This window comes from Pseudonaja textilis, chromosome 6, assembly GCF_049901715.1.
Source record: "Pseudonaja textilis isolate UNSWEBS1 chromosome 6, rPseTex1.2, whole genome shotgun sequence".
Classification (NCBI taxonomy): domain Eukaryota; kingdom Metazoa; phylum Chordata; class Lepidosauria; order Squamata; family Elapidae; genus Pseudonaja; species Pseudonaja textilis.
The window spans coordinates 62841104-62909887 of record NC_141995.1 but is presented as its reverse complement, the minus strand read 5'-3'; the positions used below and the strand labels follow the sequence as shown (position 1 = coordinate 62909887).

At 54.4% G+C, this 68784-nt stretch overlaps 4 protein-coding genes across 5 annotated transcripts; 2 read left to right on the top strand and 2 right to left on the bottom strand.

Moving 5' to 3' along the window:
* The first annotated feature begins 18568 nt into the window (after positions 1-18568).
* On the top strand, positions 18569-21567 carry MSX1 (msh homeobox 1). Its single transcript, XM_087936709.1, has 2 exons — positions 18569-19044; positions 20929-21567. Exons 1-2 carry the CDS (start codon positions 18663-18665, stop codon positions 21360-21362), a joined length of 816 nt encoding a protein of 271 aa, XP_087792835.1. The 5' UTR covers positions 18569-18662; the 3' UTR covers positions 21363-21567.
* Positions 21568-38940: 17373 nt separating this feature from the next.
* On the bottom strand, positions 38941-46207 carry NECAP1 (NECAP endocytosis associated 1). The gene is made up of 8 exons (XM_026700019.2): positions 45890-46207; positions 45122-45222; positions 43709-43813; positions 43063-43144; positions 42177-42285; positions 41885-42080; positions 40949-41057; positions 38941-40523 (listed from the first exon to the last, which is right to left on the bottom strand). The coding sequence occupies exons 1-8, from the start codon at positions 45985-45987 to the stop codon at positions 40475-40477; spliced, it is 849 nt and encodes a 282-aa protein (XP_026555804.1). The 5' UTR covers positions 45988-46207; the 3' UTR covers positions 38941-40474.
* A 17-nt stretch (positions 46208-46224) lies between these two features.
* On the top strand, positions 46225-49313 carry C3AR1 (complement C3a receptor 1). 2 transcript variants are annotated; one of them, XM_087936708.1, is made up of 2 exons: positions 46225-46602; positions 47402-49313. In XM_087936708.1, the coding sequence occupies exon 2, from the start codon at positions 47425-47427 to the stop codon at positions 48736-48738; it is 1314 nt and encodes a 437-aa protein (XP_087792834.1). In that variant the 5' UTR covers positions 46225-46602; positions 47402-47424; the 3' UTR covers positions 48739-49313. The 2 variants fall into 2 exon arrangements, with proteins under 2 accessions (XP_087792834.1, XP_026555803.1); XM_026700018.2 differs by having other exon boundaries at positions 46474-46597; positions 47402-49286.
* A 2669-nt stretch (positions 49314-51982) lies between these two features.
* Positions 51983-67632, bottom strand: LOC113435894 (forkhead box protein J2). The gene is given in 12 exon segments (XM_026700016.2): positions 51983-52255; positions 52531-52608; positions 52611-52628; positions 53184-53384; positions 53481-53582; positions 53791-54084; positions 54821-55019; positions 55168-55308; positions 55744-55812; positions 56213-56287; positions 57503-57853; positions 67249-67632. Coding segments are annotated over 11 exon segments (1590 nt in total). The 5' UTR covers positions 57836-57853; positions 67249-67632; the 3' UTR covers positions 51983-52175.
* Positions 67633-68784: the final 1152 nt, after the last annotated feature.

Genomic DNA, 68784 nt, shown 5'->3' with positions numbered 1-68784 from the left:
CTTGAGATCCCACCAGGCAAAGGTGGGCGGCCTCTCCTCCTCCTCCTCCTCCAGGCATTCCTCCTCCAGGTCTAGTTTTCTGGGTCCCACCAGTCTCACCTCTGGGATTTACGAGTCCCCTCTCAGAGGCATCCCTCCCCTGCTCTGGTCTTGTCCGTCTGTTCAGGGTCCCCCCACCGGCGAGAGTGCATGAGCGGAGCCCTCCCAGCAGAGGTGAAATGTGGCACCAGGCCAGCTGCACTGACTGTGCCCCCCAGCAAGAGCCTGAGAAAGAGTTAAGGGTTCATTGCCCCCTTCATCCCTCCCCCCCAGCGGAGACAACAATGTGGCCTTAATAGCACCGGAGAGAGCAACCGGATCCCCACTGAAACGAGAGAATTCTCCCTTTTCCATTTGCCAAACAAATTATGGATCTTTCAGCCGGGTGGGGTCGGGGTGGGGGGGTGGGGAGACTTTCAAAGGCCCCTTAAGGCAGCCAGTCAGTTCCCTATCGAAGCTGCAGGCTCTCACTCCTGAAAAACGGACAGGGTTAACAGGAGCAATTTTAGAGGCGCTTTCTAAAGGAAGGAGACACCCATCCAGCCCAAAAACAATTTGGTGTTCAGAAAACTTGAAAAGTGACACCGTTTGGAGAGGATTTGGGGATTAAGAAGTCTTAATCCCTGGAAAGGGATCCAAAGCTTGATAGTAACCAGTACATAAATAGGCTGAAAATGACAGTGTATTTTTTCTGGAAAGCATTTGGTTGGGTGGTATAAATGGAGAAATGGTAACTATTGATCATAAGAAAATAGTGTTCTTTCTTTCTTTCTTTCTTTCTTTCTTTCTTTCTTTCTTTCTTTCTTTCTTTCTTTCTTTCTTTCTTTCTTTCTTTCTTTCTTTCTTATTCAACCAGATCACCCTGCCCTCAAAGGAAGATCTCAACTGGGGCACTTATTAGGGAGGGGGATGTCCAAAAAAGTCAAGATTGTGATGTCAACACAATCAGATCTCCCCCTCTCTTTATAAATGTGATATTTTGCACCTAATGAAAAAGCACCTTTGATTGCAAATGCACATTTTCTTTTTAAACACCCTCCACCCCCGGGACAACCCTGATCACAGCCCTTCATATTAAAAAAGAAAGAACCAGCAACTCAGAATAAGTAGAGGGCATGAGTCAATTCTTTTCCCCACAGAGAAAGAAGAATTTGCAATAAATAAAATAAGCATCCACAACATTTATGTCCTCCTTCTTTACTTTTAAAAACAGTTATTTATTTATTTATTCGCTAGATTTTTATCCTGCCTTTATTACTTTATAAGTAATGGAAGGCAGAAATCTTCTGTAAGGCTCCGTCTTCCTCCCGCAGCGACAATCCTGGGAGCCTTAAAACGTCCCTTTTATTGTCCTGAATGGGCTGATCAATCTCAGGGCTGGATCTCCTTGGGGTTTCCTCCTCTTCGGCCATCCCTCTTTCCACACCTTTGCCACCACTAAATGGCTTTGCCCTGCCAATCAAAGGGACATCGGGGGGGGGGGCACTCACGATCCCAATTGGTGTAAATGATGGGGGGGGCATTCTCGGAGTTCCCTGGGACCGGTCCAACCCTGTCCTGCTTCCGACAGCCTCCCCAGGCATGGTAGGCAGAGGCTGGTGTCTGCTGGGCCGGACCAGCCAGCCAGGAAGCACCATCCGGCCGAGACCAGGGTGGGTGGGGGGGTGTCTTTCGGCGGATGGATTTTCCCCTCTCCCTAAAGGTGCCCCAGATCTTCACCTGCTGGCAGGAATTAAGGGCCAGCAGCTCCCCACCACTGCCCTTCCTGGGAAGGCACAGCCCGAAAAGTTAAATGCAAGTCATGAACGTCCCCTGCCTGATGCCCCTTTGACCAGCAGGGCAAACCCATTACCGACAGATGAAGATGTCACTATGGTTAAGCCAGGCCTGCTGGGGCACAGCCCCGGAAAGGGGAAGAATGGTGGCCACTGACTTCTGGAACTCCCACTGGGACATTTGCAAGGCAAAGCACAAAACGCATTGGCCCCAACGACGGAGACCGGGTGTCTCTTTAAAGTGGGCCCCTCCCATTCCAAGCCTGACCCCTGTGTCCCTTCCAGGAGTGGGGAAGGGGCACAGAAACCGGCCTTCGTCTCTGGCATCTCTGCCAGGCATCTGGTTGCTTTGTCTGCCTACTTTATGCAGCCTCCCGCTTCACCTGCCAGTGATGCTTGTCTGGTCAAGCCTCACCTTGCAGCCGAGAGATCTGATCAGCTCTGCGGCCATCTACGGTCCAGCTAAACCAGGCAGACTCAGTGGGCGGAGATTCACTAGCATCTGCTGCTTCTGGAAAACTTAATCAAACAATTTAATCATAAAGCGAATAGAACTTTTCACTGGCTTCCTCTCTCCGTTTGAGTTAGTCATTGTTATTGTCGCTGTTACATTTTTAATTCACCGAGGAATAACCAACATAGAAAACAAATCAAAATGCTCTCTATCTTGGTGTTCTATGGAAATCCAAGTTTTTGTTAAGAAACTAGAAATGAGAGGTCCTTGTTGCTCTCTGAGCTGGCTTGTTTTCTTGCAGATGTTTAATAATCCAACATCATCAGTACTAGAAGAGAGTGGGATTGCTCTTAAGAAGCACTGATAATGTTACCTAGTTGGGTCATGAAACGTCTGCAAGAAAACAAGCCAGCTCAGAAAGCACCAAGGACCTCTCCTGTCAACCCTGAACTACAAATATTCTTTATTGGAACCTAGAAATCACCCATATAAATCCTGAGCTGTGACATATCCCCTGAAAAGGTTTGTGGTTTGTTTTGGTCTTTCCACAGTTGATATTGCAGAATTATTTCGTTCTTGTAAAATTTTGTTTAAACTTATTGTCTCATACACCAATAACAATTGGGTAAACTTTGCAGTATATTTTCATTTTATCGATCAGCAATTGATTTTTGTTCCTCATAAATTTCATGACTTACCAGATACAAGGAAATTTTGAATATGTAACTCAAAATCACATTTGCTAATTTACCAACTACTTGGCATTTTCAAAATTACTAGTTAGCTAGTAACTGTCTCCAATTGCAATTATATTTTTGTCTCTGCCTTTATTATTAAGGGTGTTTTACTAGTCACCATTTATTCTTCAGTTGAAAAATCCTTCAGTTTAATATTTCTTTGCATTGAGTCACCAATTCCTAGACTTCATTTTTTCCCCAATCATTTCAGTTCTTTTTTTTTTAACCTATTTTTTTCAAGTAACATTAGATAATTACAATAACATAAAGCCAAGACACATAGAAAAAATAGAAAATGCAAATTAGATCTACAACAATGTGAACATAGAGTTAGATACTTTACATGTAAAAATTTACTATATATAAAGAATAAATCAAACTATAATCTGTTAATATAAAGGTAAACAATAAAGTTTAGCCACATTAGATAAAATTGTAGTTCCTGTCTCTGAGGTCTCATTATTTTAACTTTAACTGTTAATTTTTCTAATGTGGCAACTGAAGAGGCCTCGCTAGCCCACAATTCAACTGTTATGTTATCCAGAATTGTCCAATGTTGCACAACTGGCTGCTACAATTAAATAGATATTCTTTATTTTTAAGCTTATGGCTTCTTCCTGTAAATAAATGCAATTACCTAATTCTGGAGAGCATTCAGTTCTTTGTTTAGTGATGATACTTTTTTCTCCAAATTTTATTTTTGCCAAAAGAATAATCCATTCCCATTCCTTTTTGGACTTTTTTTTAAAAATCATGTCTGATGTTATGACCATATCATCTGTTTTGACTGAGCCAATTTACTTCTCAACTTCACTTATCCATTTTGCATCTTTAGTTTGGTTTTCGAATTATCCCAGATGTCAGTCCAAAATTTTAATGCTTTATCTTTATCAAGGCAAGTTTGTGTTGTATTTGCAGGCATTGTTTGTATTTCCTAACAATGCTTTATAAACAAATTTTGGTTTGTTCAAAACTGCTAATTTTATTAAAACTTATTTATTCCATCTTCATATCATTCAATTTTACTTGAAATAGCCATGACTTTGTTCATTTAATTCAGTTGTTTTAGGTTGAAGATAATATCTTTCCTGTGAACTTTCTTTGAATGCAACTATATTTCAATTTTCTTTCCTTCAAATTCTTCAGATTGCTGATATCAGCTTGTAATTTATTGATCATTCTTTCCAATCAAATTTTCCATTTTGGTGATTGATTTTGTTGCTTGGGTTTTACAGTGTTGAATCCCAAGTCTGATGTTATCACCACTGCTGTGCTATAAATTACATGGCCGGTTTCAACCAATGTCTTTGATTCAGTATTTCCTAGTGCCAAATCTGTGCCTTTCAGACCTTTTGATAGTTCTTTTCTACTTGTCTTTTTCAATGGTAAGCCTCCTTCCCATAGTTTGAGTGCATAATTTTTCTTTTCAGTTCCATGACTGTCAGAGAGCTGATGTTCAGCACAGTGTTCTCAATTTTCACTTCTTTCGTGATTTTATCTATCTCGGAAGTTAATAAAGTTTGAAGCTGCTCTTCAAAAAATTTAATCATTTGATTATTATTATTTTTTGTTTTATTCCTAAAGTTCTGGTTTAATGTTATTCACATATTCAACAATTTTTTTTCTAATTCTTGAAATTTGGTATCTGTAAAAACTTTTGTTCTAAAGATAAATGATATTGATTCAGTAATCATTGTTCATCCATTCCTGAGTCTGGACATTAGTGTCTCCAAATATAAAACATCCTTTTCTGAAATCCTCTTGTTTTAGGGGTTGGTTCCCAATATCAGTTTGTGACTGCTGAGTTTCCCTCATTTCTTTCTTTTTGCAAGGTGCTGTCCTTGCAGGATGTGTTGAGCCTTGCAGTTCCTGAGCCACGGTACCAGGCCTGGCCCTTGCTGACCAACCCAACATGGACGTTCTCTTCCATGGATTTGGCCTTGGAAATCATGGGTTTGGCTCCCTAGGAAATCGACCACCAGGAAAACTCCTGTCTGTGAGTCTTCTAACCAGTCGGTCCAGTTTATCTCTTTGAACTAGTCCAAGAGAAAGTGCCCCAGCCTGTTTTCTGGTAGGATCCTTACAGGAATGTCCACCTCCTGCCTCCACAAACTACGGGCAGACTTGTGTCCTTCTGAGAATCAATCCACTTGTTTCAGCTGTAAGCCTTGTCTGTTTGGGGCGCGGAGTGGATTTTAATAAAGATTGTGCAAGGAGTCAATGTTGCCTCCTACCAGGGTTCCAACCTCTGCAAACAGTTCACAGGTACGGTGATGAGAACGGGATGCAACGGTGGTAACAAATACTGATGAAATTCTGAGGCCCAACAACGGAAGACAAGCATGCACAAACACACATCTCCACTTACCCACAGGATCCCTCTCAAGGAGACAGCCAGGCACGAGCTGAGCTAGAGAGAACCCAGAAAGTCCAGATCCAGGACAACTGGACAAGTAGACTGGCTTTGGGGGCCCTTTTATGCCCCAAGTCCTTGTTTTCTTGATTCACAGGTCAGGTAGCTGTGACGGAGGGAGGTTTCCACAGGCTCCGGCCCAGCCTTTTTTGTCTACCTTCCAATGACATTTCTCCTTTGATGTTTCTTGTTTCCTTCTTATCTATCTGGAGGGATCTTTTTGACAAGGTTCCTGGCTCTTTTTCTCTCTGTGTAGGACCTGCTTCACCTTGAGATTAGGACAGCCGCAACCTCTTCTCACAGGAACCTCTACGGATCAGGAATAAATAGTCACCTTCTCTGACACTGGTTGGATTGCAGCTTATGGAAAACCCCCATTTCTTTTCCTGATTCTGCCCTGCCTACAGAAATCCAGCTGCACTTCCGGGTGTTCTGGTGTTATATCCAACATCAGAACCTCCAACTCCAGGAAGCAGGAAGGTTCTGCAGGTCCTTCCCGAGTTAAGGTAGAAGAAAGAACTTTTCTTCAAGTGTTGATATGGATTTGGGGCAGATCTGACCTTCTCAAATGAACTAGAATCCAGGAAAACTGCCAAATGCTGGAAAACTGCAACTCTGGGTAGCAATTGTCAGAATAAACCTATGTGGGAAACGTATTCCTCCTTGAACCCACAAAATGTAGAAGACATTCATGAAGTGCAAATTTCTTGCCTTTTTAAAAAATCAGCCTAAAATAATAAAAAAAATGCAGAAACATTCCATTTGCATTTGTTAAAAAGGATCAGCTGAGTATGGGAGAAAGCAAAATGGACAAAATCCATTTGGAGGAAGGGGAGGTCTAAGCCATGTTTTGTGCTCTCCGGCTTTTAGGAAAAGTCTCCTATGCAAGAAGCTCTCGAGTTGCCTGACAGGCCTCCAGCTGCTTCCTTCTGGGGATTCTCTGCAATGAAGCCAAAGTCTTTGAAGTTAGTTGTGGCGGGCAATGACACGCGTAGAAGACCCTCACCCACCCCATTATCTGAGAATTCGCCTGTTTTGACTCCCAGAAAAAAAAGACACAATGCCCTTAAATTAGAAAAGGGTAGATTGGGGGAAACCGAAGAGGAATAGTAAATATAACCCCAATAATTGCACTGCAGGCTTGGATTTATCATTACTAAATGTCTGATAACTGCTTCCTAAATGCCCCTGCTCTTTAAACAGCCTAATTTATAATTTAAGAAGCTGACAATCCTTAAAGTGTTTTATTTTATCTTGTCTGGAATAATGGAAGAGTAAGTTATTGAAAACCTTTATTTTTCATTAGCCTTAAATTCTGTGACAATTAATGTGCCCAATTTGATTATAAACTGCACAAATTAAACAATAAAGACCTGTCTAATGAGAAATTAATTATGAGGAACAGAAGAGGAGCCGGGCTGGATAAAAGTCATAAGTTATGGCCGATGGCAGATGTGTCAGCTTTTAAAAGAGACAAAGGGCCTTTCCTCCATGTGCGCCAGTGCTGATATGCCTCATCACAGATCAGTAGATCCAGAAGCCGTAACAGCACTGTAATTGAAACTGCCAAAATCAATAGCACTGACAACCTTAATTAAATTAAATATGTCTCTGATGAGCTCCAACAGCATAGCAGCAGCAGCCACCGACCACTTGACCCCGTCTCCCGGCCCAGCTTGATGGGATTCCGAGCTCCACCGCATGATGGATTCCCCCCCCAGGAGGAGGAAGAGGAGGAGGAGGAGGCAGCGAGGAGGAGCATCCAGCCAGGAGTGAAGGGCCTGCAGCAGGCGAGGCGAGGGGGAGCCAAGGTCCTTTCTCTGCCAAAGCCCTGGCAAAGAGGGGAAGGGGAGCCCGGTCGGGGGAGCCAGCGGCGTCCTTCTCCTTGCTTAACCTTTGGACCCTGGGAAAGCCCTCCCCCTCTCTGCGGGTGGAGGCCTTCCAGTGGATCGGGGCAGGGAGACACCACGGGGGTTGCAGTGGCCAGCCAGGGGGGCCTGGCCTTCCCTGGCAGGCCTGCGGGGCTGACGCAGGAAGGGAGGGGGCTTAAAGCCATGTGGAATTAAATGTGCAGTTTAATCCCCTTGTCTACGTAGCTTGACCCGGGACCAGCCTCGGAGACTATCCCACAGGGGAAAACCTATCAGGAGGACAAGGGGGGAAATCTCCACCCCAGCCCCCATTTTCTTACATGGGAGTCTGCGTGGCAGGAAATGAAGATTGTTAACAGTGTGTTTAATTAATTAAAGGTAATTAAATTCACTGGATTTCTAAGACTGCCTGACTTTCAGAAAGAGCTCTAATCTGGCTACTTAGTGAAGACAGGGACTGTCGCCCGTTCATTCAATGGCTGAAATAGGACTGACTTCAGATTCAGCTGACTTTCCATTGACCAAAATGGAAAGGAAGGGAGCAAAATGGACCCAGCCGGGGCAAGAAGGTGGGTTCACCTCCGGGATGCTGCCTCCCCCCCACTGGGGCCCCAGGACAACTGGCAGAGCCAGGGTCTTCTGAAGGCCAAAAGGGAGGGTGTGGGTTTCACCGGGGAGGGGAGGGGAGGGGAGGGGAGGGGGGGCGTGCTGTTCCAGATATGTTCCTTTAGGCCTTCCAGGTGAGACTCGATGGCAGATTCAAGGCCTCTGAAGGAGCAGAGGTGATGCTCCAGTTGTGAAGGGCGTCATGCCCCTGGTGGAGACTGACTCCGGAGGAAAGGAGGAACAGCCAGTAGGGAGTGGAGGCGTGGCTCCGGAGGTTGTGGAGGAGGCTGGGGAAGGGCTGAGGCCGGCTGGGCAGTCAGAGGAGGACCCGGGCCCATCTCCTCTCCATCCTAGGGCAAGCAGGGAGGAGAGATAAGGGAGAGATGTGGTCTACTCGGGAGGAGAGGGCCTTGATCCTCTTCATGGGCTGCAGCTGTGACAACTGAATAAGAGGGCGGACATGTGTAAGGGCCAGTGCTGGAAACAAAGCATGGAAATATCTCTAGTCTGTCGTTCCTCTCTGAGTTTGGCGTCCTTCCCAGTGTGTGTTATCTGTGGACGTCCTCTAGCCCTTATCTTGCCTGGTTTACGTTGCTTTTTTCCTCCTTCTCGTAACTGTTTGTGTGGGAGTTTTTTGTCTTCCGTCAAGGATATTCGGAGCTTGGAAGCAAAGTGAAGGAATAAAAGGGGCCTCACCTGTTTTCTGTGACTGTGTTTGTTTTGTATCCCACCCTGAGTCATCACAAAGGGCAACCAACAGAGGTTTCTCCCCTGCAACATTTTTCTGGATAAAGAAGAGACCAGCCAGCTGCTCATCAGGAAAGGGAGTCTTCTTGGGAGGGAGTAGCGTGGCTGACAGAGGAGGGAGAAACCGAGAACCGGCAGCCACAGTGGAGGACAGTAAAGGACAGTAAGTTCAACCAAACCAAAGCTGTCTGTCTTAATCACTTTTTGGATCCTATAACCCCTTTACAGCTGAAGGGAGGTCTTCGAAAATAAAGAAAACAGCCACTCAGTGAGTCAGCCTTCCTTCTGCATTACAAAAACTAAAGAGCGATTTCCACCCCCCCAACAGAGATCCTAACAAGATTTTGACCAAGAAAGTTACAAACGGATAACTGTATGCATTTGAAAGGTTACCATTTTGCCCAAAGACTTTTGGTATTATTAGGAATTAATTATACAAACGGATCAGACCTCATGGGGTTGCTGGTTGTTTGACATCAGAGGTAAAACACAGTTGGTAAAAAAAAAAAAGGAAAATAATTTGAAATACCCCAATGATGGCATTATCTTCCAAACGTGTTTCTTTCATGTGTGCAGCACAGCCACAGGCACCGAAGGGTATAAAACGGGGAGATTTCTATGAAAGGGTGCAAAATGGGTTAGATTACAGGTTATTTTGGGGATTAGCAGCCAAACATCTATAAGATACACCCAAAAGTGTTCAAGAAGCGAAATCTCTGTTGTCCAGTGGAATCCTTTGCATCCGCGGTCTCCTTCCTCAGATGGTGAAAAGGACAGATTTAAAAGACTTCCCCCAATCCTTATGGCCCTGCTCAGGTTCTGGAGGGAATCCTCTGGATAGCATGAGGGAGATCTCTCCTAACCTCATAGCAGAGATTGAATAAAACAATCCACTTCCGCAGCCCAGAGTTTAAGGCCCTCCCTTTTGTGCACGAGAGGTGGACAATCTATTCCAAGCAGCTTGGAACATTCTGCTCCCTACCAAAGTGTATCGAAAATTATATCCCAAACGACGTCTCTGAATAATTTCCCACATCTGTCATTTTGGCACAGTTGACTGCACTGCTAATTTAAATTTAATTCTACGTTGGCCTCACTCTTTTACAGCAATCTCTTTATAAGCTTACAAATTTCCTCAAGCACCTAAATAACAGGAGGGTGGGAGTTATATTTTAAAAAGTTCAGATCCTGAGACAAATTGTTTATCTCATTTTGTTTTTAGGAACATAGAATAAAATTCTGGATGTTTTTCCTCTTTGTCCTATTTCTTAACTGTCCTTCTCTCTATCCTGTTCATCTCTATCCTGGCATAAAGCTTCCTGTGACATGATCAGCCCAATCTTCCACTTGTACACATTCACCTTGACTTTTCACACTCATCATTTCTCTGTCTGGGTAGAGGTGGGAGGTAAATTCAGTCAGTTTCCCTTTAAAAACTGCATTTTGTGATGCCACTTTCCTACTCAAAACATCCATACCACACAAAATAAATGTAGATTATCCATGAGAAAACCATGTACAAAAATTCTCAATGTTAAGAAGATGGCTTGGGGAAAAAACATGTGAGCAATAGGTAACCTTGCCTATAACAAGATCTTTGCTGATACCAAAGTCATTGGGACAAAGAGCCCACACTGGAGATGCCGGATTGGTTGTTCCTTTGTGGCCACGGAGCCCACGTGGCTCCCGTTTTGGTCCTTCCAGCAGTCCTCTGCTCCCTTTCGTGGAACGGTTGCCACTTGTTTGGAAACCTACTGCGTCTCCTGTGCAGAGGCCACTTGGTTTCACTGAGGGCTTGGCCACCCTCCAGACTCTCGCACCTGTGGGCCACACCTGAGACAGTGGCGCTCCTGGCAGAGACCTTGAGCCACTGTCCTCCCTCTCCTCTGCTCCGGGCACCTGCTCAGCTCTTTGCCTTCTTCTTCAGCAAAGCGGCCAACAGACTTTGCCCCCCACCCCACCCGCCCATTTCCTGCTGCCAGCAATGGGGAACCCAAGTCCCCTGGCTTTCCTGCCGCCGGTTCTCCAGCCCCACAGAGCTCCCCGCTCCCCCGAGGCATAGTTGCACAGTTAGGCTTGCAAAATGGGGAAAGTTGGGCAGAAATGGGGCACCCCCAGGAGTCTCTGTGGGGGAGGGAAGATGTCAAGAATTGTGCCTGGTGGTGTGGCAGCACAAGGAAGCCCCATTCCGTTGGCAAGGATGCCTCGGGGCAGATGGGGTTGGACGTTCCCCTCGTTTGGCAGGGCTCTTCAGCTGACACTCCCCACAGTTAATCTTGTCCCGCACCCCTCCCCAAATACAGTGCTGCTGGGCCCAATCTGCAGCGGTGGGGTTGGGTGGGTGGGGGTCCCGTATTCCACAGGGCACCCTGCCAGAGCCCCAGTCAGGAGATGAGTTAGTGACACCACCATATTCTGGGAAGGGAGCCACGATCCCAGGACAGCTCCATCGGAGGGGGGGAGGGCTGATGGGGTGGAAACACAGACTCGACGCTCGCTTTAGTAAATGTGTTCCATTCTGTTCTCTATTTTCTCATTTTCAATAAGAGTAGTACAGAAATTGGCAGAGTATCAAGTTGGCAATGTGCTTGTCATGGTTGCTGTTTTTGTTTTCTCCAAGAATTCACAAAATGCCAGAGTTTTCAGACATGACTCCTCTCAGCTTGTTTTGTTGAACTAAATTCCAAGGGGTTTATTTCTGAGCAAACAAAATTTGTTGTACTTCATTTGTATTATTCAGATTGTCAGCAAATGCATAACAGTTTGCTGTACAATTACAAGAACTGGTAGCATTAATTAAACTGAGCACTAACATCTTAGCATGAAAAGAAAATATGCTTGGATTAAGTTCCAGGAATGTTGACAATAAGTTTTTGAATCTATTAATTGCCTTTTAAATAACGAGAGGAAAAAAGAGCAGAATGTAAACAACTTTCATCCTCCGAGCAGCCGCTCCCGCCCCGGTCGCCTTTCATCCATTTCCAAGCCCTGGAGATGCTTTTGGTTGGTTGACTGTGACCAGTTGCTGAGAGCGTCAGGCTCAAAAGGGACTTCACCAGTCTGCTCCATTTAGAGCCCGTTACAATATGCACCATTTAAAAAAATCTAATTCTTTAAAAAGGAATCGAAGGTTTTCCAAAGTTCAACCCACGGTATCTGCAGAAGATTTTCCAGAGGGGGGGGGTGGACGCCACAACTGCAGGACTGGTGTGGCTGGAGGAGATGCATCATCTGCAAGAGTCCCGAGACTGTTGTGGGGGTGACTTAAAATCCCACTGCCCATCAGCATGCAGGCACGGTCCCACCCAGACGGCTGAACCCTCCTCTCTGGCCTCGGGAGCCGGGTGATAGCACCACAGGCCTTACGGCTCTGCCAGGCGGTGGGTTTAGTCACCTGTCAAGCTGCCCCACCCAAAAACCTCAGGGGGGGCGGCCCATCAGATGCTCCTTCCTGCTCTGTGCAGGCAGCTAAATCTTCACATGGCTCTTTTTCCTTCTGGAGTGAGAACTGGGGCAAGGACTCCATATGAGAAGAATGGGACAATATTGCCTACTGTTGAACAAGAACCTAAATTACAAGTTTTCCTGCAATTCTTTCATGACACAAAATCGCTTACTTTATTGCTTTTTAAAAAAAAAATGTTATTGATTATTTTTTCTTTAACATCCATAATTGCTTAGTGAACAGTGGGTCAAAATACTATGCATACAATTCTGATAATAATATTACCATTAAAGTATACAAAATCGTAATTTTTCAACTTCTAACATTTGTGTATTTATAGTAATTATCATATGTTCTATTATATTTCAGTATACATAATACTATTTTCCCAATTTCTATTTTCTACTTCTTTCTTCTAACACTTAATAACTACCATGTCAAAAAATATTCTATATCTATCCATCATCTCACCTTTTTAGAATGTCAAGTCTTATTAACTTTTTTGTATAAATCTTTCACCTTTTATTGCTGTTGGGGGTACATGCAGGCCAAGCTTCAGGCAAATTAATTTGAATTCCTTCTTCGTACAGAACTGTTATTGCTATTCTGAAATGGAAAAGATGGACGGGCATCGAAACAAATGCCTTCTACCTTGTTTAGCTGTAAAGTTTAACCTGAGCTGAAAGGACTAGGATAAAACCTCTGCTCCAAAGTCTGTCAGAGCCTCACTGAATAAAATGAGTTATGACAGTTTTTCGCACTTACAACCGTTGCGGCCTCTTCCTGATCATGAGTTCCACATTCAGATGCTTAGCAAGTGACTCATACTTATGACGGTTGCAATGTCCCTGGGGGGGGCATGTCCCTTTCGCAGCATCCGATGAACAAAGTCAATGGGGAAGCCAGGTTCGCTTAACAACCACGTACTAATTTAACAACTGCTGTTGTTCACGTAACAACTGCAGCAATAATGGTCACCAAATGAGGCAAAACTCACTCAACACGTGTCTCCCTTAGCAAGAGCAATCTTGGCTCAATTGTCAGGAGGCACTTCCTGACCTGTCACACCTGGAGGGGGAGGGAGGGACCAGTGGATTCCAGTCCTCCTCTCTAGAAGGTGCTGGTGGGAATCACAAGCACAGAAGTGGCCTGAGTTGGGTTTTTGAAGAAAAACTGCTAAAATTGTACTAGAAATTCACTCCTTCAGTCCTACCACCATATATTTTTATTGGCATTTAATGAGGTGCGATGTAACTGCACTGACTGGATGGCCATTGGACTCTTCCTTGAGCAGGGGGGTGAGACTAGAAGCCCCCCACTGCCCCCCCGGGTCCCTTCCAGCTCTGTTGCTCTGTCATCCTGCCTGCAGGAAGTTCTTGGGCGGGGGGTGGGGGTGGGGGGGGAGGAAGGAAGAAGGGAAAAGTCTACATTTCACTCCCCAGCCACCGACTCTCGCCCGGCAGGCCCTCCTCCCCAATGGCATCTCAAACGCCTTCCCAGCTGAGACAAAATCAGGCGCTATTTGCAGGGACACCTGTCCTGCCCTGAAAATAAGCCATGCCAAATTCAAACCGAGGGGTGCAGGTATCTATGTGAGCATAAAGGGAATTTTTGCAAATTTGGAGGAGGTTAAAAAAAAAAAAAGCACCTATTGTACCTATTGTTAGGTAGAAAAAACCGGGAAAGGACTCTGGCTGTCATGCCATTGGCTGAAAGGCTCACCTGGGGGAAAAGCAGATCGCCCAGGTGGGGAAGAACAAGAACCCCCCCCAAGCAGGCAAGGCTCCCCCACCTGGTGTCTCCAAGAGCTGCCACTGGGCAGATGTTTCAGCCCAGCCCAGGCAGCCTTGACCCTTAAATTGGAGACTTTGCATCAATTTTTAGGAAACACATTTGGAAGTCCAAGGAAAACAAGCGCTGCGGCCTCTTGCCTTCCTCCAAGGTGCCAAGGAGGGTCTTGGCTTTTGCATCTCAGGCCCAGCACAGAGACTGTCACACTACCAGGCCCAGGGGGGGCTTCACCCCACCCCACCCAGCACAGGAAGGGCGATCGGAGAAGGGCGAGGCTTTGCTACCTGCATGTCCCAAGGCTAAGCGCCCAAGAGGGGCCCCTACCCCAGCCCCCCCACCCCACCCTCAAGGCCCTGCCATGAGCAGGGGGGGGGTTGTGGCAGGGACAGGCAGCCCCCTCCCCCCGGCCCCCCGACTGAGCCTGCCGCTCCTCAAGCCTCCAGCTGCAGCTGCCGAGGGAGCCCATGCGACGGCCCAGCAGCCCGGCTTCTCGGGACCACGACGCCTCCTAGCGCCTCTGTCCGCCGACGGAAAGGGCCCAGGACGAGGGAGGCGAGAGCTTGGAGGGACCCGGGCCTCCGAAGCAGTTTGAAGCCCGATGGGGGTCCAGAGACGACGGGCGGGCGAGCGGGGTGGAGGAGGTTAGAGGCGTTCCCCTTTGGCCGGCAGGACGACCGGACTCCTCCAGCGGGCTCGCCCAAGCACTGACTTCAGCGAGGCGCAGCAGCCTTGGCAGGACCCGGCCCTCTCGCTGGCCGCTCCAGCCCGCGGAGTGCAGAGGCCTCTCCGGCCTTCTGAACGGCCGCGAGGTCCGCCTGAGCCTTCGGGCTTTGAGACGACGTCCGGTGGGCTGGCCCGGGTCCTCCCGACGGCGGCGGCGCTTTTCCCTGACCCACGCGCGGGATTCCGGGAAAGGCCTGTCGCAGCCGCTGGAGCTGGGCCGCCCTCGGCCGCGCAGGGTGTGTCCGGCCTCGAGGATCGGGGAGACCAAGGACTGCGCACCGTCGCAGGGACGGCTGGGAGGTGGCGGCAACCACCGGGGGTGCAACCTGGTCCTGGACGCGCGGTCTGGAAGCCGGGCCGGTCAGCCGGGCCCCGGCTCTGGGGATGGTTGGAGCCGCCCATCAGGCGCTGGCACCGTTGGGATTTGCCTGCCCGCCTCCTGACTTCTCCCTGGGCCCCGGCCGTCGAGCTGGACGGGGTGAGGGCCGAGGGCCTCCCAACTGCACCCCACGCAACTCTCCGCTGCCTCCCGGTCCTTCCCCGCAGCCGCAGTCCAACAGCGCTGCTGCTTTCCAAGGACTCCGAAGAGCGGCGCGAAGCGGAGACTGGAGTCCATATTGCAAAACCGAAATCCAATTTCTTAGCCAACGAATGACGGCGACCCAGGCCCGGAGGGAGCAGCCCGGTGGAACGGAGGAGACGCCGCGGGAAAGGCGGGGCGGGGGGGCCGGGGGCAATTGCTTTTCAAAGGCCGAGAGAGGGAGGAGGAGGAGGAGGCCGCGGCGCAAGATCCAAGGGGGCCGCCCGCCCGCAAGTCCCTCTGGCGCTTGGCTGGGCGGCCTGGCTTGCGCCCGAGTCCCCCGCCGCCGTCCGGGCTCACCTCGGCCGGAGCTTAAAGGCAGAGACATCCGGCCGGGCCGAGGGAGAATCTGAAGGGCCCGAGCTTCGGCTGGTTCCATTTCTCCAGTTCCGAAACCGAGAATCTCTTGGCCTGCGGGCCGGCTGGAGTGGAAGAGGCCTGCGGGCCGGGAGGGCAGGGCGGCGCACCCAAGAGGCTCGGGACATCTCCAGGACTGGCCCGTTCGCCCCACCGCTCTTGAAGTGGAGCCCGCGGGGGACCGAGGTCCCGCCCAGCTCCGCAGCCGGTGGGGCGTCCAGGAATCTCTTCTGGAGCCCAAAGGGACCGACGCATCCTTCCCCTCTGCCCCTCTGTCTACTCGGCAGGACGCACGCCCGTCCTCGGAGAAAGAAAAGGGGTCCAGGATCACGGGAGAACCTCCTTATCGCCTGCGCTGTCTGCGGCCGTTTTCCCACGTTCGACGGTTATTATAGGGGGAACCTGGGAAACCGGCCGGCCTAATTATTTATTTGTACTCTTATTATTAACCAGACGCGCCCCTTGGACCTCTACCATAGTTGAGAATGATCTTTTTGCCCTGTGCGTTCCTTATCAGGCGAAAATCCGCAGTCTGCAGGCAGGCATTCAGCCCTAGGGACCTGGCGAGTCTTCTCGCGCCCCGGAGGCCCTGCCCACTGCAGCCCAGCCCCGGGCCCCACGAGCTCCTCTGCTGCTTCGAGAGCGACCGGGCCTTCGCTTCCTTCCCGCGGCGCTTGCCCCAGGCCTCGACCTGGCAGGGGTCGTTTCCCCCTCGCTCATCATTTAACCCACCGCTCCGTCCCGCCCCGCCCCGCCCCACCGTCTGCTAGAAGAGCCCCCACCTCGGCCCGGGGCGACGGCACCCTCTTCGCTCCAGGCAGGCGAGCTGGAGTCTTTCGGGAGAGCATCTCCCGACGGTTCCCAGAAGGCGGCCCCGTCCCTCCCAGACAGACAGAAACACCCCCACGCAGCCTTGCCTCCAGGGGCTTTCCGGGGAGCCAGCGGTTCGAGGGAAAAAGCTGAGCTGCGGGTGGGAGGGAGCGTCCCCAGACTCTCAGGGGCTCCCGGTTCTCCCTTCAAGGCAGCAAGCGGGACCCGCTAAACTCGAGGCCGGATTTGCCCGGATCTGAAATAGAGCCGGAACCGCCCAGCCTGACCTCGGCCAAGCTGCCTGCAACCGACAGTCCCTGGAGCTTCTGCCCCGATCCCATTTGGGGGTTGCTGGCGGGCTCCGGCCTGCCTCTGCTCCCCCCCCCTGTTTCCAAATTTCAGGTCTTTTCCGCGATGGCCTCCGATTGGGAGGCAGAAAAGGCGGGCAGAGCGCTCATCCTGACCCCGCTGAGGTGGTCGAACAGCGAGCGAGGGTTGGGCGGGAGGTTTAGGATCCCCGCCTGCCCCTCTCGGAGCCTCCCTCCTCGGGCGCTAGGGCAGGAGCGGGGAACGCGGCTCCCACGACGGCTGCGGTGGCTTCTGGAAGGCGCTGCACGATCCCCGAGCAGAAACGGGCCGCTCTGCACCGGAGCCACGGCCGTTTCGGCTCAGGCGTTTTCTCTGCCCGCCGCTCCAAATCCTTGGGGATCACCAAGGAGGGGAGGGGAGGCCGCTCTTCTGGTCTCCCGGCTGCCAGCAGCCCCAGCCCCAGCCCCACAAAAGCAAGCGGGACGGAAGAGAGGAGCCCGGCCCCCGGCCGCGCTGGCAGGTGGAGAAGGAAACCCGCGGAGGGGCGGACCCAGCCCCTCCGAGGCAGCCCTTGCTTGGAAGAGGGGCCTCCTTCTGCAGAGAAGCTGGGAGGGGGAGAACCAGACGGTTCCAGTCCCACCTGTTTGGCCTGTACTGGGCGCCGGACGGAGGCTGGAGGAGTCGCTTGCTCAGGCCGGAGGAGAGGGGCGGGAAGGGCAGACCGGAGAGGTGCGCCTTTCTTCGGGCCCTTGCGCGACGCCTACCCCCCCCCCTTCCTGGCCCTTTTTCCAGGGTCACCAAAACCGCTTTTGCCAAAATCACTTTTCCGACCCTCGAAATCAAAGAACCGTCCAAAGGGCTCCGAACTGCGGTTTCTCTGTACGGCTTAACCTGGGCGGCGCCCGTCGTGCAATGGCCCACCGACGGCTGTTCCCCGAGGAGGCTGGAGACGGTCGCTACGGCCAAGGTGCCAGAAGCGCTTCGACCCAAGTTCAGCGCCAAACCCGCTTCGGCTTCCAAAACGGGAGCGAAGCCCCTCGCGCGGAGGCAGCGGCCCTTCCCTCCCTTGCCGAGCAGAGCGAGGGTGGGGAGATTCCTCGAGGGCTGGGGCGGGGAGAGCCGGCCCAGGCGGCCAGGCAGTTGGAAGCTGCCTTCGGCGGGCGGCCTTTTGAGGAGCTCCGCAGGAGGTTCGGAGCCGCGGGGGGACCGTGGGGGACCGTCCGCAGACGGGACCACCGGCTGCGATCTCGGAGCTGAGAAGACGCTGGAAAGGGCGGCGGCGGCGGCGGCTCCTGAAGGCCCGACCCGCCGCCACCGCCGCTGGCCTCCCCGCAAGACGGCCCGGCCCGTCGGAGGAAAAGGTCGGGCAAGCTGTGGCCGCGGTCCCGCTGGCCCTCTCGAGCTATTGACGCCGCCGAGGCCGGCCCAAAGGAGGGTTGCTGGGCCCGGAGTCCCTTCGCCGCTGGTGTCCGCTCGGGCTGGTTCCCCGGGCCTCTCACGGCGGATAGGCGGCCTTGGGGCACTTCAGTCCCGTCCCCCCACCCGGCCTTGCGCTGGAGGGAAGGGCCGAGCCCGCCAACGGGGCCTTTTAGCTCCAGGATGTCCCTCGCGAGGAGAGCGGCTTTGTGCGGGGCCAGGCGGGAAGGCCGCGGCTGCCTCTCTTCCCATCCCCTCCGCTGGAAACCAAGCGCAGCGCCCGCCGCCCGCCGCGGAGAAAGGGCCCGAAAGGGCCGTCCGAAGCGCCGCCCCGTCGGCTCCAGGCGCCTCTTCCTGGCCGAAGCCCCACCCGGGGCCCTGGCCGCCCGTCGCCTCCAATGGGAAGGCAGGAGCCCTCCCCTCGGCGCCGGGATTGGCCGCCGGGACCCAAGCGCCGGCCTTTATTAACCGCGCCGCAGCCAAAGGGTCCCGGAGTGCAGCCGCGCGCGGTCTCGGCCCGCGCCGTCGCCCTGGCCCGCTCCATGCGCGCCGCCGCCGCCGCCGCCCTTGCCTGGCCCCCGGGCCCGCCATGACTTCGGTGCAGTGCGGAGCCCGAGGCGAAGAGCCGCCAAGCAAGGCGGTCCCCGGGGACGCCATGCGGGGCCAAGCGGAGGCGGGGGCGGCGGCGGCGGCGGCGGAGGAGGCGGAGGCGGCGGAGGGCCCGAAGCCTCGCGCGGCTCTGCTGCCCTTCAGCGTGGAGGCGCTCATGGCCGAGCCCCACAAGGAAGCCGGGAGCGGGCCCCGCGAGGGCCTGGCCGAGCGCGGAGGGCAGGCGGCTCGCCTCAGCCCGTTCGCCGTCGGAGCCTTCGCGCAAGTCCCCGAGGAAGCGTCGGTCAAGGCCGAGAGCCCGGAGAAGGCCGACCGCTCGCCCTGGAGGCCCGCCCGCCGCTTCTCCCCGTCGCCGCCGCCGAGTAAGTGGCCCCGCGAAGCGCCCTCCGCTGCCCCCGCCGTCCCCGTCCCCGTCCCACAGCCCTCGGCCGCCGCCGCCCCCACGCAGGAGACGCCCCTCGCACCGCGGCTGCAGGATGCTCGCCGGGGGGGAGGGGGGCGCTCGGCCCGGTCCTTGCCCTGCGGGGTTACCGCGCCGCTTCCAGGCTCCTTAGCGCCTCGGTTTCCCCCGTCTTGCCTGCAGAAGCTCAGCCCGGGGAGCGCGGTGCCCGGGGAGCTCCCCTGCGGAAGGGCCCAGGCCCGGGGCCCTGGCCAGGTCGGCCCCTTGGGTGGCCTCCCCTCCTTCTCAGGCCTCTCTCCCCAGAAGCGCTGCCTGACCAAGGCCGCCCGTCCCGTTGGGCTCCGAGGGGGGCCCTCCCCCAAAGCTCGGCTCCCCCTTGGCGGCCTCCCTCTTGGCAGCCCAGAGTCTTCCACGGTTTGGGCTGAGGTGGACCCGCCCGCCCAGGGCTGCTCCCAGACTGGGGCCAGCGGGAGGTTCGGCTGGGGAAAAGGTGCTGTCCCAATGATCTGCCTGGACATTGGGGGGCGGTTCCTTGTAGCCTCCCAGGCCTTGTAAGTGTTAGAAAAGAGGCTCTTCTCCCACGGACTCCCAGGCCCCGTCCAGAGAGGGGGAAGTTCTCCACCCTCCAGGCCAAGGGGGTCCCACGGGGCGTTTCCTTGAAGACATTTAACTCCCCCTCCAAGAAGCTTCTTCGGGACCCTTTCGGACTCCTAGAGGAAGTGTGCATGGGGGGCACAGTCGCACTCCAACCCGCCTTTCTCCCCATGGAGGTGAAGTGGGTCTCTCCCCTGCTTAGGAGGAAGGTCCAGAGTGAATCCCAATTATGAATCTCTGCGGCTGTCCTTGCAATCGGAACGAAGAGAAGGCCAGGGGGAGACACACACACACACACACACACACACACACACACACACCCCTTCCAGGCACATCTTCCGCAGGGAGGGCCTACAGGTCTGCTCCTCGGCACCCGCAGAGGTGTAAAAATGCCCCCTTTTGAGCAGGCTTTCGAGGAAGGAGCTCCTTCCCTTCGGGTCTGCTGCCGTGGGGGCCAGCTGCATCTCCAGAGGAGAAGAGAGGGGGCTTTCTTTCTTGGTCAGCCGGTCTTGAGACCAAGGGGTGACAGGGAGCCGGGCACTTTCAGCCCCCACACTCTGGGGGGCTTCCCTTCTCTGGCAGAGAGGAAGGCAACCTGGGCTTCCTTCCCAAGCCCAACCGGGCGGAGAAGGCCCAGGGCTTGGGAGAGCCATGGAAGGACTCCAGCTGTAAAGCAGGGCCCTTCCCCCGAAGACTGGGGCTTTCCGGAGGGAAAAGAGAACCCACCCTCCCTCCTGACCGTCAGTCACCCCACAAACGCCTTGCCTCCATCGCAGAATAAATTCTGACCTCCATCTTCGGGAAAGGGGATTGGGGGGGGAACGGACGCAGAAGGGACGTTGGGAACTGCAAGAGCCTTTCCAGCCCGGGAACTTTGCAGAGAAACGAAGTCGGGGTCTGAGACCAGGGAGGGTGGGCGGGTGGGAACGGAGGGGGCTCCGCAAGCTGATCTGCTCTCCGGATGGACCGTGGGGCGGGGGGTTGGAGAGAGCGGCGCGGTGGAGATGGGCTGGGGGAAAGCGGAGGCAAAGGGCCTTCGGACAGGACGGATTGCCCCTAAACCAGGGGTCTCCAGCTTTGGCAAGTTTAAGCGTGGCGGACTTCAACTCCCAGAACTCCCCAGCCACCTGGCTGGGGAATTCTGGGAGTTGAAGTCCGCCAGGCTTAAACTTGCCAAGGTTGAAGACCCCTGCCCTAAACAACTGCTCTCGTTCTCTCTCTCTCCCTCCCCCAAAAACCCACTCCCTCGCAGGGCGCTCCAGCCCGCCAGCCTGCACGCTCCGCAAGCACAAGACCAACCGCAAGCCCCGGACGCCCTTTACCACGGCTCAGCTCCTGGCGCTGGAGCGCAAGTTTCGCCAGAAGCAGTACCTCTCCATCGCCGAGCGCGCCGAGTTCTCCAGCTCGCTCAGCCTCACCGAGACACAGGTGAAGATCTGGTTCCAGAACCGGCGGGCCAAGGCGAAGCGGCTCCAGGAGGCCGAGCTAGAGAAGCTGAAGATGGCCACCAAGCCGCTCCTGCCACCCGCCGCCTTTGGCCTCTCCTTCCCGCTGGGCAGCCCGGCCATGGCCGGCGCCTCCCTCTATGCCTCCGGAGGCCCCTTCCAACGCAGCGGCTTGCCCATCGCGCCCGTCGGACTCTACGCGGCCGCGCACGTCGGGTACAGCATGTACCACCTGGCCTAGGCTGGCCGCAGGAGCAGGCCGGACCCTCCGCTGCCCTGGCGGGGCCTGTCTTGGACGGACAGCTCTTGGGAGGTGCCGCGGTCCTTGGCTGCCTCCCCACGAGGAAGGAGCGCGGCGCCCTGTGTACAATACTGTACAGTCGAAAAAAGTTGTTATCGTTTATATTAATAGCTATATTTGATAAAATAAATTAATTTTAAACGACAGCAGGCTGACTGGGTTGGACGCGCTGCCTTCGTCCCAGCCAACCCGCGAGACCTCCGCCTCTTTTGCGCTTCCGCCGCGGTTGGGCCACCCCCTGGCCCCGCTATCCCTGCCACCCTTTAGCCCCTCTTTAGCGGGGGTGGGGGGGAGCAGGTCAACCCTGCCGGAGAGGGGCAAGCTTTGATTCACGCGAGAGAGCAGGTCCACGGGGCCCGAGTGGAAAGCGAGACTCGCCCAGGCAGGAACTCGCGGAGCGAGTTTGTGCCGCGTGGCCCCTCCGGTTGGGGAGGGGGAGGGAAGGGGGTGATTCGAAGCTCCGACGAAAAGCGGTTTCCGCAGCGTCGTTTTTCCTCCGCCTTTCCGCACACCCGACAGCGCTGATCCATGCGAGTCGGGCCTTTAGGAAGGAAGAGATGCGCGCCACGCTTCCCCTTGCAGAATCGCTACCGATGCGCTGTAGCCCCCAGTCAAGGGCAATGTCGTCCTTCGGAGGACCCGTTTATTTGGAAGCCAGTTCGGCCGAATCCAAAGAGACGTTTCTTCCCCCCAAGTAACCCTTCAAGCGACCTTCAGTTCCCGGGGGAAGATTTGCTAAAGGCAGCGGGCCTTCCGCTTTCAGGGAGGGGTCGGGTGGGCCTAAGAAGTGACTTCGCCGCCTTGGTCCCTGGAAGGAAAGGCAGGAAGCGGGGAGGAGAGAAGCGCGGGACACCCTACACCCCCCCCCAGAAAGCAGCCCTTCCCGCCTCCGTCTCTCCCGGGAAGTCCAACTCGCGGCCGGCAAGTCTCGGGTTAAGTGGGGCGCCCAACCGGCCTGGCCCAGGTGTGCAGGGCGACAGGCGACTCTGAGGCCGCCTGGAGAAGGAAGAGGCCGCCGCAGCCGCGCGGTCGGCTTCTCCAAGGGCTCCCAGGCCCATTTCAGCGCCTTAATCGCGGAGCGGCTGCTGGTGGGATTAGGGAAGACTCGACGGGGCCGACGAGGGCCGGGGCAGCGTAGCTTGCTTGAGCCACGGCCGGCGAGGGAGACGCCCGGGAACCTCCGCCGGCCCATCCACGACTTCGGAGGCTCCCGGGGAGCGAGGTCGAGAGAGAGACGGAAAGCAGGAACGGCCGCCCGGCAGGTCTCGGCTGAAGGGGTGGCGGAGCGAAGCGCTCGTGGGAGGCAGCGCTCCGGTTGCGCCGTGGAAGCGCCTCCCGGGCAGAAGCGCTCGAATTTCGGCCTCCCCGCCACGGGCGCCGAGCTGGAAAGGGAGGCCGGCTCTCCTGCCGCGTCCACGGAGAAGGGGAGTTGCCGCTTCCCGGGACTCTCTGCAATCAGCGGCTGGAGAGGCGCCTGTGAAACGCTCCCCGTCCAGCCTTTCCGCTTCCGAAACGCCGCCACCTCCGACGCTTCTAAAAGGGGGAAGGGGGGACGGGGAGGGAGGCAACCTTAGGTTAAAAAGCTGAGCGGGCCAGATCTGGCTGCATTCTGGGATCCGGCCTCCGTTTCCCCCCCACCCCCCACCCCCTTAGGGAATGGACAGCCAAGCGGTCAAGCGACTCAGCCGTTCTGAGTGGCCCTTGCTGGCTTCAGAGACGGGCAACGAACCGGTTTCGGAGCTGCCTTGGACTCCCCAAGAGCGATCTGGACTGGCGGGCGGGGGCTCTGCTTAAAGAGAGGAGGGGGCCGCCTGTGAAGGGGGGGGGGGGGGCGATCAGGCCTGACGGTGTGCCGGGTTGCAAAAGGTCCCAAGCAGAGGCCGGACTGCCACTCCAGAGCAGGCTGAGCGGCTCTGCCTTTCTCGGCCAAGGTCAAACCCAGTTGGAATCCTCCCAAAGGGCGAGCGGCATAGTTGCTGGTCTGCGTTGTGGCTACCCGGAGAGGTGCTGGTAAGCCCAAACCGGTCAAACCTCGATTGGTTTAGCTTCCTTTTACTCTGGGCCTAAAAGCAAGAATTGCGGTTGCAGGACTTGAAAAGCTTTCCTGGACTTGAGGTGGAAACAGCCCACCTGGGACCCAGAGTTAGACCAGAGAAAGGAGGAGACAAATGGCAGGGACTAGAAACGTGGCCAGGCCCCCCAACATAGTTGAAATGGTCCCAGTCTTGTGAGGTGGGAGAGCTGGCCCCAAGCTCCCTGAGACGAAGTTGAGTGTTAACCTCTCCTGGCCAGTTACCTGCCCTGCCTCAGCCACCAGGATTGCTCAACAGCGTCGTTCCAGAGGGCAATTTTACAGTATTTAGCATTAGAAACGGAATTTATACAAAATGTTAAATCTGTTCTATTTCCCTGCAGTCTCTGGGTGTGGATTATTCCCCCTCCCGCCAAGAACACTTATTCTTGACTTGTCTTTTAATAATGGAATAACAAATGATTCTCTTGAGCTGTGTGTACCTGGTGTGTAAAGGTGCACAGCAGTGTCGCCTGCGCATCTCTCCCCCACCTCTCTTGCGTCAAAAGCTGGTCTGCACCCAGTCTGCACCTAATACTTCAGGCGCTCAACCCCCCCCCCACATCCCCCAACTTTAGGGAGGGGTCTGCTGTAACCATTTGTTACCGGAGATGGCAAAAGTCCACACCAGCTTGTCCCAACCTGTTTCCCCGCCCCCGGCAAGTTAGCCAGCCCTAAACAATCGCAGAGACAATTGTCCTTTCCCTGAGATGATGATTCAGGTCAGTGAAACTCAAACAACGCTCAGTGGAAACAAACTGAGTTAGTCCTGCATTCTCCAGCTCATAGGAAAATGTGATCCATCCCTTAGGGGTATTCAGCCCTTGATGTATTTTACAAATCCATATCTAGAAGATACCTTAAGAACATGAAAAACATAAGAGCAACAAATGACGGAGTCTTCTATCTTGCTGCCTTTTCATATATCGAAGGAATAGGGCTAAAAAAATTGGAAGTTTGAAGAACTTAAAGGATTTAATTCTGATTGAACCCTGACATTCTTGTATATATATTTTACTGAGTAATCAAATTCCAACCGTCTTTTAAAGGTACTTGCTTTTGAGCGCATGACATTTTACTATGAACGTTAACAATATTTGAACACTGGAAATATTCGCATCACTGAAAAATAGGGAATCCTCTGAATGTTGTCTCAAGGTTAGTGTCTAACTTTGTGGGAACTCAGTTTGAGATCCGGACTTGAAAGAACCGCGTGCAGCTAATTATAAACTCTTTCTTTTACAATCATCTCTGCCAGCCACTCACTGTTGACCTTCTGGAGAGCGTTGGGCAGCTTCATGTAGTTCATGTTGCCATTGTGGGCAACATCTTCATTTTTCTTTATTTTTTGCTCCTTGGGCAAAGATCTCCCTGCTATGCTTTATGGTTCCAAGGTCTGCAGCGAAATAGCAGCAGCAGCAGCAACAACAACGACGACCCTATTCAAGCAGTTGTGGCTTACAGCAAGATTGCCTTGTGTGTGTGTCTAACCCTTCCAGAGAAATTTGCTCCTGGGCAGGGAGGGGCTTCGGAAAGAGTCCTTAACTGCTGCAAAGAGATCGGGTGTCCCATCGCCCACTCGAGAAAAAAGACCCGCCCCCATTTCGCTGCCGGCTTTGCTCTTTCCTGCAGGCTTTGGTTCCTGAGAGAGCAAGGATTAGCACCCCTGATCTAAACAGGGGAGCCCGTGGAAGCCTTGGTCCCACCAAGCCTCTTTCCCAGTTTTTCTTTCTGCCCACATCGCAGCCCCCTCCCCGTTCTCGGCATCCCGGACAGCCGAGAGGCTTAGAGGGTTGCTGTGCCCAGCCAGGGCAGATCCCATACTGTACATGCTACTGCGGCCAGTTCCTGCTCCTGAAAATTAAGGATGCTGGATATTAACTCCTTCCTTCCCTCCTTGAAAAAAAACACAACCCGGTCAAAGAAAATAGCCAATGGACTCACCACCTGCCACCCCAGGCCTGACTCTGACTAAGGGAAAGGGATTGCGCACTCCTCCGCGCCAGAGACGGTTGGAAACTGGTCTGTGTGGAGCTCCATCCTTCCAAATCACTTTCCATATTGTAGGCCCAATTTTGAAATTACCTGGGAAAATCTGGAATCACATCCAGGCTCTGTGGATCCCTAATAATGACAGGAAACAGCCTTTCAAATAATTATAGGGATCTTCCCACGGGTAGGAAGGAATTCATGTCTTTTTCCACTTCTGGGCTGAAGCTTGGCTCAGCCCCCCCCGCCCCCCTCCTTCCAAGTCCCCTCGGGCCCTTTCGGCAGATGCTCTGACGGAGATGGCCTTTCTTAAAGTTGCCACAGCTTAGGTGTCCTAGCGGGGAGCCCTAAGCAGGCCTAACTTGTGCCACCACCCCAGCCCTACCCTCTGCCAGCTGCTCTGGAGTCCAGAGGTCCCTCCCGGGTCCCTCCAGGCCATGCGGTCAACAGCCAAAACCAGCCGGAGGTTCCACCAAAAGCTTAGAGGGTGCCTGCCAGAGAGGCCTGCCATGTGCCACTCACTTCTCGGGCGATATACGCCCCACTTCGTCAGAGGAAGCACCATCCTGCATTGGCCACCCCCAAGATGAAAAGGCATCTCCAGGGCTTTGGGTAAATGCATTACCTGGTTGGGCTAAATCCAGAAGAGGCACCTGTGAGTCAGAACTGCAAGTGGCAGATTATCATTTTTCCCTCCTTATCGAGAATTCCTTCTTTGCCATTATGGTAGAAATAATGCGCAAAGCCCAGCGGAATTTCACAACTTAGAGGAATGGCACAATTGTCCTTTGGCACAATTGGAAAAGAAACCCATTTTTCAGAAGCAGAGAAAGCAGAATGGAAAAAAATATATACAGTTGCATAAGGGTTGTGGATCTGAGGATTCAGCTATTTCGGGGACTGAAAGTTGATAGCCTGCTAGCAAAATCGAGAAGCAGCTAAATACTGGGAAAGATCTGCTGACTCAATTTTGTTTGATTTAATTGCTCTGACAAGTTATGGATCTACTCACTGCAGTAGAATTTAAATGTGTGGCTTTATTAACTGGTTAGTTATGAAGACCAACGTGGCACGTAGGCCTCTTATTCTTCCTTAAGCCTTTCATTGTCAGGAAAAGCACAAAAAAGATTGGCAACTAATAGATGTAGTAATGAAAAGTAGATGTTTATGCAAAATTGTAATTAAACATTTTTATGTGTAATTTTTATTTTTCCGTTCTGGATTTGGCTACTCTGGAAAACTGTTATATGAGAGGGATGCTGACTGAAGATCTCTAACCACTAGGTAAATGCCACCCCAATTGCATTCTACTGAAATACATCAGCCAAAATTTGTAATTCTAATATCTGTTTATTGCTTTCCTTAGAACTCTTGTGTCACACCTGGGAGAGCATCCAGATAAGAAGGCATATTATGGATTAAAAAATAGGAGATCAACCATGCCGTGTTTGTTAGGCCTTGGAATCTTCCAGAACCTCACCCACCGGCCATTTTCTCCAGGACTGAGACTTTATGTGACAGTGGAGTAAACCATGGTTGTTTCTCCTCTTTACCCCACTTTTGGCTTTTGGGTGGAGAGGTTGGAGATCTTTCCCAGAATTCCCTGGTGTTTGTGCTCTGACCAAGTCAGGGCTGGGATGCAGATCCCCTTTCTGGGGGGCCCTCGGCCTCTTCTTTCCAAGGTTCCCCCCCCACTTTTGTGCTGGCCCTCTTGCTATTCCCAGGCGGAGGTGCTCAGCCCTTGTCAGGATGAGGGACCAGGCCCCACAACTGCCTCTCCTCGTTTTCTGACAGTGATGACTGTAGAATTGCAGGAATTTCTTATCTCGGATGGCAAACCTCAGATAAAGAATGTTTCCAAGCAAATACAACTCAGGCAAACAAAGTCACTAATCTAAAGGAGGATTAGAGAGAGGAAGTAAACTTATGTTAGACTTTAACTAGAGATAATTAATTGTATTAATTACTGTGCTAAACAGTAACGAAAGTTAAGCAATAACCAAAGTTAACCAATGATGGGGGATAATTAAAAATGTGTATAAATGCAAGACTAGACTCCAATAAAGATCATCATGATTCAGTTGATCATGATCAAGCAACTTGACTGCCTCGTCATTACAACAGATGACAATCAATCAGTGGAACAATTTGCCTTCCGAAGTTATGGGAGCTTCATCCCTGGAGGTTTTTAAGAAGAACCTAGGCAACCATTTGTCTGGAGTGGCAGAGGGTCTCCTGCTGGAGCATGGGTTGGACTAGAAGACCTCCCAAGTTCCCTTCCAACTTTCCTGCCAACGTTCCTCGGGCGGGGCTTGCCTTGGGCTGTGGCGGAGAAGGAGAGGGCCTCTCCCTCAAAGCAGGAGAGCCTTGCAACCCACCCAACAAAGCCACCCCCCTCCTTCCTCCTCTCCTGCTCTCCTTTGGATGTACAACTGGAGGAGGAGGAGGAGGAATGCATAATTCACCCGATAAAACCTTCATTCTGTGGCACTCTTTCCAACAAATGCAGCAGTATTGCATATTTTCATACATGAATGCCAGGTCCATCAGCATAATCCATAAATAGCTTCCACATGTTTTTGAAGAAATATCCCCTGTTCTGTGTTTTATTAATCACTCTCCCAAGAGGTGAAATTTGAGTGAAGTCAGCCCTCCTTCCTGCCTCTGCAAGGGCACTCGCTCTTCCCGGAAAGTGCCCCTTCGGCTCTCGGCATCTCAGCTGCCTCCCTGGAGGAAGAGACCCACCCTCAGCAACAGAGCCATTTGGGGGGGGGGGGCATGAAGTTGGTATCCCTGGGCTGCCATTTAAGAGCCAGGCAGGCCCGACTGCATCCGTCTCCCCCCACCACCACCACCAATGGGCTGCTCCCAGGCCTGACCCCTGAGGGTTTCCGTAGAACTCAAGGCGGGCAGAGTAAAAGATTACCACCTGCACGAAGAGGAAAAGGGATCTCTCACTGACTCTCAAGGTAACCCCCCCTCCCCAGTTTGCAACCCCCTTGTGGCTTTGAAGTGTGAAGGGCACGAGGGTTGACCTTTATGAAAAGAACTTTATTTAGGCAAGGCTTGTATTTGATTTTTCCCACCAGAGACACGGAAAACAGAAGAGTGAAATCAGAATCCAGCACGAGAGACAAAAAGCGCTGCCCTTTCCATCTTGGCGTAGACGTAGAAGGTCGCTGGCTGAGCTGGGAAGAGGGTTGCCTTTCCCTCCTCCTCCTCCTCCTCCTCCTCCTGGATCCCTGGGAACCATCCGCCGCCACCCCTTCCGCCCACAGCAGCAGCAGCAGCAGGTGATGCAAGCATGGGGGGGGGGGGCAAGGCCCCCTCTCCCGTAGGGTCCTGGCCTTGCTCTGCCCAGGGGAGGGGCATAGCTGCCTTCATGGAGAAGGGGCCCTCCGTCGCGGGCCGATGGGAAAGGGAGAGCAGAGCACAGGGTGCAGTGAGGAAACCGAGACCATCCTTCTTCGTAGAACAGAACGGAACGGAAATAATGGAAATAGAAATGGAAAGAACAGAACATAGAAAATACAGAACAGAATACAGAAAATAGAAAAGAATGCAATGGAATGAAATTGAATTCTTTATTAGCCAAGCGTATTTGGACACACAAGGAATTTATCTCCAGTGCATAAACTCTCAGTGTACATGCAAAGAACAAAACGATACTGTAGGTCATAGATCACAGTTACAATCAATAATCGTCAACAAGGGCTCAATCCCAGATACCCAATAGAAGAAGATATTAGGAAAGATGAGAAGACGAGAAAGATAATTTCCCTACAGCCTGTTACGTGGGTAAAATATCTTTAGGCCTAAGACAGTGCAGTGGGAATTAGGGGTTCAGCAGAGTGATGGCCCCGGGGGAAACTGCTTTTGCGTCTAATTGTTTTGAGCACAAACCTTCTGACCAGGAGGAGCTTTTCCTCGCTTGTGGCCAGTCACTGTCCAGGCTGCTCTGAGCAGGATCTGGACCGAAGCACCAGATGCCGAAACTTTCTCAAGGGCTCTGAATGGGTGGATATGTTCAAGCCCAGCAGAGCCCCAGCCCAGGCGCTGAGTTTCTTGCCCAGCAGCATCTCAGCAGTTTGAGAACTTTCCTTGGAAAGCGCTTGAGCCAATCTGGACGGACCCAAGGCCGCTTGCAGACACTCGGCCCCCGCCTGAGCCCTGGGGGTGGGCGGGGCTTGTGCAGAGCTTGAGCCACAATGGCTCCCACCCCAGCAGCTGTTTGCCAGCCACCCGCCAGGCCCAGCCATGGCAATGGAGCTGGCAGTGTCAGCGAGGCCTGCAGGCATTGGAAAACTGGGTGGATGATTTAATCATAGGTGCTGGTCTTGTAAAAATTACTTGTAAGAATTGAAGGAGAATACAGGGTTTGTTTAAAAACTGTAAGAATTGAACTTTGAATTGAAATCTTGGAGTTTTTATTCTACTAGGTAATGTTCCAGAACAATTCCACTAGTATGAAATTAACCAATGGAAATTACTATAAGACCCATGCTGAGAGCTGCAGGAGAGAAATTTGCCTCAGGGTGGGAAAAAGGGGCCTCCACAGGCTGAAAAACCCATAGATCCGCCAGGCAGGATCTCTGATTCATCATTCCTGGGACTGGATGGAAAACCCCATCGCAGCCATGACAAAACAACGGAACAGCGGTTTGGCCAAATTTAAGCCAGAAATTGAATGTATTTCGTGTGTCACAAAACAAGGGAAACTCCGGCTGTCAGACTATGATTTTAAAGAGGGAAATAATGTGAAGAAAGTAATTGGAAACCATGTAAAGGTTTTTTTAAACATGTCGATGCAATCATCGGTTGGGCATGATGGGAGGAAATTTAAAACTAGGCTAATATTAGTTGTTGATATGTCTCACCTGTGCCCACGAGGTGAGAGTCCAAGTTTCCAAAGGAATATAAACAAGCAGACAAGACCAGTAACGACAGGGTTAAATTCCTTTGGCTGGAGAAGTCCTTGGCAGTCTCCCACAGGCTGCCTGCCAAGTCCGATAATAAAGCAAGAACATAAATCACAGGCAAATGCCACACACAGAATTTGTCGAAGCTTCTATCCCAAATTAACAAATTGTCCCGAACGAGAATCCAGAGCTAACACGCCCACTTTTATTCCCTGAGGGGCGTGTCAGTCTCTCATCTCAGTCCCTGATTTGTCCTTTCCTTCTACGTTGCATCTCACGCCTATGCCTGCATCTTTGCTTCGCATCAAACCAACATTCCTCAGTTTGATCCTCAGCCAGAGGCTCCGCTACGCTCTCCTGATTATTTGCTGACACCTGAGGCACAACCAGGGAGGAAAGTCCTGGGGAGGAAGGCAACTCCAAATCCTCCAGCAAAGCAGGCTCAAGCCTCAGAATCAAATCCTCCTCTTCCTCATTGCTCAAGTCTGTGTCTTCTAACAGAGCAGGCTCAAACCTCCGAGTCACAACACGTTGTTATTCAAAACTTCCCTAATATTAGTTCTTGTTCATTTTATCCTTTTTCTTGGTGGCCTGGTAGCTCCCTGGGGCTGGACCAGGGAGGGGCTCCTCCCATGGGTGGGTGGGGGGCTTCCCCTTCATGACTCCCAGACAGCACCTATTCTGCCTGTCCTGTACAACTACTGTACAAAGGCAGATAGATCAACTCCACAAAACATCCACACAAAGTCTTTTTTATTGGTTCATCAGGCATCCTGTCAACTCACATTTATGATGAGGTTCTTCTTAATGTCCAATCCTTCGCATATCTGAATTGTGATGTAGGAAGATAATAAACTCTCATCCCCATGATGATTGAAGCGACTTCATGGTATGGTGGATTCAGGCAAGAGTGAAGAAACCTCCCCCAACCTACCAAGGGTCAATCCAGTGACCAATCAGGGTTACAGATGTGGCCGCATGACATGGACTACATTTCCCAGGATACCTTAACTGCATTTTCCATGATGCATTCCCTTAAGGGGACAGCGCACAAGTCCTAACTAACTATCCCAAATCCTATTAACTCTAAACTGTCTGGACAGCACAGCGCCCAACCAGCAGGTGGGAAGGAGGGGGGGTGGCTGGCGTCCGAGATCTGCTGCAGCTGCTGGGCCCCCCTGAGCCTGGGAGAAGGTCCCCTTGAGGGGTCCCCCAAGGAGGGGAAAGATTTCTCTGTCTGTGCCCCCCCCCATGTCATTTCTTCCTGGGGGCAAAGGCTTCTTTTAAAGGGGCTGGCTTGCTGGCCCCGGGACTGTCTGTTCCTTTGGCAGGAAGACTCAGGGCCTTTCTGGAGGGGCCGGGAGGAGGAGGGGGGGGAGGAATTGCCAGGTGTTGCATTGCAAGCAAATTGGGCTGCTCTCCTCTCCCACCCCAGTTCCAAGTGGCTCCAAGGTGCATGGGGGGGGGGAGGGGAGGTGCCCCGGCCTCTTTGACCGGCATCTCTAGCAATTCCTTTGAACTCCTATGCAGATGAGGAGGAAGTGCCCCCCCCCCCAAGAGGGACCTTCTCTGTGGGCAAGGCTATTACAGGAGTTTGAAAAGTGTGAAAATACCCTGCCAGACTGGAATACGGAGCTGGTAAAACAGAATGTTAAAATAAAACCATCCCTGACTAAGCATCATGATTACTCCCCTTGAATGATATGGTGGAAAGAGTTCCTTCAATAAATGAATAACATTCCAACACACCTGTTACCGCAATCTTCTGCTTGTTGTGCTCTCATGTGAGGAGAGGGAGGGAGGGAGAAGCTTCTGGCGATCCGGACCGTCCTTGTCTGTCTTGGGAGAAACCTGCAGACCATCAACGAGGTACTTAGCAGGCACAAAAATCCCTTACTAGCTGGAAATGCTGGCTTGATTGTTCTCTTTTAAAAGATAAATACAGTTTTTTTCGTTGCTCCTCAGTTGCAGTTTTTACAACTACATTGGCCACATTTGTAATTGGGAACAGCGGCATTTTCAGCTTCAAAAACACCTGAATTATTAGAAAGCACCGTTAAATTTTATGAGACAAAAAAGCCCACAATCATATCTGTTATCAATAAATCAATTTAACAGGCAAATTTTAAAAAATGAATGGAGTAAGAAATTGAGGCTCCCCTTTTGTCTAAAGTCTAAACAATGGGAAGTTGTTTTGCCTCAGTGTCAAAAATTTCAGTAGATCTTAGATTTAGGGTTTATTCAACCAAAAATAATATTTCAAACTCATTGAACTCATTGTGTTTGAATAGAAAATAAATGGGCAAATCACCAATTTTTTGAAATGCAATTAAAATACCATTTTGTTGGAGATTCATTAAAACGTCCTAAAGTTATTATACTCTGTGCTGGGAAAGGTGATTAAATCTATTAATTTAACTCTAAGGTGTGATTTAACATTTTTTGGACATCCCTATTCTTTTGAACCGATGACGTGGAAATGGATGGCAGGACCACAGAATGGAGCCCCTGAGCATCTCTCCTTGCCCCAAGAGAGGTCCCCGAATGGGGGGGCGGGGGGGCGGGGGAAGAGACGCGTGCGTGCGTGCGTGCGGGGCTCCCATTACTCAGTGGGGGGGAAGCCTGATGCGAGCTGCTCCCAGGCGTCGGTTCCACACACAGGATCCCAGTGAAATAAGCTCATCTTTCCTTGAAATGGGTGCATATCTACAAGGAGTCTCTTGCTTGCTTTTTCTCTTGTGGACGTTGTTTTGTTTTTTCCCCTCTGTGTTCTGTTTTATTCAGTAAACCAAGCAAAAAATTAGGAAGCTTCGGCTCCTTTTTTTCTAAGGCTGGTTTGTACCTCCATAGCTTCCAGTTGGGTGCAAGAGTTCTGCTCTCTGTTCCGGCATCGCCCTCCGCTCTCCCTGCAGGCCTTCCTGGGTGGTGCTCAGGCCGTCTCACCTGCTGGTCCCTTGGAAGAAAGGGGATGGGGGGGGGGGAGACTGCAAAGTCCTTGGGACCCACCGCAGACGAGATCATGGGGGTCATGGTGACACAGAGGCCAGGAGATACAAGCTAAGGGGAGGCGGTTTTGATTTCTTCAGCCAAGTTAAAATGGACTCTTTTTTAATAGTTAAAACAGAACAGATTGTAAAAAGGGCAAGCTGTGCAATATTTGGGGTTGGATCATGATGGCAAGAAGAGGACTGGAGACGGCTCCATCCTCTGATGCCAGGTTCAGCCCAGAGTCTTCCGGGTCCTTCAGACAGAGCACCCTGGGCAGCCCCAGGGGCTCTTCTCAGGACAAGGGGAGGGCTGGTGGGAGGAAGGAAGCCCCCCCACCCTCCTCAGTTTAGGCCCCCGAGCACCTGGAGACCTTTGTAAGCTCTTTCCCACTTCAGCTCCTGGGTTTCCACGGTGGGCTTCCAATCCCGGGCGCAGGTGTGACCTAGACCTGGCTGGGAGGCAGCTGCCTTGGGAAGGGAGGGCGGAGGTTGCCTCTGCAGGAGATTCCAGCCGGAGGAGGAGGAGGAGGAGGAGGAGGGCCACTGAAGGGCCTGTTTCCAAGAAGCCCAAAGCAGCCCTGCATGGGACGGGACACAGCGATCTGAGCATACAGTCCGGTTTTGTTCTAAGCTGGGGCCGCTCGGATCAATGTGAGCCATTGTCTGGCACGATCCACAGTTATTTGCCCCAAAGAAACAATTAACTACCCATCTCTCCGCCTACCCGTCTGTCACCCGAGGGTGGGGGGGGGGCACATCACTCAGCAGCCCTGCACACAAGGCAAGGCGGCCTGGCCGGATCCTAGACAGGGGCGGTGGGGGGGGTGGTGTATAGGAAACCACAGGCCAACGCAGTAGACGCCTCCTTCGGAAGGCCTCCGGGTAGGTGGGGCAGAGGCCACTCAACAGCCATTCCATCCCTCAGGAGCCTTCCGGAAGGAGCCTTTCATCAGTCAGAATAGAGCGGGAAGGGACCCTGGAGGTCATCTAGTCCAACTGTTGTAATGACGAGGCAGACAAGTTGTTTGATCATGAACGACTGAATCACGATGGTCTTTATTGGAGTCTAGTCTTGCATTTATACACATTTTTAGTTATCCTCCATCATTGATTAACTTCGGTTACTGCTTAACTTTCGCTACTGTTTAGCACCGTAATTAATACAATTAATTATCTCTAATTAAAGTCTAACATATGTTTACTTCCTCTCTCTAATCCTCCTTTAGATTAGTGACTTTGTTTACCTGAGTTGTATTTGCTTGGAAACATTCTTTATCTGAGGTTTGCCACCCGAGATTGGAACATTCCTGCAATTACAACTCTACATCCAACCCCTGCTCAGGCAGGAGACCCTGGACCATTTCAGACAAGCGACGGTCCAGTCTCTTCTTGAAAAGTTCTCCGACGCAATCCTTGCCAACGGTTAATTCTCCTCCCTGTTTGGAAGTTTCTCCTCAATTCTAGGTTGCCCCTCTCCTTGGTTAGTTTCCATCCATTGTTTCCTGTCCTCTGGTGCTTCGGACAATAATTAGACCCCCTCCTCTTTGTGGCAGCCCCTCAAATACTGCTATCATGTCCCCCACAGAGCCAAATCCTGCAGCCGTTCTTTGTATGTTTTAGTCTCCAGGCCCTTAATCATCCTAGTTGCTCTTCTCTGCACTTTTCCCAAAGTCTCAACATCTTTTTTTGTAATTTTTTTTTTGGGGTAATCCAAAGCTGGATGCAGCATTCCAGGTGTGGCCTTGATTCTATACTTCTGTTACTGTTAATCTTCTCATCACTCCTTATCACCCCTTCCCTCCCAATTGTGACTGTAGGACTCTAACTCTGTCACTTGTATCCTTACAATTTATATTGACTGTTTCCTAGTATGATTTGATTGCTTATCGTATCCTGTGACTATCATTAAGTGTTGTACATTATGATTCTTGACTCTTGTTGAACGTATCTTTTATGTACACTGTCAACATTTGCACCAAGACAAATACCTTGTGTGTCCAATCACACTTGGCCAATAAAGAATTCTATTCTATTCTATTCTATTCTATTCTATTCTATTCTATTCCTATTCTATTCCATTCCTATTCTATTCTATTCCATTCCTATTATATTCCTATCCTATTCCTATCCTATCCTATTCCTATCCCTATTCTATTCCTATTCCTTTCCTATCCTATTATTATCCTGCCCTATTCCTATCCTACCCTATTCCTATCCTATTCTATTCGTATTCCTATTCTATTCCTTTCCTATTCCTATTCCTATTCTGTTCTATTCTATTCCTATCCCTATCCCTATTCTATCCCTATCCTATTCTATTCCTATTCTATCCTATTCCTATCCTATCCTGTTCTATACCTATCCTATTCCTATCCCTATTCTATTCCTATTCCTTTCCTATCCTATTATTATCCTGCCCTATTCCTATCCTACCCTATTCCTATCCTATTCTATTCGTATTCCTATTCTATTCCTTTCCTATTCCTATTCCTATTCTGTTCTATTCTATTCCTATCCTATTCCTATCCCTATCCCTATTCTATTCCTATTCTATCCTATTCCTATCCTATCCTGTTCTATACCTATCCTATTCCTATCCCATTCCTATTCTATTCCTATCCTATTCCTATTCCATTCCTATCCCAACACCTATTCTATCCCTATCCCTATTCTATCCCTATCCTATTTTATTCCTATCCTATTCTATTCCTATCCCTATCCTATCCCTATTCTATTCTATCCCTATCCTATCCTATCCCTATCCTATTCTATTCCATTCCATTCCTATCCTATTCCTATTCTATCCCTATTCCTATTCTATCCCTATTCCTATCCTATTCTACCCTATCCCTATCCTATTCCTATTCTATTCCTATCCTGTTCCTATTCCTATTCTATTCCTATCCTATTCCTATTCTATTCTATTCCTATCCTATTCCTATTCTATTCTACTCCTATTCCTATTCTATTCTACTCCTATTCCTATTCTATTCCTATTCCTATCCTATTTCTATCCCATTCCTATCCTATTCCTATTCTATTCCTATCCTATCCTGTTCTTGTTCCTATTCCTATTCTATTCCTATCCTATTCCTATTCTATTCTATTCCTATTCTATTCCTATCTATTCCTATCCTATTCCTATCCTATCCCTATTCTATTCTATTCCTATTCCTATCCTATTCCTATCCTATTGATATTCTATCTTCCTATTCTATTCCTATCCTATTCTATCCCTATTCTATCCCTATCCTATCCTATTTTATTCCTATCCTATTCCTATTCTATTCCTATGCTATCCCAGCCTATCGTTTTTTATTCCTATGCTATTCCTATTCCTATTCTATTCCTATTCCTATCCTATTCCTATTCTATTGTAATTCTATTCCCATCCCATCCCATTCCTATTCTATTCCTATTCTTATCCTATTCTATTCCTATCGTATCCCTATCCTATTCTATTCTAATTCTATTCCTATCCCATTCCTATTCTATTCTATTCCATTCCATTCCTATCCTATTCTATTCTACTCCTATTCCTATTCTATTCCTATTCCTATCCTATTTCTATCCCATTCCTATCCTATCCTTATTCCATCCCTATTCCTATCCTATTCCTATCCTATCCTATTCTATTCCTATTTCCTATTCTATTCCTATCTTATTCCTACTCTATTCTATTCCTATTCTATTCTAATTCTATTCCTATCCCTATCCTATTCCTATTCCTATCCTATTCTATTCCTATCCTATTCTATTCCTTTCCTATTCTATTCCTGTCCTATTCCTATTCTATTCTATCTTATTCCTATCCTATCCTATTCCTATCCTATCGCTATTCCATTCCTATTCTATTTTAATTCTATTCCTATCCTATCCCTATTCCATCCCTATCCCTATTCCATCCCTATTCCTATCCTATCCTATTCCTGTCCTATTCCTATTCTATTCCTATCTTATTCCTCTCCTATTCTATTCGTGTCCTATTCTATTCCTATTCCTATTCCTATTCCTATTCCAATTCTAATTCTAATTCTATCCCTATCCCGTTCTATTCTGCTCTTCCTCTTCCCTGCAGGGGCCAAGGGCCGCCGCTGAACTGTCAGTCCACCAGGGGGCACCAGCCGCCCCCTCCCCAAGGGCAGCCATTGGGTTTTTGTGGTTCCAGCCAAAGCCCCCCCGCGGACTCTCCGCGCCCTCCGACGCGCTCGGGGCTCTTGCCGGGCTTAAGGGGGGCCTGCCGAGCCCTCTGGCCCAATTGCCAACCTGGGGGGAGGGGGGGGCTTCCCCCCTTCAGAGTCCGGGGGGGGAAGGGGGGGCTTTCTGGGTGGGGAGGGGCTCCAGGATCACCAAACACGGGCGGGGGGGGGAGGGGCCCCTGCTCGGCCCAACGTCCCCTGAAGGCCCCTCCCTGCCTCCCCCCGGCCCAGGCCGAGCGGGCCGCAGAAGGGGGACAGGGCGCCCTCCGGAAACAGCAGCCTTGGGGAGCCGGCCTAGGCCTCGGCCCCGGGCTGAGGTCCGCCTCCCTCCCCGGGGGCAGGCGGGCCAGGAGCAGGAGGAGAGCCCGGGCCAGGGAGCCCCCACTTCCCGGGGCAGCAGAAGGGCTCGTGGGGGCTCCGAGGCAGCCGGGGGGGGTCAGAGGCCGAGCCAGGCCACAGCCCAGCCGGTCCAGGGGGAGAGGGAAGCGCCCTCCTCCGCCTCCCCTTTCAAGCACGGCCCGTCCCGGGTTCCCTGGCTGGGAAAGCGAAGCGGCGGCTGGGCTGCCCTTCGGCCAAGGCGGAGCGTTGCGGCCTCGTCGGCAGCCGACGCCAGGCAAAGCCCCTGGGCTTCACGGTATCGCCCTTGCTTCGCCCAACGCGGCGACCGGGGCCACCTGCCTGGTCCAGAACCAGATCCGACACGGGCCGAAGAGGAGCCGGTTCTGCCGGTGGAAGGAGAGGCGGGAGGAGGACCTCTTGGGAGTCTCCCTCCGCCCCCGAGCCGCCTCGGGCCGGGCCGGGCCGGGCAGGGCTCAGGGCACCAGAGGCCGGAGAGCAGCCAGCCGCGTTGCCACTTCTGGGTAGCGGGGAGTCCCCGAACCCGGGACTCTTCCTTCTGGGGCTCCCTAGAGGACAGCGGCCGCACCCCCCACCCCCGCGGCAGCAGAGCTCTCTGGACGCGGCCGCTGCGCTCTCCGCCGCCTCCCTCGCCGGCTCCCTCCCTCCTCACGAAGAGCCGCTTCCGTTTCCAGCCGCCGCCGCCGCCTCCTCTCTTCCCACGGAAGCCCGGCTCGTCCCGGCTTCCCTGAAGGCCCCCCCGCGCCGCCTCTGGAGAGCGAGGCGGGCTGGAGGTGGAGCATGGGGGGAGTCATCGTAGGCCTCACGGCAGTGCAATCAAAGCTCTGCCCCTTCTTCATCTGCTTCACGGACTCTGAGCATGTGAAGAGGGCTCCAGGAAGACCCTCTGCCCTCGCAGCCGCCCACCGACCCCATGCCCCCCCCCCCCCACCACCGACCCCGCCTGGCCCAACATGGGGGGGAGGGGCTGCCCTGTGGCTTCTTTGAATGCAGAGCTTTTCTCAGGTTTCATTCTCATTTTATTTGCTATTTGTTGAACCAGAACACCTTATACTTTATATACACACGGGTGAGCATGACTTGTTTGTGACAATACATAATATATTATTTAGGTAATACTAGCCGTAAGAAAACACGCGCACACACAGAGGGAGAGCCTCCCAATCAGCCAACCTAGGAAGGCGGGTCATTGCGTGAGGCGGGGGTGGGGGGCTGGGGGGGCGGCCAGGGAGGGAGAGGGGCCAGCCAGGCCCCAGGGGGGCTTCCCAGCTGGGCTACGACTCCCTCCCTCCCTCCCTGGGGGGGGGGGGACTTGGGTCTTCCGGGAGCTGCAGCCCAACGCCGGACCCTCGGCTGCCACCTGCCAGGGATGGAAGGAAGCCTCGGGGGAGGGGGGGCCTGGCCAAGGCGGCCCCCACTTTCCTTTTTTAAGAAAGTGCATTTCGTTCCTGGCGGCCTTCCGCCTGATGCCAACGGAGCAGGTCCCTCCTGCTGCTCCTCTGCCAAGGAGATCCAGAGGTGGCCGGGAGCGGAGAAGGGAGGGAACACAGAGAGGCTGCCTGGAAGGGCCTTGCTCACTTAAAAACTACCCACGGGGAAGCACCAAACCACGGGGGGTGTCACCCAGGACATGCACAGGCGAGAGCCGAGACGACAGCAGCGTTAAGCATTACTGCCCAAGGGGGGAACGAATCGAGAGGGCCACAGGGGCCAAGCAAAGCAGCCGGTCCAGAGCCATTCTAGCTCGCCAATGGCAGGAGGAGGAGGAGGAGGGAAGGCCAGACCTGCGAAAATCCCCAAAAGACACCAGGGGGAGACACAGAGACGCATCTGCCGGAAAGGGCTTCATGGCCCAGTCCTCCCTCCCTGCCTCCCCGGAGGGCACAACACACCAGGTTCAGAAGGGAGCCGGTTGAGGGAGATGCACCCACACAAGAGACGGGAGCAGGAGAGCCGCCTGGGGGCTGCAGCCACGCCTGACCTGGGAAGTGACCTTTTCTGACAAGAACTGGGCGGGGCGAAAGGAGCCCAGGGAAACTGGGAGGCTTCACCAAACACAGAACGCACGAATGGATCTGGAAAGCCCCGACTGCCGGCCTTCGCGGGAAGGAGGACGAGGGGAAGCCCAGAGGAGCCGGTTCTCCCGAGAGCAGAGATCGGCAGCAGGGGCAGCTCCGGACGGCTGCTCTCTGGGGCCCAGGGGAAAGGAAAGGGAGCCTGGCTGGGAACCCCAAAGGAAAAGCAGCTTCTGGTCAGCCTCCCAGACCTCGGGGACTGACCAGAGGCAGGAAGCCGGGTGTCAGCCGCCCCCCCTCCCTCGCTCCTCCCTGGCTCGCTCTTCCAAGGCTCCCGGAGGGGCGGATTCTGAGGCAGTTCCGCTGCGCCAGAGAGGGAATGCAGGGGGGAGCCCAGGGAACGGGCACGTCAACAAAAACGGGGATTGTCTGGAAGTTGGGATTGGGCTGAAGAGCCCAGGTGGGTCCCTCTGCCTCGGCCGTTGGTCCGTTTCCGTTTCCTCCCTCCTGCTTCTTCAGAACTGAACCCACTTGGACGGCTGAGCAGGCTGGCTGGGAACTGCACTGGGGGGAGGGAAGAGGCAGGGAAAGGATTAGGAGAGAGCCTGGGGGCCTCAAGGACCAGCCCCCCATCTTCCCAGCGAGATCTCGAAGCAAACGTCCCTCTGCCCAGGACGGAATCCCGAAAGGAGGAGAACCCGACTGCCCCAGAGGCCAAAGAGGAAGAGGAGGAGGAAGAAGAGGAGGAGGAGGAGGAAGAAGGAAGAAGGAAGAAGGAAGAAGGAAGAAGAAAGAAGAAAGAAGAAGAAAAAGAAGAAGAAGAAGAAGAAGAAGAAGAAGAAGAAGAAGAAGAAGAAGAAGAAGAAGAAGAAGAAGAAGAAGAAGAAGAAGAAGAAGAAAGGGTCTGTGTGGCTGGGCAAACGAGAGAGAGAGGAAGAGAGAGGCAGGTCACCCCGAGAAAAGCCGCCTCTCCGCAGCCTCCCTTTTACCTGGGCGCAGTGCTGAAGTCTCCCCAGAGATCTGCGGTGGCTGGGAGCAGGGCAGGCGGGGGGCCCTTGGAGGCGGCCGAAGGTGACAGGTTGAAGTCTAGGAGGATATCTGGGGGCGGAAGGGGGGGCGGTTCTTGGTTAGGAATACGGAGGGGGGGGGTCCCTTCCAGACCCTCCCAGCCGGCCAGGCTGCGGCTGCTGCGGCCCCTTCCGGCGTTGCTCTGGCCAAGAGAGGCAGAGGAGGAACCTCCTGGGCTGCGTGGCCCCCCGGAACCTCCCAAATATGCCCCCCCAGTGTGCCCAGGGAGCCCTCGACTTAGGACCACACGCGAGCCCAAGGTTTAGGTTGTTAAGTGAGACGCCTTTTCAGTGAGTTTTGCCCCATTTTGCACGATTTCTTGCCACCGTTAAGCAAACCCCTGTAGTTGTTAAGTGAGTAACGATCATTGACTTTGCTGGTCAGTCAGTCACCAAAGGGGATGGCAAGACCTCCAGGACACAGCGACGGTCCTAAGTGTGAGGCAGCTGCCAAGCCCCAAGGGTCTGGTCACCGCGAAGGTCCTTCACTTGGGAAAAGCGGCCCCAAGTCCCTTTTGGCCGTGCCTTCCTTTGAACGGTCACTAAATGAACCATTGTAAGTCAAGGACTACTTGTGCTTTCTTTGGACTGAGAGATACACAGAAGGGAGGTCACAGGGGGGCGGGGGGATCCCCGGCCGATCCAAAGGCCTGGCCTTTCCTTGGAGTGGCTGCCCAGCCAGGTGGAAGGAGGCCTGCCCAGGGGCTCCTCCTCCTCCTCCCGAGGGAGAACAGGGTCGCCCCATCCCGACCCAGGAAGATCCAAGGGGCCTCTGCTGCTTCCCCCCTCACTCCTGAGCACCTGCTGGGGGAGGGGCTCGTCCCTGGGACCCCTCTCCCCCAGGAAGCAGGACGTTACCTGTGCTGCCAGCACTGCTGGACTTGGGCACGGGGGGTGGAGTCACGTGGTTGGAAATGGCTGTCGAAGAAAGAGGGGGAGCTGGCGGGGGAGCAGGAGCGGCCATTTTGCCCCCCGGGGGTGGGGGCAGAAGGCTGAGTCCGCCTGAGCCGGCGGGGCGGGGCTTCGCTGGCCCACTTTTCTTGGTGGGCATGTTCTGCAAAGGGAGAAAGGCGGCGTTAGGAGGGGTCTCCCAGAATCCCAGGGCACCCCTGAAACCCCTCCAACAGGGCGTGGGGGGGTGGTGGCTCACCCCAATGTTCAGCTTGATGGTCTGCCCTTCCTTGAAGCCCAGGTCGAGTTTGGGCCGGCTGTCCGACTCCTGGGACTCCTGGGAGATTTCCGTCTCTTGCTTCACCCACCTGCGTGCAAGGAGGTTAGGGGCAGGGGAGGCCGGGGAGGAGCCAGGCAAGGCGGGAGTGGCAGTAACAGGGCGGTCACAAAGTGGGACTCCATCGCTTGGCGATGGCAATCCTGGGCGCGGCTGCTCACGGAGCCCCGGAGTCCTTGGGGAGGAGGCGGCCTCCCCACAAGGGAAGCTGTCCCAGGCTGGTAGGAAGCGAAGGGGGAGGGGCTGCCCGGGTGGGATAAGCGGCCTTCTCCGCCAGCTGCCCCACTGACTTTCTGGGGAAGCCGGCAGGTGAAGGTTGCCAGTGGCCATCAGGTGGTCCGGGGGCCCTGAAGCCGCCCAGGAAGGGCAAATGGGTGGCTAAGCACCCAGGGTGGGGATCCCGTGACTGTGAGGATGCGGCAACGCCCAGGATCAGCCCTGGCCACCGTCGGTCGGAACGATGGTTCCCTGGATGGTGGAAGGTCACGGCTCAGCCGTCCCTTGTCTTCTTTGGCCAGTGATCTTGGCTGAAGGGTTAGCCAGGGGAGACACTGGGCGATGGATGGGTGGGAGGCTCGCCCTGGGACGCTGTCATGTTTTTTGGTGCAGACACCCGGCCCTTTTCGTCCTTTGGGGTTTCAGAAAAGCCTCAGGCAATGAAACACCGCCTCCCCTCGACCCCCCCCGCCCCCCGCTCCCGGAAGTGAGCCGAGCCCCCATGCCAGACAGAAGGAGCTCCGTTTCCGCAGGCCTTCCCCCTCCCCAGAGTGGCTCCTGCTGCCGTTTCCCCCGCCCCCCCATCACTCACTTGAAATGGTCCTGCAGGGCAACGTTGAAGTCGAAGGCGTCTCCTCTGTCGCCAAAGCCGATGCCGATGAAGGCGCTGCGCCCTGGGCAAGAAAACCAGCAGCCATTGGCCCAGAGCCCGAGAGCCCCTGGGAACGCCCTGCCTCTTTGGCCAATGCAGTGCCTCCTCTTGGGCGGAAGAGGGGCCGACTCTGCCACCTTATAGACCTCCTGATCCTCCCGAGGGAAGGCCAGGCTCTGCATCCGCCTCAGCCCCGGAGGGAAACCTTTTCTTGGGCGCCTGGCGTTCAGAACCAACCTGGCCACAAGTATCCCGCCTCCCCTGGCCAAGAGCCCCAGCGCCTTCAGCCCAGCGGAGCTCCTCAGCCAAGAACCAGGCGGAGAGGGGGGGGGGGGCTTTCCCACGCCCACCCTGGGGTCCCTCCCCACGCATTCGGTCCAGAATTTTCCTCACCGGGCCCTTGGCGCTGAAACGCTCTGCTCGGCCTGCTCCCGAGGGGCGTTTCTTGGCTCTCTGAGGCCTGGAAGACGGTTCCCAGGGGCCAGATCCTTAGGGCGGCTGGAGGCCCAGGCCTGGTAGGGCCACCATCCTTCACCTCAGCTAAGAAGAAGCCATGTGTCGCTGTCCTCCTCCCCCTCCCCCTTACCGTTCCCATCCTGAATCCGGATGACAAAATATCGGCTGGAGTCATTGACCGTCTCCACTGCGATGCCAGGGTACTGGTCGATCGGAGCCTGTGCGAAAAGCTCTCCTGGGAGGAAAAGAGATCGAGAGAGCTGCCTTCAAGGCCCAGCGGGGAAAGTGGGAACCGGGCCCTTTCCAGGACGGCTGCCAGGGAGAGCTGCCCGCTCGCAAAAGGCAGCTTCCTCATCTCCATCCAGCTGGCCAAGAGGTGGATGGGTCCGAACCCCTTGTCTCCTGCCCTCTCAGGAGACTGCAGCCCTGGCCGACCTCTGGAACGAGGTCCTTCAGCAGGGCAGCCTCTTTGCAATTACTAAACAAACGACAACGGCACTTAGACGTCTGCACTGCTTCACGGTGCTTCACAGCCCTCTCTAAGCAGCTCATAAACACCAGCAATTATTTGCCCCCAACAATCTGGGCCCTCTTTTAACAAAGGACGGAAGGCGGAGGCAACCTTGAGCAGTCAGGATCGACCTGCTGGCAGTGGGCAGAGTTTGCCTGCAATACTGCATTCTAACCGCTGCGCCACCACAGCAAAATATCAATTTGCGTGATTTATAAAATAATCAAATAACAAAAATCCTATGAACCTGATAAAAATGGATCAATAAGACGCCTTTCTTCAAAGATGCAATTAGAGAACCTTTGTGTTTCATAAATTTCAACGTTCCATTTCCTGGAGAGAAGTTTGAGCGTTTGTTGTAATTTGAAAGTCAACTCTCTGTTTTGAAGGAGCAGCCGGTAGAGGCCAAGAATGAGGTGGGAAGGTCGGGCGGGGGCGGGGGGAGCCCGCTTTGGCAAAAAGCTGGGCTGGAACCAAACTAAGAACCAGCCTCCTGGACTCCAGGCATAAAAACACCAAGACCAAACACCAAACAAACCTCCGAGGGAGGTTGGGAATCCAAGTCAACCTGCACAAGTCCTCACTTGGAGGAACCCCAGAACCAGCCGGAAAGGATTCCTTATTGCCAGGCACAGGTGAGGAAGGTGGGGGGAAACACCTCACCATAAAACTACCAGTTATGGCTCCCCCCCCCCCCATCGACGCCTCCTCACTGCTCAGAGGTCATTACGAGACAGGCCTGAATTGCTCCAGCATTTCACTTCCCACCAGGAGGAGAGGAGGACTCGAGCGCTTCATTGGCTCCGCAGCTGCCTGCAGCCCCATGGAAACTCCCCCAAGCAGAAGCCCCCCCCCCATCCCTGTCCCGGCCCCTCACACCCGAGGAGGGGAGGGCTGTTAGGGCGATGGACATGAGGGGGGTACGGAGGTCATCACAGGGGCCTGGTCTGAAGTCCATCAAGGCCTCCCCCCTCCCCCCCCGTCGCAGGCTGCCAGCTGGCCAGGAGCTGCAACCGGAGGGCCCCCCCTGACCTGAGACCTTGTCCTCCAGCTTCACGTAGGCGACTTTCCCCTTGGAGGTGACCCGCAGGCGTCCCGTCCAGTCCGGCTGGTCCAGCTTCCAGTCGGAGGCCCTGCAAGGCAAGTCCTCCACTTCACAACTGGACCCTCCAAAGCTACGGTGGCCTTGGAAAAAGGGGGTCTTGGGGCCATCACCCCCACACTTACGACCCTTGCAGGAGATCCAAGATTGGGGCACCTGGCAACTGACTCAGTTACGATGGTGGATGCCGCGTCCCGCGGTCCCCCTTTTTGACAAGCAAAACCAAAGGGAGGGAAAGCCCGGCTCGCTTAAGGACCACGTCACTAACGCAAACACTGCAGCGACTCGCTTAAAAACCTCTGGCCGGGAAGGTCGCAGAGTGGGGAGACATTCACTGAACCGCACAAACTTTGGGCTCCGTTGTGGCCGTAAGTCGAGGACTAGCTGTCCGCCCCCTGGAGCAGCCGGGGACCCTCGGCCGGCCTGGCCCCACCGGGCCCCGCTCCGGGGGAGGCGCCTGAGAGGGAGGGGCGGTCACCGCCCGCAGCCAAGGGCCGGCAGGGTTGGCCCCGGGGAGGAAGCAGCCGCGGCCTGCGCCGAGACCTTCGGGCGCCCGACGGACACCCGCTCCGCCCGCTCCGGCCAGCGGGGCCGCGGCCTCGCCCTCCCACTCTCCCCACTCCCAAGAGGCCCGGCGGGGACGCGGCCCAGCGAGGCAGGCCGCGGGGGACGAGACGCCGCAGGGCTCGGCCTCCTACCGGTAGCCGCGGTTGGAGGCCCTGGGCGGGATGCGGAAGACGCTGACCTCGGGCTTCACACAGAGCACCGACTCGTACTCCGCCTCGGCCGCCGCCATCGCCCCGCCAGCTGACCCACCGCGCGCCGGAAGGGGAGACCCGCCGCCACCGCCGCCGCTTCCGCCCAGCGTCCTGGCGCGCAGGCGCCGCTCCTGCCTCCCGGCCTCTATGGCCGCCCAGGGAACGCCGGGCCGGAGAGCCGTGCGGGCCAGAGCGGCCGAGCTGTCTCTCCGGGAGGTGGGGTTGGGGTGGAGCCGCCTTGTCTGCTCCGCCCCTGGGGCGGGCGGGGGCGTTCCGGGGGAGAGAGGCGGGACCGACAGCCTGCCCCTCCGCACGGGCGGGGAGGGGGCTCAGGGCGGCGGCGGCGAAAGAGAAGGACCCTCCGCACGGCAGCCCCGCGCTCGGCCACCGGAGCCGCCCCGTCCCCCACCCGCGGGGAAAGCGGGGCTCTCCGCCCCACCGCTGAGATGCTCCTCAGGGCCCCTCCCCGCCAAGTGGCGGGAGTCCCCAGGCTCAGCCCTTCCCCTCCCCGCCCGGGAAAAGCGGAACTGGCCGACCGGCCCCGGCCCCCAAAGTGCTGATGGGGCACTTAACTCCCCCGCCCCCGCCCGTTCTCAGCCTCGTCTCCGCGGAGCAGCAGGCAGGGAGCCCGGCGGGAGCTTCGCGCAGGTAAGGTAGGCAGCGGGGCGGCGGGCGCCCCCCTCCCCAGGCGGTAGGCAAGGAGTCCCGGGCTGCCCCCCTCCCTCGCCCGCCTTCTGGACTGCCAAGCTGCAGTTGCTGGGCAAAGCGGAATCCGAGGGGGGCCGGGCTGGAGACGCCCCCGCCCCAGTCCTTCGCTCCCTCCGGTTCTCCGGGATGTTTCGAACTCGCGGCCGGAGCCCTCCGGGGAGAGCCCGAAGGGAGGGACGGGGGGCTTTGGCTGGCCTCCCCCGCCCGCCAGGCCAGGCAAGGAGGTCGACCTCTCCCCCCGCCCCCGCCAGATCCTGCCCGGCAGAGGCTTCCTCCCGCGGTCTCACCCCGTGGCCTTGGGCTGCAAAAGGGTCGGGCTCCATCCGGTTCCGAGAGCTGCTGGATAGATGGACTTGTTGGGAGGCTTTTGCAGGTCCGGACTTTTCCCCTGCCGCCGCCCGGCAAATAAGTTTGCAAGGCTTAAGCAGGACTCGCAGACCCTTTCCCGACCCACCGACCTCCCTTACAGGTGGAGGAAACCTCTCTTGGCCCTGTGGTTTGGGAAGCAAAGCAAAAAACACCGCGGGGGACAGGACGGCGGCAGCATCTTCCTAAAGAACAGGCTGCAGCCTTAGTGGGGAAAGACACCCCCCAGCGCTGGCCAAGGAGACCCAGGTCGTCATCTGAAAATGTAGCTGGCTAAGGGTCCCTCTGGGATGGGGGGGGGGCGGGGGAAGGGGGCATCTGCAAACCCCCACCTCCGCCTGCACTCCCAGATAGTAACAGACTCAAAACTTCTTTCAGGCTTCTCCCCTTTGCAGCCGAAGATGGCCCCCCTGCCAGCAAACGGCAGCAGCTTAGACGAAAGCGGCGAGCCTTTCCCGCTGCCTTCCCCCTCGGCCGCCGCTCTGGCCATCTTCTCCGTCACCTTCCTCTTGGGCTGTCCCGGAAACGGCCTGGTCATCTGGGTGACTGCCCTGAAGATGAAGCGGACGGTGAACACGGTTTGGTTCCTGCACCTGGCCATCGCCGACCTCGCCTGCTGCCTCTCCTTGCCGTTCTCCATCGCTCAGCTGGCCCTCCGCGAGCGCTGGCCCTTTGGCTGGCTCCTTTGCAAGGTTCTCCCCTCGGTTATAGTTTTCAACATGTTTGCCAGCGTCCTCCTCCTCACCGCCATCAGCATTGACCGGTGCCTCCTGGTGATGAAACCCGTCTGGTGCCAGAATCGCCGGACGGTCAGGCTTGCGTCCGTGGTCTGCGGGGTTATCTGGATCCTCGCCTTCCTTTTGTGCGGCCCTTCCTTCTTCTACCGGGAGACCCTGGAAGATGAACTGGGCAATGCCAGGTGCATCTCCAACTGGAAAACAGGGAGGCAGGATGAGTACGAGTGGCTGGACGATCTGTGGGACTTTGAAGGCCCCATCCTTTTGGCCACCGAGAGCGCCTACAACGATGTCTTCCCAGGTGGAAACCTGGGTCCACACCCTTCCTACCCCACCGAAAGAAACACCGCAGTGCCTTTGGGTCTATCGCACCATTACAGAACCGAGATGGAGGCGGCTGTCTCGAAGAGGGCGGTTCCTGCCACTCCTTCCCTGCTGCACGAGATCCCCGGGGCCCATCCGACTTTACCCACAGCCAGCACTTCCCTGCTCGAGGACCAACCGCCCAGGGCCTTCGTGGCCACCACGGTCACCAGAGCGGTGCTTGGCTTCCTGCTGCCTTTTGTGGTCATGGCCACTTGCTATGCTCTGATTGCCTGGAAGGTGCTGGCCAAGCCCTTTGTGGGGCCTCGCCAGAGGGCCCTGCGGGTGGTCCTGCTGGTGGTGGCCACGTTCTTCCTCTGCTGGGCTCCCTACCACATCACCGGGGTGCTCTTCCTCCTGGCTGCCCCCCAGACGCTGCTTCACCGGGCCCTGCTGGGGTGGGACAGCGTGTTCATCGCTCTGGCTTACGCCAACAGCTGCCTCAACCCCCTTCTCTACGTCTTTGTGGGGCAAAACTTCAGGAGGAAGGCCTGCCAGACGGTGCAGGCGGTGTTTGAGGGGGCCTTGGGGGAGCCCTCCTCGCCAGGCTGCTCCCAGGACAAGAGGCAGACCACCATGGTTGACAACGAGGTGGACGCTTCGACTTCCCTCTGACGCGGCTTCTGGGCAGCCAAAGCTCCGGGGAAGTCTCCCCCGGGGGGCGCTTGCTTGCCTTACAACCCGCATGTCTCCTCCCACCCACCTTTTGCGTTCCTTTTGCCTGGGCTATTAACGGCTTATAGCGAGGCGTCTTTTTCAAATATTTTTTCTAGAGGTCTTCAAAAAGGATGAGCAGGTGCTCTCCGAGGAAGTCCGTCTCTTCTGTTGCCAAAGCTTCTGCTGCACGAGTCCCGCCAGCTGCTTCAGAACCCAGCGCTCTCCGTTTCATCCTCCAGCCCAGGCAAACCTTGGCGCAGGAGCCCAAAGCGCTCTCCTTTGCCCCCACCCTGCCAGGTGCCCCTCCCCAGGGCTGTGTTCCCACAGAAAGGCCTCCTGCTCGGGGCCCTGGCAGAAGCCAAGGCTGGTGGGGCTGCCCCTTCAGGGCATGAATGCTGGGGGAGGGGATTCAGCGGGGTGGGGGAGGGAGGGGGGCCTTTGTGCACACTGGGGACCGTTTCTCTTATAGTGTTTCTGGGCCGCCTGTGAAATAAACGACATGGCAGCTCCCCAAGGCTGACTTCTGTTTCCTCAAGGCGTCTCCTGGCAAAGTCCCGTCCCAGTTGCTGCTCTGCGGGAGGAGGAGGGAGTCGGGGGTGGGGTGGGGTGGGGTGACAGCCGACCTTTTGCAGTGACCCTCTGGGCCAGCTGACTAAGGCCGCCTCCAGGCTGGGCAGGAACAGAAAGCCAGCCAAGGAGGCCCACGTCCGGCCACCTCGGGGGTGATGACCTCGGGTAGCTTTTCGGCTGAGCTGGTTTGGTGCCCTGTCAGCACTGCAAGGGAAAGAAAGGGGAAGTGGGTGGGGAGAAGGCCCAGGCCATTCAGGGAGGGGGGAGGCCATCCAATGGGTGGGGCTGGCGACAGAGGAGGGGGGAGCTGCTGGAGCGGCCAGTCCACAGGGCCGTGGGGGGGGGGAGGGGGCTGCAGGGTTTAGAACCTTGGGGGGCTGTCCCGGGCTCGGAGCAAGGTGGCCGCTTGGCAAGGTAAGCCCCCACCCCCACCCCCAAGGCAGCCCGCAGAGCCACCCAGACCGGCAGCGCCTTCCTTGGCCCAGAGAGGCCTTCACGCTCAAGGGCCGGATTTAAACTTCTGTTGGCTTTTGTTCCGTAAGGACTAGGAGGGCCCAAAACCCACCAGCCCTGCCGTCTGCCACAAATTAAAACAGGGGCACCAAAACAGTTAAACCATAAACATTCACTTTTTTAATTAAGAAAGCATGCACAAAAATAATTTTTGTGAGGCCACCCGCCCTCTCCCCGGCATCGAGCATTGTGGGCTGCCCAGAGCAAAGGGCAAGCGAGGGACGCCCTTCCGTGGCCGCCGGGCTGGGCCCTTCTCCCCAGGCAGATCGGGACACAGAGGCCTGCTGGCAGGGCTCTGCCTCAGGTCGGATCCTCACCCCAGGACGACAGAGCTCCTTTACACGGGAGGAAAGGGGAGGACAAGACCGATGTGGAGACTGACGGGCATCTATTTACATATGCAAAAAGGCGCAACTGTGTGGATGGAGAGCCTGATGGATGATCTCTTGCCTCCCTGAATGACTCTTGGGGGATTGGGGGGCTCCTCCTCAGAAGCCACCCTGCCCAAAACCTGGAAGAGAAACCATCCCTGCATCCTGCCCTGGATCCTGCCCTTCTTCTCGTGACAGGAGGGGAGGTCAGCACCGGGGCCTCCTGCACCTCCGACTCAGGGTCTCCCTGAAGACCACTGGGCGACACCCCCTCCTGTCCAACCCCCTCCCTTCCCTCCCTCCCCCTCCCCAGCAGTGAGCTGGGTGCTCCAGGATGGTTCTGCACCCAGCCCGGCTCTCCCCCCCTCCCCGCCCACACAAAGCAGGCTTGCCGCTGGAGGGGCCCGCAGGAGAAGCAGAAGCCTGGCCACAGAGCAGCACTCTGGGAAGAGGGAGCCCCGCAGCAGGGCACGGGGTGCCACAGCCAGCTCAACATGGGATCCCAGGTGGGCGCCTTTTGTACAGCGGCCACGCTTGGAAGGGCCTGCCCCCAATCCGCCTGGCCTCGGCTGCTCCCGGCCCTCCCTGCAGCAGAAGGGGCTGTCCAGCTTCCCTTCCCGGTGGGGGGTGGGGGGGACACACCACTCGCTCAGAGCTTGGCTCCCATCTGCACCCTCCAAGTTCTGCCCGTCTCCACGTTCCTCTTTCTGCCTCCCTCCATCTGCCACAGGAAGCATCGTCCCTCCCTCGGCTATACAAGGCGCGGGGGTGGGGGGGAACCCTCCTCTTCCTCCTCCACTTTTGTATCACAAGTCACAACACGTTTCCAGCAAAAGGAAGGGGAGAAGAAGTAAAATCCAGAAGTTTTTTTTTAAAAAAAAGAACCCTCGGAGGGGAGAAGAGTTGCGGTTCCTCTTGATTTGTCTGTCTCATCTGCCGCCTTCCAAGAGGGGAGCCAAGGAGGGGGGGCCCGGGGGAGAAGCCCCCGGGGGAGAGTGATGGTGTCTTGTCCAGCGGTCCTTGCTGTCCAGCCCACCTGGCACGGAGCAGGCCTGTCCAGCTCTTCTGGCCTGCCAAGGGCTGAAGTGCAAAACGGCAGGGAGTCCAACATGGAGGCGACCCCACCGCCGGACCTCCTCTCTCGGCAGCAGCCTCCGTGTTGCAGGTCGGACAATCTCCTCCTCCTCCTCCTCCTCGCTTCCCGTTCCGGCCTCTCTCAGCCTCTCCGAGCTCAGCCTTCCTCCCATCTGGCCACCGTCCTGGCCTCCCTTCCTCCGCTGCTGCTCGCAGGTGCAAAGAAGCGGGCAGATTTCTCCTCCAGAGCAGTCCAACAAGTCCTCTCCCCGCCCCCCCCCTCACACACATACATACGTCACGACATTTAGGAAGAACATAATTCTTACAGACTCAAGATCCACGGGTGCGCTCACTTCAGCAGCCATCAAGAGAGTCCCTGGCCACCTCTGGGGGAAAGAGGGATTGTACAAGGCAAGAGGTGACGAGGAGGAGGAGGAGGAGGAGGAGGAGGAGGATGACGAGGTGCCCTCCATTCTTTGGAAGTCTCCTCCGGCCCCAGGGCAGCCTTCCAACTTGCCTCCAGACAAGGCGCCCAATAAACGTGTAAAGTCCGAAGCTGGCAGATAGAGCAAAAAGGGCTGGGTACAAGGATGAGGAGGAAGGTGGTAATAATAATAATAATAATAATAATATAATAATAAGGGAGAAGAAAAGAAGGTAAAACCAAGGAGCGCAAGGAAGATTATCTTCGGCAGTATCTGGTGGCAGCTTCTCTGGCTGAAGAAGAGAATATATATCTATTTACAGGCAAGGAAGGAGGCCGAGCGCTGCTGGCCTGGGACCAGCACGCACTGCTTCCTCCTCCTCCTCCTCCCCCCCGCGGGGGGGCCTCCAGGAGGGACGGGCTACCAAGTCTCTGGCTTGCTAGGTGATCAAATCCCAGTTGAAGTCATCAGGGATCTCCTCGGGGGCGCCTGGAGGGGGCCGCGAAACCAAATGGTGACCTGAGCAAATGGCACGAAGAGGAGGAAGCGGTTGAGGAAGTTGAATTCCTCCCCCGTTCTTCCTGAGGCAAACCCTCCCTCCCCTCCCCCAGGAACTGGGTGGGGCCCTCATTGAGTGAACGTATTCAAGGACGAAAAGAGTGTCCGTGAGGTCGGCCAATCCGAGGCGGGGTGGCGTGGGGATGACGTCCAGAGAGCCTGCCAAGGAAATGAGGAGGAGGAGGAGGAGGGGCTGCCTCCCCAGTTGGGCACCGGTGTGGGCACCGTCTCCTTACCTGGGCGGTTATACCCTGGCGAGTCCTGGGTGGGAATTGGGTACATCGCAGAAGGTCCCGAGTAGAGGTGGGGGGTGCCGGCTGGCCATACGAGTTCACTGGGGAGAAGGGGGCAAGGAGGGAGGGAGGGAGGGTCAGCCCTGGAAATCCATCCCACCTCTGGGAGGCCTCCTTGGATGCGGAGGGGGAGGGGGGCCTGTTTTAGGGCGCCTGCCTGCTGCTCCCCCTTCCTGGGAGGAATGTCTGGTTCATGGCAGAGTTGAAAGGGGTCGTGAGGGTCCCCAATCCCCCTCCCCCCTGGGGCCTCCTTTGGGCACAGGGGTCTATAATGGGGCATCCTGAAGAGACCACCGTCTCCTGGCCTCCTCCGCGCCATCCACGGAGCGAGCCCTAAACTCAGGTGCTGTGACCAGGCCCGGACCCTGAGAGCCAGACGCCATTTTGAGAGGAGGGAGGGGGAGTGGGGGGGAGCCAGGAGGGGGCGCCCGCTGCAGAAGGACGGCCTGTTCCCCCCCACCAGACCCCTGTCCCAGGTAGGGTGAGGCAGTGGAGGCTCCTGGGTCTCCCTCCATCTCCTCCTCCAGGGGGAGGGGCCTCTCCCCGCCTCCCAGAAGGAAGGACGCACCGCACGGCTCCTGGCCCTCGGCCTCTACCTTGGCTCATGGGCTGCTCCTGCTTGTTGCTGTTCAGGGCACAGGACTCGGAGATGCGGGTGGGGTGCGGGGGCCCCCCCAGGTGAGGGAGCTGCCCGGTCTGGGTGAGAAAGTGGTTGAGGGAGTCGCAGAGGTTGGCAATGTGGTGCTGGTCTAAGGACCAGTTCTTCCGTTCCGCCTGGCGGAGGCTCTCCATTAACTCTGTGGGGGGCGGAGGGGGGGGGACCGGCGGTCAGTGCTCTGCCTGCAGCAGGAACCCTTCCCCCCACCCCCCAAGAGGGACACCCCTCCCCTCACCCGAGAACTGGGAGTGTTCAATGCTGGACCAGTTGAGCCGATTGACCATCTTGAAGCTTTCCTTCAGGGAGTCAATGTTGGAGCACCAGTCAGGGGGGAAAGCTGGAGACGGGAGGGAGGGGGAGCAAGAGACAGGCAGGGGATGAGTGGACTCCTTTGCCCGCCCCACCCCACCCCGAGGCCTTTTCCCTTGTCCCCCCCGCCCGCCCGGGTGGTGTCACGTAGAGGACCGCCCTGTTCACTTATGAGATGGCTGCTCCCTGCTCGGGCGGCCATTTTCCTTTCTGCCTCTCCCTGGGCTTGAACTCACCGAAGCCGGCGTTATTGAGAGGAGGGGCTGCCTGCTGCTGCTGCTGCTGCTGCTGCTGCTGCGGGTGAGCATGGGGGAGGTGGTGGTGCTGGTGGTACCCTCCGTGCTGCATGGCAGAGGGGTGCAGAGACATCACGGGAGCGGGGCCGTAGCCATCCCCCGCCTGCTGCTTGCTGCCCTGGGACTGGCAGCTGTCCGAGGCTGGAGCGTGGACGGATGGGGGCCCCTGGGGCTGCTGGTACATGTAGTAGCTGTGGTTGGAGGGCTGCATCTCCCCCAGGAGGGAGGAGAAATCTGAAGGGAAGAGCAGGAGGAAAGCGCTCAGGAGGCACATGGGGGCCTTCCTGCTCTCCCCACCTGTGGCCGGACTTGTGCCCCCGCTGAGCCTTTTCTGGGGGGAGGAAGTGGGGGGCTCTGGTGTTGGGAACTGAACCTGTCTCCAACTGGTCCCGGGTCAGAGGTGCCTACAGACTGTGGTCAAAAGAGCCAAGGTGGTGGCCACAACGGTGTGATCAAAGCTCTGCCTCTTCTTTATGGGCAACTGGCAACCTTGCGGCTGCCATCTTGGCTTTTCCAATGGCAACTCCTGCTCCCAATGCCCCGACGGGCCCCTTCACCCCCCCAAAAGCCGGTGGGCAAGCAGGAGAGGGTCTGCCCCACAGCCCATGACCCCGTTCAATATGGCGCCCTGCCAGCGGTGCCCCTCCTGGGGCCAGGGGGCAGTTTCAGAGGGCGGAGAAGGGGCTGCCGAGTTTGCCCTCCTGGGGCTGGCTTCCCCCCACCAGATCTTCCGTGCAGACGCTGCTCCCCCCAAGCCAGCAGGGGGGCAAAGAGAAGGGGCGGAGCAGGGGCAGACCGAGTGCTCCCCCAAACTGCGTGGAGGGGCTGCTTCACACCAGCCGGCCCTGCTGGCAAGAGGGTCTCCGAGCACCCGGAGAGCGGCCCAGCCGCCCCCGTCGGCGTCAGAGGGGGCGGTCCCGGGTGCAGCCAACCCATCCCACCCCTGGCCGCCCCTGGCCCCGCTGCTCACCATGCTGAGAAGAGGAGGACTTCTCCAGCATCGATTTGTAGAGGTTTCGGAAGGACCAGCTCAGATCCTGGAAGTTGATTTCGGAGTAGGAGAACTTCAAGTCGTTGCTGGTGCTGTAGTGCGGAGGAGGCCCCTCGGTCCCTTCACGGCCTTGTCCGCCCGCCACCGTGGCGGCCACCTCCACCGGCCCCGCGCTCTGCTGCAGAAGGCAAGGAAGGGAGTGGGGGTGAAACAGGAGCATCCCTTCGGGCCGGGGGAGGCACCAAGGGGCCCTGGACGGGACCAAGGCTCACTGACCCTCCTGCCACCACCCCCAGCCCAACCTCTCTGGCGCCACCGTCACGCACCTGGCCGTAACTGCTCAGAGGGGGCGTGCTTTGCAAGGAGAGCTGCTGGTTGGACTCGGGGGAGAGCGAGGCCTCAGGGCCCAGAGAGACGGAGCCCCGGGGGCTTTTGCTGGCCTCCTGGTCCGGGGAATCCTGGGAGAGCTGGAAAACCAAAGGGGGCACCTGAGAGGCCTCGTCGCAGGGAGGATGGGCGCACCAGGGGTAAGGAGGGACAGCCCAGCCTCCCAAGGAAGGGGGCTCTGAGGGAAGCCTTCGGACGTCTTCCCTGGTGGCCAAGGCCAGGTGTCCCTCCAGGGGGCTTCCTCACAGCTGCAGCCCTGAGAGGGCCTCCAGAGGGCCCCATGTTTCCTGAACGTGGTTTGATTGGGGCTGTGCCAGGAAACTGTCAGCCATTAATTAACTCCAGAGGACGATCAAGGCATAGCTCAGCCAAGGAAACCTCCCGTTTCTTTAAGCAAGAGGCCGGTTTTGAGGCTGCCCCGTTGAGCTGCGTGCACGCACGGAAGAAACGGGCTCCTCGGCTATTTTCAAAGCCCTTTTTTAGGTGCTCCCTCCCACTCAAGGGCTCCAACTCACATCGTCATCTGGTGGATGGCGCCTCTTCCGGGAAATATCAGGGCAGGTGTCAATCGTCCAATATGAGCCCTGAAAGGACAAAAGGTGGCCGTGTGGGGGAGGGGATTCAGCCTCTGACTGGGCCGGCCTCCCGTGCCTGTCGCTCTTCCCCCTCCTGCCTCCGCCAGGCCCTGGTTCCTCTTCAGTGCCATCGTCCCCAGCCAGTTTCAGCCTCCTGGCAACCTTCTTGGGAGGAACAGGCTGGGCAGGAAGAGCATGCCCCCCCGAGAGGGAAGGAAGCCTCCCGGGCGAAGCTCCCGCTCAGCGTGTCCTCCTGCCTCTGCCTGCTGGGGGGTGAAGTGGCCCTAAGCCCCCCACACCTGGCCCGGAGCCCCTTCCACGGGCAGAACCGCCTTGCCTCCTTCGGCCCGTCCCATCTCCTTGTGCCTCGCTGGGCCAAAAGAAGGGGGAACTTCGCTGGAAGGCTCACCTTTCCAGGGTCGTCCCGGGGCCGAGGCACTTTCCGGAAGCATTTGTTCAGCGAGAGGTTGTGCCGGATGGAGTTCTAGGGAGAGAACCACAGGAATCACTGCAGCAGTCAAGCAGCTGCCCTGGGCGCCCAAGCCCCCTTCCCTGGCCCCAAGCCCTGCTGCCCTGACAGCCCCTTGGCCTCAGAGACCTCCGTAGGGTCCCACAGCTTCCGCCCAGGGAAGGCAACTGCGGCCTGAGGCTCCGGAAGCCTTCAGGGCTCCCAGCCCCCCACACCCCCCACACCCCCCAGGTCCTCTGCACCATCAAGCAGCTGAGAAATGACAGGTCAAACTTTGCTGGGAAACGGAGGAGGCGGCGGGAGGAACAGCAGCAGCTCCACATAGAGCAGGATGGGAGACCCGGATAAAATGACCGTTGCCCAAAGGACCCAGGGAGTCTATTGGCGTCATTGCTTCCCCTCTGTCCATCTTATTCTGTACTGTCATCGTCTTGAATCGGCCCAGAAACGCTCAACAGGGAAAGGAAGGAACGACTGTTGCCTTTTTACAGCTCCCTGCCCTGCTGGGTTCTTCAGGCCAGGCCAGGGACTCTGAGAAGAAGACCCCAGCGGCCTCTGGGCAGCTCCGCCCTCTCCCGCCTGCCCCCGGCCAGCCTCCCTTTGGAAAACAGCTCCGGATCCAGACTGGCTTAATCCTCAGAATAGGGTTGCTGCCTGTCAGAAAACCGGGGCCCGGCAGGCACTCTGGCCCAAAACGGGACAGGCTGCTACAGTGGAAGCAAACTCGCTCAAGCCAAGCAAACTCCCGGTAAAGGATGACGGGAATTCCGCCACTCCCTCGCGCGTGGTGAAGCTTCGGCAGGGCCAAAAGAGCCTTGGTGGCATTTCCCCTCATAAACGCTCATCCCTGCCTCCGGGGTGGGGGTCCCCCGACTCTGCCCCTCCCATCTTTGGTTCGGCCTATAGCAAACCTAGGCCAAAGCCAGGGCTTCCCCAGGACGGAAACCCCCGGGCTCTCAGAGCCAACACCTCCGCTGGAGCCAGTCCTGGGCCTGTGAGGTGTCCAAAGGGCAGCTGGGTCCCACTATTTTCCTTACTTTCCTTTCCCTTTTTGCCCTGCAACCCAGAACCCGCCAGCACAATTTGAGCCGCAGGCTCCATGGGGCAGAAACCGGAGGCTTTGGCTTGACCGGGCCCTCCCTGCCCTGGGGGCTGGTCACAGCCACGAGGACTAGCTTCTTAAGAGCCCAGCAACCCAGAGGGAGCTCCCCCCATGCTCAGGGTCCTCACCTTCCATCCGATGCCCGCGTTCTTGTAATAGGGGAAGTTGTCGCAAATCCAGCGGTAGATCTCGCTGAGGGTCATTTTCTTGGCGGGTGAGGAGTTGATGGCGTAGGTGATCAGGGTGGCGTAGCTGTACCGGGGCTTCCCGTCCTGGTGGACGGCAGCCTCATCCTTGCTCAAAGTGGCATTGGGGTCCGTCGGAGAGCCAGGCGGGCACTTCCGGCCAGCTCCCGGGGCGCCCGACTGAGCAGCGCCGCCTAACTTCTCGATGGTGGCCCGAAGGGTGAGCTGAGGGAGCCAGTCGATGGACGTCAGGCTGCTCTCCAGGTCGGAAGCCATGGCGCTGGAGGACAAGACCTGCAGCAGAGGCAGAAGCAAAGGCGGCCGAGATGAACTAGGCGGCCATGCATCCTTTCCCAGGTGCATCCCTTCCCCTGAGCAGCCTAGGAGCACAATCAGGGGAGCAAAAAAACCACAGCAGCCTCCTTGACCCCCCCCCCACCTGCTTAAAACGAAGCTCCCACATGGACCTGGAACATCTTTTGCACGGAGGATTCCTCCCCCCACCCCACATAAGGGAGAGGCGCTAGCCCAACTACAGGTAGCCCACTACTTACAACTGCAATTAGGGATTGGAACTTCCATTGCTAAGTGATGCGGTTAAACGAGAGACAGCTGATCTCAGAATGCTAATTGTTGAGGTAATTCCCCGTTAGGAGAATGAGCACATACAGGGAGACGTATCTGAGAGAAGTGTTTGAATAATACACACACACAGATACACTGTGCAAGTACATGTAGGTTTTTACTTCCAGAAAAGTTTAAGCAAAGTTCAAAATAAGCAGTCCAAAAGTCATTCACAGGTAAATCAATCAGTTTTCAATCCAGGGATAATTCAATAACAAAGTCCAGTGCCAAAAACAGTTCAGTAAAAGACTTACATCAAATCCAACAATAGCAGTCAATTAGAAGGAACGGTAATACTCTCCAACAGAAGGAAACAGACTGACTCACACTCTCTTCTGAGACTAAGACTAAAACAACCCAGGTTTCTGGCTCCATCTTATGGCTGTTTGAGAAACCACATCCAATTACACTTTTATGATTTTCTCGAAGAGACAGTATTAAAATGTTTATTCTTGTTTACATATTGTCCAACCCAAATCACTGTTAGGTGAGTTATATTCCTAACACTAATGCTAATGAAAAAGGGAAACAGAGAAAGAAACCGCTCTGTTGAAGTGGGCAGTTCCTGAATAATTGGCATAATTGGATAAAAGCTAAGGGGGTAGTTAGGGAGCCAGGATGGTGCAGTGGTTAAAGTGCAGTATCTCAGGCAAACTCTACCCAGGGCCAGGAGTTTGATCCTGACCGGCTCAAGGTTTCCATCCTTCCGAGGTGGGTAAAATGAGGACCGACTGTTGGGGGCCGTATGCAAATAATGCTGGCATGAAAACTGCTCAGAGAGGGCTACGAAGCACTGAGGAGCGGCATATCCCTCCAAGTGCTATTGTTGTGCCACCAAAGACGACACTCGGGGGCTGTGAGCACGTTTGCAGCGTTAAGAGCACGGATTCATTCACCGATGGGAATTTCTGTATTCCCCACAATCGTTTAACAGAGAACCATCTAAACATAAAAACATCATAAATCAGACCATGGAGGGAACCCCTAAACTGATGGCCGTGGGAAACAGTGGTGGATTGGTAGACACTTCCCACAATGCCACACTCTTCTTGTGGGAGGAGGCCGGCCATCGGGACCTCTCAGGCCGGCCTGGGCACAAAGGGTGCAAAGCCAATGCCCAGCGGATCAAACTAAAAAGGCGCCGTGGGGCAGGCTTGCCACATGTGCCAGGGGCTGCTCCTTCATGGTGCCCTCTCTCTTCCTGGGATGCCCCAAGAGCTCCTTCCCTGGGATGGCGGGGTAGCTGCCCACCCCCGAGTGTCAAGGAGGCCTGCCCCTAAGCACCCAGCTGCACCATGGGCTCCTCCAGCAACTCAAACATGGCTTTTCCAGGGATGACAGAACCACCATGCAGTCCCAGGAAAGGAAGCAGCTTCCCTTATTGGGGGGGGCGGGGGGGGGGCTGACAGGGGTCCTCAGAGTCACCCTGGAAACGCTTTTGCAGCTTATATGGATCTGAACTGCCGCAATCTTCAGAAGGCTCAAAACCTGGCAGAGATTGGCCAAATTTCCTTTGATTCGAAGGGATGAAGAGATTTTCCTGCACAGAGATTCTCCCGCTGTTCAGGACACACAAAGCCTGCCCTGCATACAGGAACGAATTGCCACATGTGGTGGACTCGTACAGAAGCTAAAAGATATTGGACTAAAATCCACACATGGTTGGAAAAAATGATTAAACAACAAATAGATTTGAAGCCTGAATTGTTATTAGGAATGGTACCTGAAGGTTATAGTAAAGAAATAACATACATAATTATTCATGTATTAACAGCAGCTATAATTGTATTTGCTCAAAATTGGAAAAGTGGTAAGATACCGATAGAGGGGAAAAATAATTGAAAAAAATATTTGAATGTGCAGAAATGAATAGATTAACATTAGAAATTAAAGAAAAAGAAGAATATGAATATTACATGGTATGGAACTTGTTTTATAAATGGCTAGGAAATTAATTAAAAGGGATTAGGCATAATTATAAAGCAATAAGAGAAACTAGTGTAATAGATATACTGAATATTAGTTATATATATGGGAATGTGACTATTATTATATGGTTATACTGTTAAGAAAAATATTAGTAATTATCAAGCACATGAAATATGTACCTAATCAACACATGATTGAAATGGAATGGATTTATTGTATGTTAAAAATAAAATAAAATAATTGAAAAAAAAAGAACTGCCCTGCAGCAGGTCAATCTGAAGAGGTAGGGATCTTGCCTCCGGTCAAGTGACTTTTCTAGCCTGGTTGGGTTTGTATGTTGATGATTTAGTTCTTACTGGCTAATTAAAGGAATCCTTGAAGTCAGAAGAACCACAGGAGGAAGAATCTGTGCTCCCCCATTGCCTACCCTGGATTAGAATGATTTCCTCATTTCTGTTTTATATCCTTGATGCACAGAAACTTAATGAGCTACTAATTGTGCAGCCCACTGACTCAAGAGAAGTCTAGAAATTAAGAGTTTACACAGCAAGGAACCAGCAGCAAAATATTCTCTGAGGTTCAGTAGGCATCTCCCAAACATTCATTTTATGTTCTTTTAGAAATTATATTAACATGTCACAGTAATACCTTTATTCTTTTAACCATAGGCCATACCATGCTTTGTTTCTCAGCCTTTTAGATAAGATCAAGTGTTAAAAGGGGGGGGGTTAATAAATTCAATTATTTGCCTTTTTCCCACTTGATCAGATGTTTGAGGGGCAAAAGCAAGGGAGGAAAAGGGAAAAATCCAGCAAATCTAGAATACCAACTTCTCTTCAGCTTCACACTCGAAAATTCTGAACCCATTTCACTCATAAACAGGCATAAGTGTGGTGAAAACAGAGCGCACCCCCTTTGGTCTACTATGAGGCAAAGCTGGGCTAGTATGAATGTGGATTAAGTAGCCTGGAATTATGGCTTCTCTGGTGTCAGGGAACTTGAGGAAGTAGCTACTAGCCATTATAGATTTTTCAACATGGACTTAATTCAAAGGCAGTTAGCTAGCTACCCATGAAAAGAATGAACCCAAATTAAGTCAATGATGTTTTAGTCTCATTGACTTATGCAAGTCACCGCTAATTTTATTTATTTCAACTGCACTTAAAAGTGACTGAGCCTAGAATATTCTTCAAACCAAACCCCGATGGGGCTGGGGGTAGGTTTGGGTGATTTGAACAAAAGAGGAGCGTTCTCTCACTTGGACAGGAAGAGTCTGATGTGCAGAGAACAGGATACAGCAGGGTTTCTCAAACCTGACCACTTTTAAAATGTGTGGACTTAAAACTTCTAGAAATCCCCACCCAGGTTGGCTGGAGAATTCTGGGAGTTGAAGTCCACACATCTTAAAGTGGTCAAGGTTAAGAAACACTGAGATAGGCGGTGCAGTGGTCATCCTTAGGCAGCCCTCACCTTGAACCTGAGCCAGCCGTGTCCTGCAGCTGCTGAACAGAGCACATGCAATCCTGGGCTGCATCAATGGAGGTAATTGTGTTCCATTCTACGTCATGCCAATCAGGCGGTTCCAGTTCTGGTCATCCTAAAACAAGGAGGATGCTAAAGACCTGGAAAGAGCAAGGATAGGAGGCGTCCCATGGATGGAGAGGGGCTTCGTAGGCCGAATTCCACTTAGAAGGGTTAAAAGAGCATCAATGATGTGTAGTTTAAAGAAGAGAAGCCTGGGAGGAGACATGATAACAACCTTCCAAGACTTAGGAAAAAAGAAGTAATAAGAAAAAGAACCAGGAAGTAAAGAGATATGGAAATGGAACAAAAATGAAAAGAAATTGTTTATTTAAAAGACATAGAGACAATGGTTAGATAAGGATTAAGAAAGGGGATTCTGCAAAGCAATGTGGTGTACTATAAATGTATTTGAAGTAATAAATTACTTAGAAGGTAGGAAAATATAGACTTTTAAAATGAAAAGATTGGAACTGATGTTTCCTTGTTATTAGAATACTTGTTTTTTGTTAAATTATACATAGAGATAAGTGGAATAAGTGTGAGAAAGAGAAACTGAGTATATTAACTATGTCTAATGAATTCAAGAATATAGTTGAAACGAATTATGAGGATTGTTATAAAAAGATTAATGTCAGTTTTTATGATTAATTGAATAGATTAATTTAATTGAAATTATTAATGATTTGATGTAATTGAAGGCGAAAGTGCCATGTGGAATCTGGCCTAAAATGCATATGTGTTACGTAGCTGTTAGGAGATCATTAGTTAATTAACAATTAAAAAGTCATTATTGGGAATTAAAGGGGAGTTAATTAAATGATGTATAAAATAAAGGGGTGGTAAACTCAAATTGGTAATTGTGGGGGAAATTTTTTTAATTGTTTGAATCGGGATAGAACTTTTGAAATGATGAAATAAGAATATGCGATGAAATTGCAAACCTGACAGATAAAAGTATAAAGTATAATGAATATGAAGATATGAGAATTATTTAAAGTAAAACGAAATAGGTTAAGAAATGAATAGAAAATATATAAAATAAGTCTGAGAAAAGTATTGGAGAAAATTTATAGAACTTGTGTAATAGGATATGAACTCAAATGTGAAAGATGAATACGTAATCAAGGTCATGTTTGTATGGGCCGGGCAAAAAGGGAGCTTCCTTCCACCTATCGGGGGAGCCTAGAAGCAGCCTGGTTGCTCTTCAGGTGCTCTGGGGCCCTCCTGGATGTGGCTCTCCTAGACTAGAAGCGAAGCCACCATCCCATTTGGAGTTTGCTGCCCGAGAGAGAGCAGCCCTGCTATTATTATGAAACATGTTGCCCCCGCCCCCCCCCTGCCCCCCCCCCGGGTCTATTCTTAGTGACTGAACTATTTCAGTGTTAACTTCTTTCCAGGTCTGGAGCACCAGGAGATGACCAGGCTAACCCTTTCAAGATCACTTATTCCACTTTCGGCACTCCTTGTGAACTGGTTGCTTGCTAAGGGACAAGGAGTAACCGTAAAGGAAAAACCAGACTCCCACTACTTCAAAACAGAAGCCCATCAAAAAGTTAATAGAATCAGATACAGTTCCAGCTCCAGCTCCAGGGGAGAACACCAAGAATCTTTGGAACAAAATAAATGAAACTAGATAAAAATAAACGCAAATAGCAGGAAAGGAGGACAAGCGACTAACACGAAACATTTGATTCATGCTATAAGCAGGTAACAAGCCCCTCAATTCAGGGAGGGAGAGAGGGAGGGAGTTGGGAGGCTGTAAAGTCTCCTGCCGTTTCCTTTGAGATACTAGAAGAGAACCAGACTTCCTTGTTTGGAGAACCTGGAGGGTTGGAACAAACAATTCAATCTGGGGAAACCCACAAAGACGCAATTATCTGGGCCTACTGCAAAGCACATATATATATTGAAAAATAATGGCTGCTCTGGTCAAATTTAAAAATGACTTCGGGGACCAAGATATTAACATAAGGAGCCTAATATATTCTACACCGCAAGACCATCGCTTCTCACTTCTGTGGGGTGTGCAGTTTTCACCTTAAAAGAAAACAAAACAAAAATATAAGACGATGCAAGAGACTGGCAGCTTGCTACGAACTAAACTGCATTTCCCAGAAGCCCTTGCCCATTGTCAGATGGCTGATGGGAAGCATCTGAAGTTACCGTATTGCTGTCCTGGTTTTAAAAAATTAAGAGGGATGGTGTTTTCTCACTTTTTAAAAGAAACTAATATAAATTGTCTTATACTAGGACGGTTTGTTTAATTATTCTTTTGCTATTTTTATGTTTCTAAACTTTACTCTGCAGAGGTAACTTTGATTTTAGAGTGGGTAATAACAAGAACAACATTCAAGCCTGAATATAATTCTCTTCTTTTTATCACTAAAAAGAAGAATGTGACATAAACTGATTCATAATATCTGATTTCAACACAGGACAGCTGCAAGATTTAATGGTAAGATAGCTAAATTGCAACAGTGAAGTTCAAAACTTGTTCACATTTTGATTACTTAGTTTGAAGTCTAGTCTAGCAGTTTAAGCATGGATTTCTCCTCAAAAACCATGTTACAAAAACAGCACCGAGCTTTGTGGATGCTGGGTGCTTTCTGCAATGTCTAGAAGTTTCATAAAATTTGCAATAAAACCTCCTCCGCTCGGCTGCTACCTGGCGACAGCAGAGACCAGGAAGGCCCCTTTAAAGGTCTGGGAACCCACAGCCAGCTCATCATAGCAGGCCAGCTGCTAATATTCCATCCGATTGATTTGTACAAATATCACCAGAGAGACCCCGCACCTCTGTGTATTTCCAGTTGTGACAGCGCAGCCCCAATGTAGCTCTTCCTCCTGGAGGGAGGCCCATCGTGTGCTGTTCCCCCCCCACACACACACAATGCTTCCCAGCCAGGTCCATCTAAAGGTGGTGCTGGAGGTGGGCTTCCCCCACCCACCCAGGGCCCAGCTCTTTCTCCTGCTCTCCAGAGAGAGCCCCCGGCTGCAGCCCGGCAGTTCCTCCCACAGCCTCTGAAGTGGTGGTGCCCTTGGCCCCGCATTTCCAAAGCTATTGCTCATCACATTTATTTAAAATCTAATTTAGGATATATGCCACGTAAAGTCCTCTCTATGCAAATTTCATGTTAAATGGAGAACAATTGCCGTATTTTGGGACATCTGAATATAAACCGTGCAAATGCCACAAGGCCCTAAGCCCAAAGGGCAGCCTTCACCCAGACCAGCAGCAGCAGCAGCAGCAGCAGCTGTTAAGTCCTGGAATGAGAACCTCCTCCTGCCAGGAAGTGGTGACATTCTTGGCCCATGGGAGCAACGAAGGAGCAACTGGGGAATGGCTCTCTGCACATGCCCCTTGCCGTCGTCATTCATAGCAAAATGAGGATTTATTATCCATCCTTCTTAGCAGAAGGCCTGTGGATTTAAAGGACTTGCCCACTGAATGGAACAAGTAAGAAGAAAAAAGATGATTACTTTGTAAAACCCCAGAACAATTACAGCTGCTTTCTGGGTTATGTGGAAATGAGCTGGACCTTCTGTTGTGGACAGAAAGATAAATACTTCCTCGAACTGAACTGAAATCTGAAAAGAGATATTTACTCATTTTTAAAAATCCAACGTAATCTTTTACGATCTTTTGTTCTTGTTAAAGCAACTTCTTTGCTGTAATTTAATCATAAGCCATTTGGCAAGAGTCCCAAGTAGATTCTGTGCATAGAACTTGCTTCTAAATAAATATGCAAAGAATTGTATGGTTAAAATGGAAAACAGTGAGTAACTAGCACCAAGAACTAAGGCAGATCAGTCTAGAGACTAACATCAAACTACTAGACAAAAGCAATTGTGAAGAAGTGCATTCTGTTGCATTCCCAGATTGCATTAAGCCATGATACAGCTGGTTTGCTTTGGGCTTCAGGTGATATGAGAACACAGTGAATAATATACAGGCCTAGCCTGAATACATGGCATGTTATGTTACCTATGGTGTTATCACCATTTAGACTGAGGTGTCCATGGGGACTGACGGAGAGCTCCACAGCCCCACTACACAGAGTGGTCCGTTTAACTTTGTTTTGGCTTAATGTTGGGCTCTCCAACCTCTGGGGCTGGTGGGCACCGTAGGGTTCCTGCAGAGCACAGGCAGTACAGGGAAAAAGTGGCTGTGGCCAGCGGTTGGGACAGTTAGCAAGACAAGGAAAGCAGCTGCGTCCGTCCGTTCCCATTTCAGCTTTTGCCAACAGGCCATTACAAAAAGAAAAGCAATTATTAAGCACGATAGAAAACACGAACTATTTATTCATAATATATTTGACCCTTCCTTAATTAATTAAGGTTTCTCTTCTACCACTTAAGATTTTTCAACTCCTAAGGCCAGAATTGTATGCATGCCGTATGACTTGTGTGCATGTCACAGTTTTGTACAGCACAGATGAAAGGAATCAGCTCAGAAGCCACTCCTGGCGTTACTAGCCAAGCCAAGCAAATAAATTCACCTACATCTGGACTGGGAAGGTGGTTACCTGAATATAGTGGACCGAGAGCAAAATACACTCCACCACTCGTAATCCCACTTTCTGGGATCAATCAGTCCCTCCCCACTTTATTTCCATCAGGAAAGGCAAATTTCTGACGTTGGTCCAGAGGAGGGCAAGTCATTCAAAGAGCTGCTTTTTCCCCAAAGTTTGCAGGGACAAACATTTTCTAGCTCTACCCAGAGAACCGTCTACCAAAGGTGTGGGCAGAACAAGGCAGATTGAGCTAAGCAGGTAAATCTTTGGGGATCACCGAAGCCGATGGGTTCAGTATTATGCAACAGCAGCAGCAGCAGTAACAGTTTCCACCCCAGGCAACTCCAAGGGAGAAAGTTGGGAAACCAGGAAGGGCAGCCCCAGAAGCCAGCTGGGCTCCTGAAACAGGCTCTTAAGGCTGCTCCTAAGTGGGCCAAAGTCAAGCACAAAACACACACACACACACACACACACACACACACACACACACACACACACACACACACACACACACACACACACACACACACACGGGGCAGCACCCTCTGCCTGCCTTTTCAGACCATCAGCATCCCTAAACGACTATTCTGCACATAAATCCACCTGCGGGGGCGGGAATCCCTCTTCCTGGGACCAGGGACGATGGGGGGGCACACCCAGGGTCCCATCTGCCCCCCCCCCGGGACGCCCCGAAGGGGCCCTAAGGAAGACCGACCCTCCCTCCCTCCCTGCCTCCCTCCCTCCGCAACCAGAGCAGGGGGAGCAGCCAGGGTCGCCCTCTCTGAAGCCCCCTGTCGGGGCGGGGGAGGAATCGGGGTCGAGGCTTGCAACGAGCCCCTCCCCAGCAGGCCCAACGGGCCCCCTCCCCCGCCGCCCCACCCCGTCGCCCCCGCCGCCTTCGCCATCCGCCCGCCTCGGGCTCCCGCGCGGCCCAAACCCGCCGCCACCGCCGCCTGGCCAAGGCCGGGCGGGGCCCTCAAGGGCATCGGGGCCGGGCCGGGGCGCCAACGGCTCCGGCGGGAAAGGCCGCGGCGGCGCCCAGCCTCCTCCCCCGCCCCGCCCCGCCCCGCCCGCTCGCCCGCCCGCTCGCTCGCTCACCCACCGGCCGCTCAGGGGGACGCCGCCTCCGTCTCCGTCGTCCCGCGCCCCGGCCTCATGCTCCGCCCGGCCCTCAGCGCCCGCCGATCCCGCATCTCCGTGGGCGGGCGGAGAGGCGCCGGGCCTCGCCTGGACGGACCAGGAAGGGCGCGGCGGAGGCCTCGCGAAGGGCCGCTGCGGACGCCTCTCGCTCGCTCTCGCAGGAAAGGCCGGCCGGCCCCGGAGCCTCGCAGCAGCGCCCAGCCCGACCCGGCCCTCCTCGATCCCTCGGTTGCAGCAGGCCCGCCGCGGCCTCCCTCGCCGCTGCCGCCTCCGCTCGGGCTCGGTGCGCGCTGGGCCGCGGCTCCACTGCAGGCCCCGGCTCCTCCCAGGCCGCTGCTCCGCCTCCCCGGGCCGCGTCACCCGCCGCCCTCCCCGCTTTAAGGAGGCTCCCTCGGCGGCGGCATCCCGGCGGCCAAAGGGGGCTCTGCTCCTCCCGCCGCTGCCGGGTCCTCGGAGCTTTCCCCGGCGGCGGGGGCGGGGGTCCCCGGACACGAGGGGCGCTTAGCGGGACCTCGGAGCGTCTCCCGCCCCGAGGGAGACCCCCGCGCGCCTCACCCCCCCGCCGGTCCCCCGTGTCCTCTGCCGCGGGCTGGGGGCTCTCGGGGAGGGTCCCGGTTCCCTCCCGCAGGCGGAAAGCGAAGGCCCAGCGTCGCCCACTCGGGGCTGGGGGGAGGGAGGGAACCATGCCGCTTCTCCCGGGGTCCGCGCCTCCTGCGCCCCCGCCCGGCGCTCACCTGCTCCGCCGGCGGAGGGGCGGCTCTCGCTGGCCCGGGGGACGCGCGCCCAGCAGCAGCAGCAGCAGCCGGGAGGCATCGGCGCCCGGGAGGACGGTTTTTGCGTGGCTCCCTCGCCCCCGGGACCCTCCTTAGCCCCAAGCGGGCGAGGGGCTGGCGTGCCGGCGCCCTGACCCTTCCTCCGGCTGGGTAGCTTACGGCCGCCCCGCCCGCCAGTCGCCGCCTCTTTGGCCTTCCCGGCGGCCGGAGCCCGTCCTGAGAGCCCGAGGAGTCTTGGCGGGAGTGAGGGGCATCTCCTCCCGCGACGGCCGGGCCGAGGCCGCCCGGCAAGGCCGCTCCGCTCCAGACGCCGGGGCCACCTTAAGCGCCGTCGACGCCGTCCGGGGGCCGCGCGCGGGGGCCCCCCTCCCAGCCCCGTGTGGCGGTCAGCCCCGGAACGTGTGCGGCGGCACCGGCGGAGGCAGGGCGCCCCTTCCAGGCAACCTCGGGCGGTGGCCTCGGCCGGGCCGTCGCAGGGGCCTGCGGGGCCCGGACGGAGAGGCCGAGCGTTGGGGGCAGCGGCGGAGGCGTTTATGTGTGGCTGGGTAGCTTGCTGCGGGGAACTAGCCCGGGGTGTTTCGGGGGGACTGGCGACTCTTCCGGGCTGGTGCAGGCTGTGGGGGACGGATTGCTTCCAGCAGGTGCGCCCTGCCTGCCTGCCTGCCAAGAGGCGCCCCTGCTGAGCGTCCGCTGCAGGTGTTCCCGTCTTGGAGTCCCACCA

Excerpts from the sequence above, each read along its gene's own strand:
- NECAP1 (XM_026700019.2), bottom strand. The coding sequence starts at position 45,987 with ATGGCGGCGGCCGAGGCGGAGTACGAGTCGGTGCTCTGTGTGAAGCCC. Across the intron at positions 45,223-45,889 it reads GCCTCCAACCGCGGCTACCG|GGCCTCCGACTGGAAGCTGG; the intron begins GTAGGAGGCCGA and ends CTTGCCTTGCAG. Across the intron at positions 43,814-45,121 it reads GCTGGAGGACAAGGTCTCAG|GAGAGCTTTTCGCACAGGCT; the intron begins GTCAGGGGGGGC and ends TTTTCCTCCCAG.
- C3AR1 (XM_087936708.1), top strand. The coding sequence starts at position 47,425 with ATGGCCCCCCTGCCAGCAAACGGCAGCAGCTTAGACGAAAGCGGCGAG.
- MSX1 (XM_087936709.1), top strand. The coding sequence starts at position 18,663 with ATGACTTCGGTGCAGTGCGGAGCCCGAGGCGAAGAGCCGCCAAGCAAG. Across the intron at positions 19,045-20,928 it reads CTCCCCGTCGCCGCCGCCGA|GGCGCTCCAGCCCGCCAGCC; the intron begins GTAAGTGGCCCC and ends ACTCCCTCGCAG.